The following is a 59,912-nucleotide window of genomic DNA, read 5'->3' as shown; positions in this document are numbered from 1 at the left end:
CAAAATCTGCAGCAAAACATCTTGTGCATGACAACATAGATAATTGAACATGTGTTGGCATGTCTTTTGTAAAATGTTTCCACAAGAGAGTAAAGGGAGAAGAGTCATGTCCTTTTGTTTCATCTGCACTTTACAGAAGCAGCACAGGTAGGGGGGTAGTGACACAGACAAATAGTCCTTGCATGGCTAAATGAGTGATATACCTTTAAACAGGCATGTATAGTCTGGCTCGTGCTCACCTCACAAAAGGAATAATGGCCAGTGAGACCTTATGTGCAACAATGACGATAACAATAGTTCATAATAAATAATATACCAATGACAATTCAGTGAGTCCCTTCATGATGTCATTTTCTTGGCTTTTACACTGATGAGAGTGCGGGTGAAGGATGGCCTGAACAGTCCTGCAGTGAGATGAGCTGCTGTGGCTGCTTCTCTGACCTGCCCTAATGCTGCAGAGAGGGCAGTGTTGTCAAAACTGTCCTGCATCTTACACTGCACGTGATCAACAAGGACTGGTTATAAAGAATCAAAACACTACAGCATATAAGTTCAATTCATTCTTTATTTTTTTCTTGTATTAATCATTCATACTCCAGCATTTGTTTGCAGTATCTACACTTTGCTTTTCATATCACAGGTTTTTGATGCTCTCTTCCCCACAGGAACACCTGTAATAATCTCATTCCCGCTCTCCCCTCATTGGTATGAGTACAATTAAAGGCCCTTACCCACACACGTTTGGGAGATATTGCCTTCAGTGGGGATGGGAAAAAGTGATGGGAGAGAAATCCACATTTTAAGAAGGAAAAAAATGAAATGGTGAGTTACTGGTCATAGCTCTTTACTACATCACATACATGGCTCAAGACACTGCACACCATGGATCAAAGCCTTTAAATCAAGTGACATATTCTTCTACAAAATGATTTTTATGATGACCAAGATGAAGATCTGCTATAGAGACTGTAACACTTTTTAACCCCACAATAGCTAGAACGAGGTGAAATCAGAACTGATTCATTTAATTCAGCAAGTCCAGGGAAATGAAAGTAGTTACGACATTTAATTCAGTCTTTTGTTCACCATTTAGAAATCAAACCTATTCTTTTAGTTGCACAAAGACAAATTAAAATCTGAATAAATGACTTGGTGATTATACAAAATCAGTGTTTCCCCAAGTCACTGCAGTCTTTTGGGTCAACGGTGTGACAAAACTCCGACACCACAAGAGGAAGTTATTTTTACTAACACTTTACAGTTTAAAATAATAATTTTATCATGTCTTCTGCACTTGAACCATTCATCTTATTAAATAGGTGTGGACATAAGACCAAGGTCAAAAATTGAGAGTTTGAATTGGTAGAAAGGCTCGGTGTAGACCAGGGTTAGATCAGTAACAGACCAGTACTGGGATAGATGATATGCAAAAAGTGAAATTGTTCTTTACCTCACAGAAGAGCAAGTGCACAAAAGTTTGACTTGCAAGTAAAAGTCATTACCGGTATGTACCACACTCATAAAAGTCTACCATCAAATTCCTTTTCCAAAGAAAGGATGAACTCATCTTAAAATCATCTTAACTTCTGTACACAATTTGAATTAAAAAAGACATTGTATTTAACAATACTGTCTTTGTAAACCAATGGTACCAAATGAAATGAGCATAATAACTAAAAAATAAAACATAAATGTACAAAGTGAAAAAAAGGCAAATTTATCTATAATAGTGTCAATAAAATGCTAAAAATATAACTACGTTTCATGTTAAAAAGCATTGAAGAGGTTATGGTAAAAGAAATACCATCATCACCACCAGAGTTAATAAATGAAGGTATTCCCATGGGCTAAACAAATAATATCCTAAACTAGGAGCATGTTGGTAGTATACACAGTACACAGATTCTCTTTCCCACAAACATGCACAAGTCCGCACAGTTGCATTGACTTTCATTCATTGTGGACAGCTTACCCCAAACCTTAACCAGGACCTCAGAAATGACACTTTGCCATATTAGGACTGGCCTTTCGTCCAAATTAGGACTACTGGTCCCAACAAGGTCAGTGTTTATACCAGAAAGAGTCCCAAAGAGGTAACAAAAAACACACACATACACATACATACACCTTGTAACATTAGCCCCTCTTAGGGAGAGAACCTGCTGTATTCTCCTCAAGAAGACCCTTTGTTTTGGTACCTTTGCTTGTTTCCACTGAATCAAACAATGTCGGCACAATCCAGCCCCTGTGTGTGATTTTTAGATAGCATGCTGGTGTTCCAGAGTCAGAGGCATAACGTTTAATAAAACAGCATCAGCATCTGTCCCGCCTTGCTGGTTCTTCCTTTTAAAAGACATTGATTCAGCTCTGTGACTACGTTATCACTTAAAGATAGAACAACGGTACAAGCTGTGTAAAAGGGGCTATTGTGACATGAGGGCATTTACAGACCTAACTCAGAGTGGACAGCGTGTTATCAGTTGGTGGATGTGGAGCTGAGAAGAAGAGTTATCATCTAAGTTGCTGCTATACGAATGATGTCATCCTATTGATTAGTCATAGATTAAAGGCCCCATATTATAAAAGGTTGATGTTTTTGCACACACTTAATTTATCTGCCTCAGACTGAAAAAAAGGGGAATAATCTATAATTAAGGTGTGGCATGTTTCCTGTAGTTAGTCTGAATCTGAAGGTGCCACTTGTCGTTAGCCGCTCACATCACAGAATTTGCTCAGCGATTAGGCGTTTCCTGCTAAACATACCCCGGGTGTCTATGTTTACGTACAAGCTTAAAACTTTTCTTCCCATATATTTTATGGCACAAATTTTCAATCTTTAGCACTAATGGTTCACCTGGAAGAAGGATTTTATGCCAATTAAAAGCTTAAAATGAGTTCATTAAAAATCTCTGAGAGTTTTAAATGCAGGTAAATATGGGACCTTTAAAAATGTGTTTATCACAACTTTTTCAATAAATTGAGTTGTGCAATTATTACTTTAATGAACTGAATGAGTTTAATGAGTGATGTGTTATGTTTTGTGCAGACCAGGTCATGACATCTCGTCCTCTCCACCTCCTGATCACTCTGCTCAATCCAAGGGTTGTAACTGCACCCCAACACTCTTCCTTCATTTTCCTGGTTTTACTAGTTCAATCAACTGTAAGAATTAAACACTGAGGCCTTGAAGCTAATTCTCAGTGTTTAATTTTATGCTGTAACTAGAATGCTTGCCTCAATCGGGTCTTTCATCACACTAGTGTCAAACTGTTGACAAGATACATCAGGTTCTACATCCAACGAAATCACATGAGCCATCAAAAAAGGGACAAAAATACAATAAAGATAGATATGTAAAATACTGGTTCTTGTGTACCTAGGGCAAACTTGTACCACAGTGGCTCAACAGAAACAGGCCCACATGACAAGGCCATAATTTGGTCTTTTGGCATTTCACAAACAACCAAAAAGATATAGAGCCGCTAACAGAAACCCATCAAGTCAAAAGTAAGAGGTAACATATGGAATGACATTAAATGAGGATTATAATAATGATATAAAAGTAACATAGGTGGATAACTCAAAGTAACAATTTGATTTGTTCCACTAGCTTACAGGCAGAGGTGTAGTTAATCAGAAAAACCACACGAGGGAGCAACAGCACTAAATCTCAACCACAAACAGGCAAGAGGCAGACCATTTGCTGCTCTCTCATCACTCTTGGTTTCTGTGTTTTCATTATTAGCGTCAGTACCTGAATTGTACCATACAAGTTAATTTTACTCTACTCCTATCCTATGCTACATCCGTTCACCATCTTGCACCATTCCTGCTACATTATTCCAGCTCTCCACCCTCCAGTTAACCCCAACCATTGCTCCAACTTCTTGCTTCTTGCTTCCAACTCCCCCATTATTTTTAACGGAACTGCTCTAACATTTTACCATGCTTCCATTTAACTCTTTCTCTCAGTAAAGTAAACTCATTTTGCCCCATGTATTAGTACTGATTCATTCTCACATATTTAGTACCTAGCTGTTGAGTAGCTGAAACCACGAGTGCCCTCACTCTCCTACCGATTATTTATGTTTCTGCTTTTCCTCTCTGTGAAGATGCTTCCAACTCCAACTTCTGTTGATGTGCTTGCTTGAAAACTGTGAATTTTGGACAGACTTTGATAGGCATTGACAGGTGAACCCAACAGTGACTCAATCAACACCTTGAAAAGTGGTTACTTTTGCAAATATAATCAATGTCTTCTATAACCTGACATTTCCCCCTGCACCCATTTTAAGTGCTGGCAGAGAGAGAGAGAGCCTTTCTCAGTCCATGACCTCCTCTTCTCCTCCTCCTCCTCCTCCTGTTATTGTCATGGTGAGACCCACCTCTCTTACTCTACTCCTAGTTCACCCAACCACCCTTAACGGCTTCCCTCACTGATATCTCCTCTTCTCTGCTGGCCATTTATCCTTTCACTTTTCCATCAGTCCATCATCTTCTGTGATGCCCTGAGCTCGGAGCTCTTCCAGGACGTTGTCAAGGTGTCCGGGGTCGGGGAAGCCGTGGCCCGTCAGGTTGGAGCCAAACTCTGTCTTATGGTGGACCTTCAATGGGGAAGAGTTGTCTTTAGTTTCACTGACGGTAAATTTAACATGCATGTATCACATGCAACACTCAAGTCATTCTTAAGTTACAGTCTAATCTTAGTGAGTATGTACCTCGTTCCAGATGACAGTGTCAGACTCTCCTGTAGTGCTTGACGTACCAACCGAGAAGATCAATCTGCGGTCCCATGCTACCAGGAGCAGTCTCAGTACCTGGCAACAAGGATGAAAAGGTTCATACTGCATGGCTGTCTGTTAAAAAAAACCTACTGACACCAACTAACATCAGGCTTTTGTCTGCAATGGAAAAGTAGCTCTGGCACCGATTGGCATCGATATAAACACAATACTTAGGGGAACCTGCTAATTTTCCCCACTTTTTAGTCTGCTGTGACTTTCAGAAACAGACATGGTGCTTTTGAAAACAGAAACACTGCTCTGGAGTGAAACAGTACAGCCCTGAAATAGGTTACATAAGCACACTATTGGCAAATGAAGTGTCGCACATGAAGCCTCCGACACTTTTACAGATCCTGGGGTTGGGTCCATTTTACCAGTTTGCCCATTGGTTTGCAATTTGGGCTTAACAGTGATTTAAAATACAGCGTATGCCTGATCATTTAGATGACAAAAGGGTATAATAATAGATGGTGGACTAAATTTACCTTGCGTCCTTTCTCGCTGTCTGGGAGGTAGCAGTGTCGAGGAAAGCCTCTGGCTGTGAAGGGCTTCCCTGGGTTTGGATGCTCTGGTCCCTGAGAGGAGAGCGGTGGGGGTCAGTATGGATTTGTGATGATTGACCCAACTAACAATGAGATATAGAATAAAACAAATACTACTGTCAGACCAGTTCTTTTCATGTACCTGAATGCCTGGTGGGATGTTGTAGATAATGCGTATTGTTTTGCAGTCAGAGTGCCCTGGCAGAGAATGAGGGATGACGTGGTACTCCATCTTCCCTGCCGGCTGGTTGCCCGTCTTTACGCCGTAGATGGTTTTACACGTGGGACACTGAAGACTGAATAAAAGAGATTGATTATAGTTGTTATTTGAATAGAACGTGTGAAGCAATTGAAAAAGGGGGTGTTAATATATCTCTAACCTACCTGCCATCCTTGTTGCCATTATTATACATGGCCACCAGACACTGGAAATGGTACTGGTGTCCACACTGTGCTAGTCGCCCAACTGAATCTGCCCTGGAAACAGGCCCCACTCCTGGACCTTTGTATCCAGATGGACCCCCCAGTGGCTCCATACAAATGGTACAATCCTAGCAAAAGGGAGGAATTGTAAATAAAAGGAAACACCCCCACATTAAAGTCTGTCTCAGCGCTGCATCTCATTTATATATAGACACATACACAAACACAATCATACCTCCTCTGGTGGACTTTTTACTTTCTGCAGGTATTTCTTTACCACCTCCTCTGGAGTTTTACCTGCAGACAAAGAGGAGAGAGAACAAAGAGGAATGATGAATGAATGAAACGTAAGTCTGGGCTGTTAACCAGTGTGACACCATATTCTCATATTGATAGAACTGCTCCCTTGCTGAGCATTAGGGGAAGGTAATAAACTGAGAAAACAACTGTTGAAGTCTCTCTGTCATCACATTCAGGATGACAGCCAGTCAAGGACAGAGACAGAGAAATGTAATGCTCACCCTTGCGAGCTTGTTTCTTGGTGGTCTTCCTGCAGCAGTGTCCTAAGCCCGGCACTGGTTTGATGTCACTCTTACTGACAGGTGGAGGATGCAGCACAAGTTTGGGAGGCCTAGTGAGGCACACAGGCAGAGCAGCAGCACTCATCAAAATTCCTGTGATCCCTGCAACACAAAAGGGGAAAAAAATGATTTAGAGGAGTAACATGCAATGATTTTTAGGGTTTAAATCAGAAATCCGGTCTGGTTTCTTGTAAAACTCTGTCCTTCCAGGCCCCCGGTAGGTGAGTGTGTCCTTACCGGCCAGTGCAGGGTGAACGGGACTGGATCCACTAAGGTTCTTCACTGGGACGGTGGGCACACTGCAACAGAAACAGACAGAAAACTGTTTAGTTAAGTGTGTTTCAACACTTCCTCCCTGACCTCATACGACTGTCTGATCAGACATAAAAAGGTTTGGGGGAATGTTTGCGACTACGTGGTTACTCACTTTGAAAAACTGATGACTGTCATTCTTAAAGCGAGAGGTCACGATTAAGAAAACAAAGATTCAAACAAACAAAAGACAACAGTCAAACGATATCAGCAGGAGAGATTACGATCCTTTGTGCGTCTGTGCCCGTTTTCTGAAGAAAACTTCAAAGGTTTGTTGAAAAAAAAAAAAAAAAAAGCAGCTCAGTTATCCTTTTGTTCTCTCTTCTGTTATGTATCTGTCCTTCTACCTTTCCTTTTCTTCTCTGGCTCCTCGTCTGACACTGTACTGCTTTTCTTGTCGGCTAGAGCGCAGATGAATGACTACGCTGCGCTCGTCCGTGTGTGTACGTTTATGGGAGCTAATCCACGGAGTTTCCATCTGCTCACTGAGCTCAAAGAGATGTACGTCACACAGATGCTTTCTCGGGGATTACCTGCTTCATCACAAAGCCCATCATCATCACCGTCATAATCTTTAACTGACATATACACACACGTCATGCATACAGACTCAGATCATTGGCTTTTAATAAAACTGGATTGGGATTCCTCGACATAGTCATCTGCATATCTGTTTAGATAGTTGAGCTTTATTCTAAGGAGATATAATAACTACTCCAGCTCTTACTCCATTGTATAGGAAATAGCTGCTGAAGAAAAGGTATGAACACATTTGCTCATGATAACCAACTCTTGAGTCCAAGAGTATGTATCAGTGTTTGCAGCTATCCATTTAGTACAGAAAGCAATCGCTCCCACTAACAGACTGGCATCGTCAGTACTGCAGATTTTACATGAGGGCAGGGAGCGGTGATGATCTGTTGTTTCCTGTTGTTGGGTTAGCTTTAACAGGCTTTCTGTCAGTGCGCTAAGCTGCTTTCACTTAACCTCACTCAGTGACACATGACAAAACACTAGTGAATGACTCACCGAGCTGTGTGTGTGCGTAAGTCTGCGTTAAGTGTGGATGATGGAGAGTAAATGAGGAAAAGTGTGTGTGAAATAAGGCGCTACTTCAGTGCCCCGGAGAGGGAAAAAAACAGAGCCAAGTGTGAGTAATAAAACAGTAAACATACAGAGTGAAGGGCAAACAAACAAACACACTCTCTAATGATATGTCACCAGATAATACTGATCCACTGTAATGTTTCCAAAACACACTTTAACTGAAGTTCTATCGCATCGCAGCGTGACGGTAGATTGGCCTTCCCATGAAACGGCACTTTACTTTGGCACTACACTGAACTACTGTATTCCTGGGTCGTGGGCCTGCTGGTGCGTTAGAACAGAACCAACACAAATATTCAACATGAAGTGAACTTTTAAAATGATCCTGGATTGTTTTTGTTGGGCGCTTTTAAAAAGGTCGACCGTCACTCTCGGTCAGCCCTCCTGATTCTATTCCCTTTGATAGAACGACAATACATACACACAAAGAGACCAAAACCATAGACCGCAGCAGATGGTGATCTGCTGCAGAGGAGGACAAAGTCCACAGCTCCATTACTTGGATCCAAGATTTTTAGAGAGGAAAAAAGAGAGGGGGCGGGTGCTAGGGTAAAATTCAACAAAGGGATACATAGATACAGAAAGTATAACTCTGCCGTGTCTAATGGGACATAACAATCTCACAACCAATCACCGGAAAACAACAACACAACAACTGCACAGTGATAGTGGGTGGCTAAATGTGGTTGTTGTTGTCACACCTTAATCATATCAAATTTCCATCTACGTTTATCAGATTAGTCCTCAAACCTTGCTCTGTAGTAGAGCAGCTCTGCTGTCGTATGCAGTCAAAGTAGTTTAAGATCTTAAACATGTCATAGAGATTTATTTATGACAACCACTGACGGATGGACACATCCCCCCGTTATAAATAGGCTGCCTGTGATGATAGATGAGAAACGCTTATATTAGAACTGTTGCCGGAGCGAGTCAATGAGTGACGGTGATCCCACACACACACACACACACACACTAATCACCTGTTGCAAATAACTGGGGTGTATTAATAATTAATAGGCTGCTGTGTTAGCAGGGAAGTCTTTAGGTATGAGGGAGGGAAGCGTTGAGCCACGTCTGATCACGTATAAGCTTGATGCATTTGACTTTCCAGCTGCTCCACTGATGCTGGTGACACAAATAAACACACAGCTTGCCGTCATCTCACACAGCCTGGCTAATACGGCTGACCCACTAAATGGATCAGCTGTCTGTCACACAATTATTTCAATCTCAAATGCCCACTGATTAATCCTATTTTCATCATTATTGTAATATGAACGTATGTGCACTGAACCCACTGCAAAAGGCCATGAAAAACAAACTCGTAGTGGCGACAGCTAGTTGTAACTCTGTCATCACAACCACTGAGGCTAAAAAGGTAATTGGCCGGTTCTATAACATTTCAACACATAAAACCACCTTTCCATCGCCAATGTTTCACCCAAGCGTGGCATGCTAATGTTAAGCTAAAAGTGAATTGCCATGAACAAGCTAAAAGGAAAGTTTTCCATGTGTAGACTCCAGCTCCATTAGCCACAAACTTTTGTAAACTTACAGCTACAGACAGCAGCAGCAGAGGGAGGAGGATAGAGGAAATGACTGACCTTAGTCTGTCTTTTTCATTCAGCTTCACGCAATGTTTTCAGGCCAGGAATATCATTCAGTATATTGACATTTTACATTATTTCTCAGAGAGATATTACTGAGAGATGTATGGTTGCTTGTAGTGCTGCGGACATTATTGGGGCTGCTAAAGAAACTAAATGTTGTATATTCTGTTCTCCATTTACTTATGAAGAGTCTTTATGAGTGTCAATAAAGAATCAGATGTTCTTCTGCCTTGATGAGATGAGACAAACATAACATTAAATAGCCGAGCGCCCGATGAGAAAACCCCCACAGAGTGTCACTGCTGCAGCCTCAGCGTCACACAAAGACTGTGGGAAAGCCTGCAGTCACACTCAGCATGTCAACATTTGACTTGTCAGATGGAGCCTGGAAGCAGGTGTCAGCTTGGTGGGGACTGTGAGATTAGTAGCAAGGTGATAGTAGGAGACACAGGATGCGAATGAGCACACTTTAACGTTTGTTTACTTCCAAGTCATATAACATTGCAATATTAAACAGTGTTATCGCACATGGCATATTTTCTGCATATCTTGCAGGTCTTATACTGTCCCATACCAGTGTGCACCCACATACTGTACTGTATTATATAGCTTATGCTATGGTGTTAGCATCAGTGTGCATAGATGTAGTATGTGCAAAGTCAGAGGAGTTGTTTTGGATATGTAGGATTTTTCAGCTTAGTGTTAGGATTTATTTCTCCAACCAAAATGTGTCAATACCATAACTGACGATACCTACAATATTTTTTTCTTCAGATGGTTATGATGATTATTATAATCAACACTTAAGTTTTGTTGAATTAAAAAATGTTTTGTAATAAACAGGTTCTCCAGGGATAATATACTGAATTCTTAAGGTACTGAAAATGTAGGCCTACTACTTTAGTATCAGTATCAAAATTCAAAGTATTGCATTGGTGCCTAAAACAACAGAAACTAAAAATTGTTTAAAAGTTTACTTAAACTAATTATTCACAAGTTTCCTCAGGTACATAAGCATGTCAGTGTACATTTATTTGTAAAAACACAACTCCTAAGGGAGATGCAACAGGGGAGGAGCAGGAAACCAGGGACCAAGAAGAAGAAAAAGCCCGAGAGCTTTAAAAAAAGGAAGATCCCGGCCCTGCCTGGGGGGAACGGCCTGAATGGGACTCCAGTCTTTTGACCCCGTGTGACCTCAAACCCACCCTCCTACCCTCCGCCTGCTTCCCACCAGATCACACACTCCCCCAGCTTTGTCTCACACACTCCCTCCACCCCTCGTCCCTCTGCTCCTCCTATTCCCCCGGGGGCAAAGATGGACATCAGCTGGACTGATTTAGACACCAGACAATTACACACTCCCACACATTCTCACACACATATTGTCACAAACACATAAAGCCTCCCACACATGCACACGCACGCACACAGAGTTTTTCAAAGACAACTTCAAGCAGATTTCCTCTGCTTTTGTGAAAAAATTATTTCAGGAGACAAAGTGGTGAACAGGTTGTGGATTGTGTGTGACGCTTACTAAAAATTATTGCAAAATTTAAAATGCAAGCCCCAAGACTGGTGTGCATCGGTTTGAAGAAATAAGGACGGCTTACATTAAGCTGATGTAACATTTCATAATCATACTAGACCTGGGTGAAACTTGAGCAGACTTTTAAAAACATATTTGGAGGATGGAAGAAACAATGGTCCTGGTTGTGGTTTCTTGAAGCAGGCAGGCAAACACACACACAGACCAGCAGCAGTCAGCCTCCTCAGACACCAGATGACACAGGCGACTGTTTGGTCTGGCTGTCTGCTGGGTTTCTGTCACTTCCCCCTGAGGTTCACTCAATGTTTTTTTTCCTCCATCCTTCACTTTCTGTTATTGTTATGTTATTTGCGCTAAGAGTTTAAGAGAATGAACAACAACACAAGCCCACTAAGACAATGAAAATGATCATGTTTGTGGTGACTTCATTGATGAGACTAAAATACTACTCAAGTAACAATTGCATGATCGCATTCATTTGAACTGACCGCAATTATTTTGCATCAGCATTTCCATTCATCTGTATAAAAACAGCTGGATGAAACTAACAGAAATGTCGCATTTCCATTTCCATCACTATTTCCTTGTCATTGACATTTGACAAAACAGAAATGCAGTTTTTATTTATATGTTCCAAATTTTAATGCCCATAATTGGCACTCCTTCTTCATAAGGTGTATGTTGATTATTAAAGTATATTTGGGGCTTACACTATTATAGTGGCACCAGAGAAAGACAATGAAGTCGTTAATCGCAATTATTTGTATGGCAAATTAATTGTCAACTAAAATGTCATGATTGTGACAGCCCTACTCACGACTCTTATCTGTGATCTTTGTCCAGTCACATTCTCACTCTAATAATCAAAAATCAAATATTCAACAACATCCAAGGCTCCATTCTGCAACGTTTCCCATTATGTGAAGAAGCAGCAGAGAAGGTTTAGCCCCGTGTTGCCGTGCACCACCACACACAATTACAATGAAGCTGCAGTCTGCAACCTGTTGGTGAGCTGAACAGGTGGCAACACATTCTCACTGCACATTTCTGCTCCTCTTTCCTAATAAAGTCAGACGGTGCAGCCCACCTCCCCTTTAACCTCCACTCACTCATTTCCTTTTCCATAATCCCCCCCCCCCCACCCCACCGTGGAGAGAGCGAAGTCACATTCTTCTACGCAGCTCCCATTAAGATGGTCAATATTTACTTTTTTTTTTACGTGTGAGAGAGAAGGACAATGTGTGCTTGTGTGTTTGTTGCCCTGATTGCTTGCACCACTGTGTGATCTATCCACGACAGTTTGCTGACTCGTTTCTTTGTCTTGTACGCCCCCCCCCCCCCCCCCCCCCCCCCCGCCCCCCCCCTCGCCTCATTCCCATCAGCCCTCATCTCAGGCAGTGTCTGAGTCTGAGGCTCTCTACACACACACACACACACACACACACACACACACACCAGTGGAGGGAGGTGTGTGTGTGTGTGTGTGTGTGTGTGTGTGTGTGTGTGTGTGTGTGTGTGTGTGTGTGTGTGTGTGTGTGTGTGTGTGTGTGTGTGTGTGTGTCTGGGGGTAGCAACAATACTGACTGGACCAGCACCATTGTCTACTCTCCCCCACCTAAAAAAAAATATTCACATCATTAATATGCTGTTAGATCAGCAGGGTGATCTATATGATGGGGTTCTTCAGCACATGGCATAATACATATTCATAACCTACAGCAGTAATGCATGTTTATTAACTGGGATGGATTAAATAGCTTTACTCAAACATTAACCTTAGGCAATCCAGCTGTACATACACTGGGCTTTCACCTGGTCTTGCTCTGTTTCTGCTGCTGAGTGACCCGTCCAGAGGCACATTCCTCTGTCTGCATCACTCAACAAGTGATTCTCCTCTTCTTCCGTTTAAACTCTTTTTAACCACATGCTATTGCAGTCCAGCCATCTTAACATTGTGACGAAAGGAGTTTTTAAAAAAAATCCTGTGTTTGACATCTGGCAGCATCATCCACATAGGGAGAAACCTCACTGATGTTATTCTGTCTAATCTTAAAAACAGGACAAGATTTGAAAATAACTGAACATCACACAATAGAGAATTGATCTCATGGGGAAACAAATGTAGACATGGTACGCTGCTCAAGTTAACCTGAAGCCTAAGAACAAGGTCTAGGACCACATTGCTCTTCCGACTGTCAGAAGTTGAATCAAGGTTAAGGTCCAAAAATGGCTGCAGTCGGAGCCTGTCCTTCATACGGCCCAAACTTGGGTAATTCAACAAAGTTACTGTGGAGACGAAACAATGGAGCTCTGAGGGGCCCAGACTGCTGAGCCATGACAGAGGAGAAGAAAGGAGAGGAGCCAGGGAAGGATGTGGAGGGGGGCAGGGAACGACCGACATGGGGCGCAGGCCGGGTGGGGGTGGGTCGGACTACCAAGAAATCTACACCATCTCCATCTGACCTTGTTTTCGGCTCGAAGGTGATTATCTGTAAGAATCCCGTGTTTTGGCCTGCGGTGGTAAACTAAAACTGAAAGTGCATCACTTCCTGTTGCAGCAAGAGGCTTTTTTCACAGGGAAATGAAACAAACAGTGACTGTTTAAACCACCACATGGGAGAGAGCTTTCATGAAATGTCTTTATTCACTGTTGCATGAGATCATGGAAAGTCGGAAAATGTCACAATGAAACCTGGGTTTGTTCTTTCCAGTTATTGCAGTATACTTAGAAGAATCTATCCGAAGAAGTCGACTGGTTGCTGGAAGGTAGGTGATTAAAATCTGCCTCTGTGGGTAAATGACTCCCAGCAGTGCAGTAAGTCAGCACTTCCTGGGTTAAACTAAGGAGTTAACAAGAGTTTCAGGCCACGTTAGCGACTCTGGAGAGCTGCACTAAAACACAGGTGTCAGCAGACAGCATGCTAACACAGTAAAGGAAGTTTACCATGTTCATCATCTGAGATTAATAAATTACTTCCTGAGAAATCCACCACAGGGTCCCATCTTGTTTTGTTTGGGGGGCGGGGGGGGGGGGTGAAATAGTTCTGTAGTAATCAGAGTGGACGCTTCACTGAGCTGCTCTCTTCTCTTTGCACTGTGCATACCACTGACTGTATGCATAAAATAGTTTTAGAGAGAGGGAGGTGTTGCTGGGCTATGGCCTTCACACTTGCACCAATGGAATGTACATAAACACACACACACACACACACACACACACACACACACACACTTTACAGGAATCTGGCTAAACAGTTACAAGGTCAATTAACCATTTTTAAAGTTCAGTTTGGCCTCGCTTCAGTTTTTATTTTTAGATTTTTTGCGTTCTCGTTAAGCCACACACTTACTATCGCTTCAGTTTTATGGCCATCAGAAGAACCCACTGTCTGGCAGTTCACAACACACATAAATGGAGGATAGGCGTTACTGAATCTCACTGGCCTCAGTGTTTACGGTCAGTTAATCTGTCATCTTTAAATTAACAACATCACCTTCACCCCTTTTAAGAGCATTTTGCTGAGCGTACCCACTGTTGATTTACATGATACACCTGATCGGCTACAGAAAATTCCAACAAGGATGGACGTAAATCTGAAGAGTTGCATCTCTGAACCCGCATCACTCACAGTCAGTGCAGAGCAACAAGAACAACTAATTTCTTAACTACCGATCACCTGTCAAAGTAAATATGATGGCTGTATGTATGCATGTTGGTATTAATGCTGCATGAACATGCTTATACACGTACATGGGCAGCAACAAACACCATTTTGATGTTGTGCATTTGTCAAGAGTATTTTTCTCTGCAGGTCTGTACAGAATCAATATGACTACAACAGCACAGGCGTGAAAATACCCGAATAACAGTAATACCAATCAGTCAATACAGTGTGCTATGATTTGCATCTTGTTCTGAACAGTCAATAACAAAATATATTTGATTGACTGACTGATTTGTGTATGTGTCATTCACTTACCCTGATGCTATGAGTGCTCTGGACTGGGCCATTGCAATCCTCTGTAACGCTGGTCTGCTCAGCCCAGCTAAGCTGGATCTCTGTGGCAACGGGGCATGGCACACTGTTGCCGCTGACGACGGCATGCGTTGCGGCTTCATCACCGCCGGCGTAGGAGATGGCACTGGTGAAGGGGGTGTGGTCACATTGCTGGCAGGGGTAATCAATGTGCCAATGGGCACCGAGTCACTGGCCGAAGACGAGGAGTGCTTGGGTGGAACGGACGGAGGGTGATGATTCTGATTGGATGACGGAGGCTGGGGGGGTGGGAGGGATGGCGGGGGCGGCCTGGTGGAAGACGAGGAGATACCCAGAGAGGACGTGCAAGTGGTGAGGGCGGCCAGGGACTGAGCGAAGAGCTGGGCGTTCACTCTTGAGGAGGCAGTGTTTTTGGAGATAGCGAGGCCATGCGGCAGCGTCAGACAGTAGTTGGAGTTGGAGTTCTGCAGCTGTCCTCGTCCCAGAGTGGCTGATTTAGACGGACTTAGAGGTTTGGAGACTGAGTTCCTAGGCCGCTGCATGGTTTGTGAGCGTCTACCTAGAGTCTGTATCCCTGCAGCTCCTGCCCCTGCTCTTCCTGTATTGGTCTTCACACTAAGGACCAGCATGCACTGCTGGCAGGAACAAGGCTGGCCCAACCCAGAAGCTACTAAACCTCCATTAGGATAGCCTGAACTTCCAATCCCAATGGTGGCCCCGGACACTCCAACACCCAGCAGGGCTCCTGTTAGCCCTCCACTTGCTCCTACACCTTTAGGAACAGGGAGAGGGCCGGACACTAAAGGGTAGGCCAGGTCAGAACGCCTCTGGATCCTCCGACACCTCTGGCTCTGTCTGTTCACCTGCAGGAGCACACAGAGAAACATGCTTAAAAATGTTTTCAAGGTGCAGCCTGAACCTATGTATCACTTATTTATCATGATCGATTCTGTCAAACAAACCTGTGTCATGTTCTGGAAATCAATGAAGTAGCAGAAGCCGAGCGGTGTCAGGTCATGGCATTGCTGCTGGCGGCTGTGGGCACTCTCGATGGCTATGGTCACCTCCATGTCGTAAGGTGTCCATGTACCCGCATCGTTCTCCCACTCCCACTGCCAGCCCTGAGCTGGAGCTGAGGCTGGGTCATAGAAACTCCTCCGCACCGGACGGATGGTTCCTGAGAAAGAAATGAGAGGAAAAATAAAAACGTGCCTTTGTTCATTTCTCACTACTACTTCTTCACCACAGTTCTACAATGGTAAACTATAAGTACCTTTGCTGGATAGAAGGTACTTTGTGAAGCAGTTGGGAGGTGAGCCAGTAATTAACATATTAATGCCCAAAAAAACATGTGCAGAGCCAAAAGAAAAAGGATTAAAATCTCTCTCTCTCTAAAAGAAAAAGAGGAACGGAGTGGTCTTAGATTAGTGCTGGAAAAAGGAAAAATCTTCTAATTCAATACAATCTAAATCTGAATAATTCAATATTGGCTTCACCATAGGCACCAGTAAGTCTAAAAAGGGAAATATATGGTTGCATTTCAGATATAAAAACTATAGAGATCAAGAAGCTGGTGCAACATGTGCAAGAAAAAAACATTTTCACCTGTTGGTCCATTCTTAATGTGAACATGAATAGTTTTAATCAGGCGCCAGGTTGGTGGTTCATCACTTATATCCAACTAAAATTGGTGTGGCCTTTGAAATGAGCATCGACTCGAGACCCTGTGACAGTGTTGTAATGCTAATAGTCCTGGACTAGATTTTGGAAACCAGCAGCGATACTAAGCCCTGCCAGTATTGTAGCATACATTGTGTGTTTCTTTTAAATGACTGAAAGCCTAAGAACCTATTTGAAAAGTTGGTTCTGTAGTGTGATTTGTGTTGTGTAAGCTACAAATCATTTCATTATGTTACCGTACACTACTTCCAGATCAAAGTCTCCCCTTAGGAAGGCCGACACACAATGCCTTGTCTTCTCTGCCTGCAGTCCTATTGTGATGCATTGTGCTGTGATGGAAACCAATAACTTGACATGGATCACAATACCTAAAAAGATGTTGTGCAACACATCTAGCCTATATCGACAGACTTTGTTTCCAAACTTTCCATACAGTCCTGATTTATCATGCAGCGAAAATATGAGTTAGCTGAGCTTTCAAACACCTAGACCGCCTGCAGGAACAACAGAGACAGGGAAGGACTCTGAAAAAGGCCCTTGAAAATATGCTCATGCAAGAACTGCAACAACAACCGAGCCCCCTCTAACTAGATGCATGATTTTCATTAAAATACTTGGGTGACTGGGTAAACATATCCATTTAAATAGAGTCACGGAGGGAAGGGGGTTGTCAGTCATGTGATCCTGAGCCCTGCAGAGTGGCGAGTGAAATAGTTTAAGAGTACTCGATCTACTTCGCTCTTTACTTCACATTCGTATAGTCTTACGTTTCTGTTTTCACTTTTGTTCCAGTGCATCACTGCCATAGTACTGCTGGAAAATAAAACAAAACCCAAACTCAACTGAATAAATATTCAATAACACAAGTAACTAACCAGCACACAACAATGTCTCTCTGTATTCTAGTGGGACAGAGGGCTGGGGGGAGGGTCCCTAAACAAGCCAACCAGAAACTACCTCTGTCTCCAGGGGTAACGGGCTATTCAGGCAATGCCAGGACAAGGAGAGGGAGGTGTGTGTGTGTGTGTGTGTGTGTGTGTGTGTGTGTGTGTGTGTGTGTGTGTGTGTGTGTGTGTGTGTGTGTGTGTGTGTGTGTGTGTGTGTGTGTGTGTGTGTGTGTGTGTGTGTGTGTGTGTGTGTGTGTGTGTGTGTGTGTGTGTGTGTGTGCGTGCGCGCGTGTGTGCGTGCGCGCGCGCGTTTAGGGGTGGGGCATGGGCACACTAAAAGACGGGGCTCAGTGGTTATGGAGTTGTATTTGTTTGGTGGAGATAGAGAGAAAAGGGAATAATCAAACTGAGACATCACCACTTCATTGTTTCTGTAGTTGTACAATCATTCATATACTGCAGTAACATCTAAAAAGTAATCCCTGATGACGGCAGAGCACTTTGAAGGGCACTGCACAGATTACATCTCAAGACAGACAGATATGCAGAAATGATATAGTGAGGAAACGATTTTTAGTGCTTGTTGAAAGTATAAGTCCCTTCCTCTACTCTAAATCTGATGAATGAATCCAGCACAGCATGGAGCCCTCGACCCCCCTGTTTACTATGTGAATTGTAATTTTGCCCTCAAATTCCATTGTGTGAGAAAGGACTATGGCAGCTCCACACACGTGGCTGAGCTATGCAATCAATTTTTTTTTTTTGTCAACACACACCCCAACATAGAGAAAATGCTCTTGCGTGACAATAGAGAGAGCTATACGCAAAGGCTCACAAAAAGGTCTGTAAATGGCGATAAAGCAAGGGATACTTTAAGAAGAAATCCATGCCATCACAACCCTATTATACATATTACCTTATTTTATATTTGGCCAATATATATATATATATATATATATTTTTTTTACAAAACCTATTATTGAATTAACATTTTCCACAAGGTTTCCCCAAATTCCTGTCTTCTAGTTACACCTGCCATTCTGGTGGACTAAAAACATAAAATTGCATTCATGAAGTAATGAACAGCAAAAGATTATTGTAGCAAAGAAAAGTCCAGCCATGTTAATAAACATAATGAGTTTCATACAATAAGGTCTTTTAAAACAGAGTGGAGGGTTTGTGGTATCAGTGGATACAGGATGCAAAGATACCATGCGATGAAATATCAAGATTGTTACTTGGTAGAGAAGAAGTTATAAATAGGAGTTTATTCAGGGCTGGGTCACTCAGAAACAAGTGCTGCATGTCTGGCTATGGTCACTCTGGGTTAATGCTCTGATCAGACTGTAACTGTATGGTTGTGTAAGTGCAAGTGATAAAAAAAAAAAAGAAAAGACCAATGGTCAATGCTGTATCCATATAAAATAACAGTTCTTAGATAAAAAAAAAAAGAAGTTCCTAAATAAAAAGATAAAAATGAAACAATTGTCTTCATTTAAAGACGCACAGACGGCAGAAGTAAACATGGGGAGTGCAGGTAGCAGTCGGGGAAATTAAAGTGTGTGAAGTGCATGAGAAAGTGAGAGAGGACAAAGAGGCCTGAGGCAGGTGGAGAAAAAGACAGGCCATCTGGTCTTTATTGTTCTCTCTGCCACGGGACCCCCCACCCCCCACCCTCACCCAAAAAAAGCGCAAGAAAGACACACATACACACACACACACAGTCATACCTGACTCTCAAAGCTCCCTCAAATGCAAAACAAAACTTAGTGTCCTCGTGTTTGTGACTTTGTATCCGCCCCATCAGAGGAGTCACAACATTTTTTCCACACTGTCATATTTCTCTTCATCTCCATCCCGTTGAACTTCAAGTGAACCTCAGTCAAGGCATGTGAGCTAAAATTGCTGTTATTTTTGTAACAATTACTTACAGCACTTCTCCACAGTCGGCGTCCTCAAAAAACCCGGATTGCTCTCTAGTACATTTCCACTTACTCATTCCTCACCTTCATCCTCTGTGAATTGTTACTCATCACTTTTATCTTAACTATCCGACACTGTATGTGAGGGGCAAGTATGAATATTCAATAAGGGAAAGTGCAACAGGATGACGTAAAGAAGTGCACCAAATAAGTGATATAAGTGATACCTAGGCATGTACAGTATGGAGTGTTAAGGTGAAGAGGTGATGAATCTTCAAGAGATTCTTGAAGATAGAGAGGGACATCGAAATATTGAGAACCACAAACAGCGATCGCCTTGTGTGCAGTTTTGTTGGAGGAGCGGCGTGGCTGAGGAGGCTGAGTACAAGTAGGTAGGGTGATGGCCGAGAAGTCACTCTGAAGGCAAGCAAGTGGTTTGAAGTTGATTCAGACAGTCAGGGGCAGCCAGCGGAGATTAGAAAGCAGTGGAGTGATGTGCCCTTTGAGGCTGATGGAAGACCAGACATGCAGCTGCATTCTGGAGCAACCAGGAAGGTACTGCAGGTATTGTTGAAGTGAAGTTGGATGCCAATCAGCTTAGTGAGCTGCCGACTGGTTGCACATCCTCACAGATACTGTATAGGGGCTCAACATGTGAGGAGACGATTGCTATCTATCTATCTATCTATCTATCTATCTATCTATCTATCTATCTATACAAAAGGAATGGACTGAAAACACACAGCTGCACTGAGCATGGACTTTGCTTATTGGTCTCACACAGGTAGACTGGCTGGTCTTTCCCCCTGTAGGTCTAAACACACATGAGCTGGTACAACAGCAATAGTTTAGATTGATGTAGCATGATCTTACAGTTTTTCTCAGTCACTTTGGTGCTTTTCTCACATCATTATTAACATTTGCACAACAGTTCGTGCATTTCTCAAAACAATTAGTTCAAACTGCAAAACCTAGTGGATAACCTGCAAAAGTGGTAAAATGACAGTAATGTACAGTACATACACTGCCCCAACCCATATTACTGTAGTGTACACTACTGTAAAAGTGATTCCTACTTGTAAAATGCTGTAGTACAGTACCATGCTGTAAATATGGCAAATCTTTACTGTAAGTAGGTTGCTGTAATACACAAACATAAGCGTAATGCCTGACACAATGACAGTAATGCAGTGCTTAGTGCTTAAGTACTGTCCAAACCTGTTCTCCCTACCCTCCCTAAATGTTTGAATAATTGAATTTACAGTGGTTTTGCCAACATTCAAAATTAGTTTGACAGATTTTGACAACTAGTTCAACAATTTAGTATGTAATGACTCAAGCAATGAAATGAGGACTATAAGTTTTATAGGGAACGACTATTCAGCATTCATAAGTGTAGATCATTTTGACTGACATGACATAAGCAAATGATAATGTCATAAAACAGCAGAGAAATGTATGAAACTAAAGCAACTGATATATGCCCAAAAGCATTTGTAATTTGTTCAGAGGAATGAGAAATTGCTACCATGATGTGCACAAATGACTTAATGTTGTGGAGGTTGAACTAATAGTTATGAGAATGTTCATTCTGATCTGAGAAAAGCACCAAAGCGACGGAGAAAAACTGTAATTTAGCATAGCTGTTTGCATTTCAAGGCTGGCTGCATCCAGGGAAGTATACCATCTGAATTAGTAGCACAAAAAGGTTTGTTTTTTGGCGGACAGGAGCTTGTTCATACTCCCCTTCTGCCCAAAACTTTCCATCCAGCTCAGCTGTCAGGACCAAGTTTTGTCAAAAAAGATGCATTAAAAAAGATTGGTCTAAAAAGAATTACACTGTGGTTTAGTATTCGGGGTATAATTGATTACATAAAATGCCTAACTGTCTTTTTTGGTTAAAGAAATGGCAAATATGATATTTAGTACGTCATGGTTGGAAATCTAATATCAAACTGCCACCCCTGAGAGGCTCATCTTTCTGTTGCTGTCAGTCACATCAGCAGTGAAATGAGGAATTTACAGAGGTAGAAAAATACTGAAATAGAGAATAGAAAGACAGTAACAACTGTGAGGAATTGTTTTCTCAATGGTAAACAGAGGGTGTTAGTGAGGAGGAAGAGAGAATCCAAAGATAAAGTAGAAGATCAAATTATACAGAAGGTCGAGCTGACCTGGAGGGGCCGAGATAAAACCTCCTTCACACACTTCATCTTTTGATTTGTTTATCTTGGTCTCCGTCCTGCTGTCTGATGCCATCACTTCCTTCGCCGTCACTTCTCCCTTTGCCCTTCATTATCACTCGCATGAGTATATTTACACATTTTTGTCTCTTTGCTTGCTGCACCCATTTCTTATCATGCATCTACACCCGAACATGACTGTGGAAACCTCAAAACCTGATTTTCCAGCCAAATGTCAAGACCAACTCTAGACAAAAGAAGGTGCATAAATACTTGGGTTTCTGCAGCAGTGAGTCTTACTGGTGTGTTACACAGTGACACGCGGCCTTCAGGAACACTAGTGACTGCATAAGCTGCCTACTGGCCTGAATTTTCTTTTTCTGGTGGCAACATCTGGAGGGAACTGTACAGATTCTGTCGAATGTTCAGTGTAATACCAGTGTCGAGTTTGACATTACTGGATGAGAGACTTTCCACGACATTGCATTCCTGTTAAAAAGCATTTCAAACGTATGATACTATTTAGTTTTTACAAGCTTTCCTGGAAATTGATACAAAAAGCTATAAAATCAGAGACTGTTAAATGACAGTGGCTGTCAGTACATTGTCCTTTAGGAATAATCCCACTTATTTCTAAGAAATTAACCAATTACGGAGCAGGGGTTTCAATAATCTTTGAAAATTTGAGTGTCAAATAAAAAGTTACAGCCCCAATGGGAACATCACCAGCATAGTTACTTAGCAACATACAGTATAAGAAGTGACAAAATGACATGACGCATAGGTGGGATAAAGGCAGTTGATGCAAGTCAACTTCAAGACACAGACATCAGCATTAGGCTACAATAAAAAGAAAACTAAATCAATGGCCAAAATTAAGAACATGTAGAACGCCTACAAACCATCTGCAGTAACACAGATTAGGAGTTCTCTTAACTTTTAAGTCTGAAATTGTTTAACTTTAGAAAGTGCTCTCTGAAGTCACACTACTAGTGTTACTACAGTGCACTGGGTTAGTAAAAAGAGAAAATTAAAGCAGAAGTAAGCGATCCGGTCGTTTTGGCTAACTTCTTGTCAGCCGATGGAGTTAGCAGTCCCCGCCCTCGTCCCTACGTCACCACATTCACGCACATCCCTTGGCTGCACACACAGAGAAGGACCGCCCCTTTATGCCGTTCTCTCTCCTCATTGGATAAAGGTTGTAGGATACAAGGAAAGTTTTCTCCTCGGCTTACAGCAGAGCAGAGTGACTGACAGACCCGTGTTTCGGACCAAACACTCTATATAAGTGATTGCTGTCGGAAGATATAACTATTTAAGACTTATATTAACACAAATATTCCGCTTACTTCTGCTTTAAACTTAAATACTTTGCCTCCCTGTGAGGCCATCTAAGCCCGATCACGTGAGTCATCAGCCACAGGAATATATAGGTGTGTGTGTGTGTGTGTGTCTTCTGATCAGTTCCTTAGAGTTAGGGGTCTGGGTCATGGTCAGAAAAGCTGTGACAGGTGTGGTTTTAGTATGAGGTTACAGCTAATGGTAAGGTCATAGATACGTGTCTCGTTTTAGTTTTGACATGTTTACAATCAAGAAATCCTGGCTATGAATCTCAGAGGGAATCCATGTTCGTCATGACTGCAGTGGGACCCATGATGATGCTCCAGTGAAATAAATATTAATGTATTTCTTCACATACAGTACTTGTGCTGTGCGTATTGTGGACATTGAGTGATGTCACCCCAGAGGCCTCAAAGTAACAGTAACCCGACACGCAGAGTTTCACAACAACAACTCAGAGCTTTGACTCCTCCGTCTCTTTCATCCCGCCGTCTCTGGGTTCCCTTCCCACTTTTTGATTTATGACGTGTCCGCCTAAAAATCAGGCAAAACACACAAGACCCAGTGTGCTAACACTGAGATGCTCTGCTTTTATTGTGCAATTACTGCAAACAGTCAAATCTTTATTATACTTCAATTTTCTCACATATGCGTCACTAGTCCTACAGGCTTGAAGCTAGAAAAATAACAACTCTTTCTTTTGATGTGGATATTTGTAAAATTTCATTTTTCTTTCTATTGGGAATCAGTATGATGTCAACAAACATGATGAATCTGACAAAAACTGTAACAGGTTATAACTTAGTAAACAACTTCTCCAGATGTCAGTGTTTCGCATATTTAAAAATGGTAGCAATACTACAACGTAAAAGAATTGACCCTTCGCCAACTCCTCCCACAAACGGCTATTGTCCAATCCTACGTTAGCAACCGTAACTATAGGCCTGGCAAGCTTTCCGCAGTGAGTCATTACGTTTGCTTTTGTGGACACATTTTGAGACTAGGACGAAAAACATTTGTTTGTAGAGAAGGATGTTGTTGTTGCTGCTGCTACTATGGCGGCGGCGGCAGCAGCAATATAGAGATGTTCAGATACGAGCTGACTTTTTTTTCGACTTGAGCAAGTGTAAATATGGGGATAACCATATGTTCACCTCCGAAATGACAGCTGTACTTTTAGGGCTTTTACCTGGGCTTTTAGGCGAGGGATCCTCCAGGCAGGGACTGCTTTCACTGACTGATACAGCGGTGGGAGAAAACAAAACAGCAGCGAAAGCTGTATGTGGTTCACAATCGCCCAACAACTTGCAGTTTGACAACGTTTCATGACCAGTGAGATGACGTAAGTCTTCGTGGGTTGATAGGCGGTAAAATTACCGGTCCTTACTGCTGCTCTGTACATTGTCCAGTCGTGTCATTGAACAGATGTTTTATCCTCCTGCGCGAGTCACACGTCACTGAAAACTCTGAATGATCTTTGTGACTTCTTCTCTCTATTATCTCAGAACAGTTTATCCAGAAATTTGCTGATATTTCCTTTGAAATCGATACCAAATACTGCCAGGAGCATGGCTGGGAGTGAAAGCTTGCCCGCCGTAGCAACAGTAACCAAGGGGGCGGGGCTTACGCGAAGGGTCAATTGATTATATGGGAGCTCTGCAGAAGGCAAGGGTGTTTACTGGCTGTGGCGCCAATTGGCAATGATGTAAACACAACACACAAATTAACCCTCCAATTTTCATCCCTCTTCCTGCTGTCTAAAGGACTGCAGCACGGACGCTGTAGAAACACCTGTTACCTGCCCAGCTCAGATTCAAACACTGAAACTTGGTGAACAGCTTCACCATAATTTAGTGCTTCAGCAACTAAAGGATGAGTAAAAGAATAGGGAGTTACTGCATAATGTATACAACATTATGCAGTAACTCCCTATTCTTTTAGATCCAGATCAGTCAAGTTACAGGAAATATGGTCACAAGTAAGAGAAAATATGATCACAATCTCCCCTTCCTGGGTGACAGGGTATGTATATTTGTATATGACAAATAAACTAAACTTAACTATGGCCAGATGTGTTTTTGCAGAGCATTATGTCACAGTTGACATATAGCCTACTGTATGTGTGGAGGACATTCGTTGACGGCCTATGCACCCAAGAGGAGCAATGGGCTTAAGTCAAGTAAGTCAAGTGACATATGTGTACTATCAGTATTAGATTTTGTCATAATTCATAATTCTTCAGTTAGTGAAAATGTGTTTTGTGTCAACCCAGTTTATTACACATGTATGGACCAGATCTAGTGAGGGTTCCTGTTATAACATTCACAAGAATGTCACGTCTTGACCTCCGACCACCAACATCTAATCGGTGAAATTGAAAATATTCCTTTCAAATTTCACAAGAATGTGATGGACGGGTGGACGACCCAAAACAACAGTGAGGGAGAAATATTTTTGCCAAATTCTGTGGTGACTTATATGTCAGGAAGCATTCCTGCACTCATCACATTTCCATGCACCTCAGTAACCAGGCTGATGTCTCCTCCTCCTCCCCTGTAAGCCGATTACTTCAACATCATGTGAACAAGATACAGCTTTCAAAAAGGAGTGGACCCAGTGCAGCTACATTTCACCAATTAAACAAAAACGATTTTCAAATGGATAACAGTGCATATATACAATGCTGGAAAAAGTATTTGCATATAGAATAGTATTTGTATTTTTTGCACATTTGTCACACTTAAATGTTTAAGATCATCAATATTAGACAAAGATAACCCAAAATGCAGTTTTTAAATTATGATTCATTTTCACTATCCACGCCCTCACTGCCAGACCTCAGAAATCATTTTAATAGAACCAGTCTGACAAAGTTTAGCAGGCTAAAAGATCTCAGAAAGCCTGCTCCTAAAATGGCTTTGTAACGCTTTCCAGACAGATGATGTCAATGATCTTGTTTTTCATCTGTTCTTGAATATCTTTTTCCATCGCAGAATGATGTGTTGCATTCTGGGATCTTTTAGCCTACTTCACTTTGTCAGACTCAACAGGTCTGGCAGTGATCAGGGCTGGGTGTGGATCGTGAATGTGAACTCAGTTTCCCCCAAAATTTGGTTTATCAAAGTTAGTGCATGGTTGAACAAGGGAGGAAAAATTACTTTTTCACATAGGGCCAGGCAGGTTTGGATAGTTCTTTTCCCTTAATAAACTTAATTTACTTGGGTTATCTTTGTCTAATATTAACTTTTTTTCAATGATCTGAGACATTTAAGTATGACAAATATGCAAAAACATAAGAAATCATTAAGGGGGCAAATACATTTTCACAGCTCTGCACAAGACTAAATAAGAGTTGGGTACTTAAACTTTACATAACGGATGCTGACAATGTGTAATGTCAAAGCAGCTACTAACTGGTAAACCCATAGTAAATTTGGACACATCCAGTGCAAAAGAATGTGTAGAGGATGGATACGATTACAATATGATTGGTTAGTAGCAAATGCAAAATGCAAACCCAATTAGCAGTTGTGCTTCTTTTGTTGCCAAAACAATTCAAGTTGAAAGTGAAAATGAGTATTAGCACCAGCTGCTAGGATTCAGGTTTGGAAAGCATATGTGCTCTTTAAGTAGAGGCTGCCCATTCACTGCAGTAGCAGCCAAAAACCTTGAGGAAGTGTCGCCCTGAACCTGAAGGAAGCATTTAAAACACTATCATGTAAGTTTGGATTTTACACCACCCAAGACAGTGCATGTAAACTTCTAAGCCTTCTGTCATAACCTGCTTTGTCTCACCAACCTGGGTTGTTGCGCATGGTAACGTAGCCAGGGTTAGTGTTTGGTTCGCCTTTTTTTTGTCTTCACAATCAAACCCCCTCTCCTTCGTCTCTGGGGAGTCCCTCATCTAAACCCTACCCCCCCTTTTACCGTGACCCTAACACCCCAGGGTGTTGTGGGGGTCTGGGAATGTGTCTCCTTCAGCAGGAGCAGCTGAAACGAGGGGAGGTACACGCTGCGGGAGCACGGCGAAAAGATGCCCTCGCCCTCTGAAAAAGGTCCCTCAATTTTGGCTTCAAAGTACAAACAAAAAATACTTCCATCTTATCAGCACGTCAACAGTCAGTGAAAATTTTTTTAACAATTTTTTATAAAGATACATAGGTTTTAGTAATAATTTCCCCGCTGAGCAGTTGTAGAGTAAAAGTGAATCTCTATGCTGTAAAATATAATAAAGAAGATAGTCTACTGGTCAGATTCTCATCTCCGTTTTCATCCACATTAAAATCCAGTTGGTTGCTCTCACATGACACAAACATGTGGAGGCCAAGGACAGAACTTCTGGTGTGTGTCGAAAGCGGGATTGAAGGATGTGCTACAATTACTGGGGTCTCACACTGCACCAGCCTGACAGTTCATTTCCAGGGGGCTGGGAAAAAAAAAAGGCTCTGACCAATTGTTGCACAAGCACATTCTGGGGATACCTCAACCATCACTATGAATCCCTCTGGCATTGTACAGCCAAAATGAGAGCTGTATCTGTATATTTGGCACAAATTCAAACACATTTTCAGTTGGTGACCAGATTGAACCGGAGGAGGAAATGTCACCGAGTACCCTGCTGCTGCCCAGCCAAATGATTAGCTTCACACCAAACACAGTCTTGTAAGTCTCGGTCTCATGATATACAGCTTTGTCGTATCCTGTTTCTTCTATGCCACACAGATACATGACACACAAAGGGCCAGTAGTAGCCTTGACAATGCTTGATAAAATAGGAACCTTGTCAAGTTGTCTTTCTTTGTTATGAAAATGGAAGATTGTATTTGTATGAATGAATGAATATTTTATTTTTGTGTCATGCCACCATTGTGGCCCATCCCATATGGGATTACAAGACACATTTACTAAAAAAAAAATTAAAAACTAGACCATCCTTCCTGTTGGCACTACCCACCACACAAATGTACATGCAACCCATACATAAACAACTTAGACTACTAACAACATTCAGCTCTTCTTCTCATTGCCCAGGCCTTTTCGAGATACGATTCAAAGAAATGCAAATATATAGAACTGAAAAAGACGCTTTAGCTTGTCGACGTCGTCCAACCACACAAATTCATTTTTTGGGTCTACCTTACTAAACAGTCTTTGTCTGTAACTATATAACTAACTTGATCTTGTCGTATCAGGCCTGTAACATCTGTGACTCTCTGGCTGCCAATTAAAGTTTAAATGACAAAAAAAAGAAGTAGAACCGTTTCATGTGGAGGTTTTTATGTTGTTTCTTGAGAACTTAAAGGGCTCTAGTAGAAACTATACAATGAGCATCGGAGTAAATCCTGGTGTTTTGCTGATCTCAAACTGGATGTCATGTGGAAAGGGTTCTCAGTATCCAACTTCATCTCTGACTGCTCCCTGTTTTTTGGCCGTCATCCCTTCTTCTTCCACTTTAGTGAACTTGTAACAACTGTTGCCCCCAAACCTAACAGCGCCCCCCCTCTGTCTCAGAGGTCTGCTCCCCAAAACCCTCAGACATTCACCTCGTGTATGTGTGTGTGTGTGTGTGTGTGTGTGTGTCTCATGGCCACAATGGAGTAACTCACATCTGTTCCACAAAATCCAACAATGGTGGAGGGGCAAAAGACAAGAGCGCGAGAGGGAGAGGGGTGAAACACAGACTATCAAACTCCCCCCTCCTCCTTTACAATACACTATAAAACCATAAGACCACTGGGACTTTTGCTTTTTGATCAAATGAAACACTTGCATAACAGACAGGGGAAACTTAACAACAGTGAGAAAGAAATGCACAGAAAGGGTGAGAGACCCCAGGCAGAGAGAGAGGCAGAGGACAGCTAACGTGAACTCTCTGCTCATTAGGCCTTGAATATTTTTTTTCCACAGAATCAAGGGCACTCTGTTTCACTTCTCATGTGAAGAGTGTGCAGCTGCTAAGCGCCTGTGTGTGCAAGTGTGTGTGTGTGTGTGTGTGTGTGTAGCTTGTGGGATAAGGGCTAAAGAATGCTGCTAACGCGGTGGTGCAGTCGTCATTTACAGCTGCCCCAGATCATCATGTCGTTGGACCTAAACCACAAAACAAACTGATACTCCCTCTCTCCCTGTGTGACTGAATTCCCATAAGGTAGCATTGATGTGATTTCCAGGCAGAGGTTTCTGACCTATTATACACAACACATGAAATATGTTTCATAAGAAAGATTTGTGAGCATATTGACCCTGCCAAAGCATCATTTTCTTTCCAATTGAAAGCTATCCCATTATTCTGTGTTTATCTCTGTCTATCATGGGGAATTTACACTTAAATGTTACTTAAAGCCTGTATGCATGGATTTGAACTGAGCATAAAAAGTTGTCCTATCACTAAAAGTTAAAAACGAACTGGATCACTGACGCACAGACGAGAAACAACTAAGCTATGAATGTTTTATGGTGATGATACAGCTTTGTTTACACCAGTGGAGGACTGCCATTGTGCCTAATATGTGCAATTTATCAGTTCTGCATGTCATTGTGGCTCAATTAGAGTTCATGATGACAGTTATGGATTTGATCGTTAACAGTGCCTACTGTATACTGGTGGCTCTTCACTGACTAATGTTTCAATCGCTTTTATCATCCGTGACTCTTCTTTGAGTTGCATTCACACGGGTCACTGGATCAGCATTGACACTGAAACTGGGTTTTACTGTCTCATTCTTCCCGACCACTGTTTTTGCCAAAACTCACCACAGCTGTCTTCAGAAACAGCCCTCCTAATGACCATCATGTAGATTGGTGGACTAATCAAAACATGGTGCATTGCAGTCTACATTTGTCCCACTGAAAATACTAAATGTAGGACCTGCAACTACTGGCAAGTGGTCAGGCCAACTGAAACATAATAAAAGTCTTATTTCTTATGGGAGACATGAAGGTTGTTGTAAAGCCACGGGCAACATAACATGTAAACACAAAATACACAAATTGTCCAATGGTGGACAACACCTGATGGTGTTATAGCACAATTCATAACCAGCTGAGGCACTCTCCTGTAGTTCAAGGGAACTTAAAAGCCCCCCACACCCCCCAATCATCCTGGATAATAAGTCCAACCACGGCATCTTTCCACAGCACATCCTCTCTCCCTTCTCCTCTCCTTGTCTCACCTGTGTCCTGTCTGAACTGGTGCATGGACTGGAGGTCTATGATGTACGGCGAGAGCCGGCTGTCCACCTGGCCGAGGACCACGCTCCCTCCGCGGGGGTCGCTGCTCCGGATGGCAGCCTCTATCTGGTGGGAGACGGTGGGGCTGTAGGGCCGCCACCGGCCGTGTTCGTTCAGCCATTCCCACACCACCACGGCAGAGGCCAGGAGCATGTTGTTACTGCTGGCCCTGGAGAGGAAATTAAAGATGAAAAATAGCAGCAAAAGCACTCACTGTTGTTTGCTAGAAGTAGAGCTAAGCTGCAGAAAGATGAGGGATTTGCCCCCCCCTCCAAAAAAAAAAAAATCCAGCCTGCTGTCTGCTGGAGGCAGAGGCCGAGCAGAGAGCAAACAAGGTGCCATTTACACACATTAGTATGTCAATCTCCACTTTAATCCAGTGCTCTCTGAGCGTGAGCTTTTATCGTCGTGATAAATAGACACTAGATTTTTTTTTTTAAGGCGACATTACACAGAAGCTATAACAAAACCAGGTTGTCTTACATGGAGCCGCGGCTGAGCTAACGCCGGGAGACAGCGACACATTCTTCACCGAAGATCCGAACTCCTCGCATGGTTTAGGGGAGAAGGAAATCACGGGTCTTCGCTCGATAGTCTTTTGTTCACTGCATTAAAAAACGAAGCCGAAACACCCGCTACCTCCACAGAGAAAATCAAAAATCAAGCGACCTTAGAAAAAAAAAAAAAAAAAAAAAAAACGACCCACGGATAAAGCTTCAATCTCCGGCGACTCGTTGTGTGTCTCCAGCCGCTGACGGCCTCTCGTGTTTCTGGGACTGTGGAGGAGGAAATCTCTCCGGTGTGGAGGAGAAAATACCTTCAAACACGAGCTCGGCGGTGCTTTTTAGTCTTTGTGGGAGCGGGAGGGAGCTGCTCGCGTCTGTCCGCCAGCAAAAAAAAAATCACAACAGAATCGGTCCACCACAACAGGGTGTAGTTAACAGCTAGTAGTGTGTGCTATTTATCCCCCCCTACCCCTCTCTCCACAGTTTGGGGCCTAGTGTACCGAAATGTTGAGAAAGTATAGTGAGTTGTTCCAACAGCGCAACCTCGGTGGTAAGAGCTGACGACCAACCCTGGAAAGACCAGAACAGGTTCAACTGGTCTGATCCCGGGAAAATTGAACACGCAGATGTTTATTTACATGACAAATAAGCTACCCAGTGCACGTTTACACCCAGAATAAAGCTTTTAGGTCTTCTTCTTGTTGTTAATAACATTTGTTGACACTTAGGAAGTTTTTACTATTGTTGTTATTGGTTTGCCTAGGTGCAGCAGTCTGGAGTAGTTTGCACAGATAAGAGATCTACTATTCAAGCACTGCACAAAGGGACAGGATCTGACCACGCACCTGTTATTGTGAACTTCTGGGTCCAGTTTCCTGGTCCAAGACTCTTGTGGCAAAATCCTGGACAGTCACAGACCTCTGTATGGATTAAATCTAGCTATCCTTTCGGCTTCACCATCTTGTCTCCTCTGCCTTCACTCCCGGTGGTCGCACATGGCGAAATCCCTTCACTCTGTTTAAAATAAATGAATTTAAAAAAAAGTAAAATCCAAACAGAGGTGAGGTTTCCTCTTAAGGGTAAGAAGATGGCTCATCCATGATGAGTTGGAATAAACTCCACCACGTTGATAATAACGTTATCCTCCTTTTGCATGATCCATCTCGACCATGTAGGTAGTGGGACAACTTGGTTAGTGACCGACTGCGGGGGACTGGGAGGGAGGACAGCGGCTCCCCCCGTCTCTCTCCCCTCACCACGCCCAGAAAACCCCCACACAGTGACCGAGGGCCAACAACCAAAACAAAGAGTCGCCCCCAAAACACCCCCCTTGTTTATCAAGCACAGGGCAACACCATCTTGATTTGGCCTATTTCTATTTATTTATTTTTATTAGATTGTGTCTTTTTAATTTAACTGCAATAAAACAATTACACCTTTTAAACCAAAATGAAATGCAATTAATGCCATTAGCCTACTTAGGTTGTACCGAGGGTATAGATCTTCTAAATCAACTCACAGTCAGAGTTTGTGTTGGGACTGCACCGGTTCTGTAGACACTGTGGTTGCATCCTGCCACCTGGTGGATAATGATGGGGACTCACCTCAATTCAATTGGACTGGTTTAATCGAGACATCATGGAGGTTCAGTGCATATCAAGTTGTTGTTTTTTAGGGAAGCAGGGCTGTATGGGGGGCATAACTTAGGCTAGTTAGAGTCATCCATGGTTAGAGTATTGTGTCTGCTTGTTAGGAGAGGTTTCTATAGAGTCTGTTACCGTCTCTAACCGGGTTTAAAATGCGTCTCTACGTCGGTGTTGGTCGGTGGCTGGTCTTAAAGCGTCTACCACGCGGCAGAATCAGACTCTTTTTTTTTTGACCGTTTTAAAATGTGGTAAGTAGCCTACGAAAGAAAACGTCATTTCGTTAGCAAAGCGAAGGGTGTATTTAGCGGCACGGGCACATCTTATTGCGCATCCATGGCTCCATAGCTCAGGGGTTAGAGCACTGGTCTTGTAAACCAGGGGTCGCGAGTTCAAATCTCGCTGGGGCCTATACAATTTTTTCTTTTTGTGTAATCGTTCACATTTGAATCTACAATTTCTCAGTCATATTTTGATTAAAGTAATTGAAATCCTGTTTCGATTTAATGATATGTTGTTAACTTCACTAACCGCAGCCATCCAATGAAATTAAACGTATAAGGATATAGGACAAGTTACAGTGTGGTGGTGCAACTCACTCCAGTGGCAATTTAGAGTAGCCTACCTACAGTATCTTGCCCATTACATGGACACATTGACGTTGAAGAGCCAGGGATCGAACCACTGATCACCCTTTTGATTAGTGAGCCACAGCTTACGTCTCGGCACTGAATTTATTCAGGGGATGCTGGGATGCTGGTGGGAAGCCACATGGTGGCGCTGCAGGACTGCATTTTAATTCCCCTCTGTGTCAAGGTGACACAAAAAAAGAAAAAGTGATTTTTGGGTGCGAACAGGTTACTTGCCAAATGATTATTTTCCAGTCGCTCAAGAGAGATGTCTTCGTTCCTGCCCTTAAAGCTCCTTTGATTTGATTATTAATATATTATCTACACATAAACATACATTTGTCACACGAGCCATCATTTCCATGTAGAGGATATAATAGCTATGTCATTTTAAAACAAAGTGTTATTATTCATTTTAACAATATACCACACCCTCAAAACTCAGCACTGTATATTGCAAACCCATTCTGATCTGTTAATGTAAATGTCTGGCCCAACAAGCATGGGAAGCCAGGCTGCTGTAGCCATCATTTAAAAATAAAAACAAAACAAACAACAACAAAAACACTGACTTGATACTAGGTAGAAGTTACCCCCTTAGGTAGACCAATGTCACATCTCAGAGGAGCCAGGTCTAGCTTTCCGTACTAGATTCTCTGCACTATTGCACACAGCTCTTCAGTCGTCAACTCCAAACACAACAAGTGCACATAGGCCACATGAACAGTCTGCTTCTAAACACCTCCAAGGCCAAGGAGCTTAGCACTGACTTTTGGAGGTCTATGCCCACCCCTCAGTCATTCGACACAGCTACAAGGGAAGTATAGTCTACTGAGGCGGTACAAACTTAAAAATACTATGAAGGTGCACCTGGACAGTAAATTGGATTGGTCCCTAAACATGATCGCCATCTACCAGAAGGGGCAGAATGATGTTAACAGTGAACTGCTGACCATCAATCACTTGTTAGCAGTGTATGTTTTATGCTGCAGTCTGCTGGACCGGCTGCACGATCTAAACACAAGGAGACTGCACAAACTGGTTAAAAAGCTTGGATGGTTGTTGAGAGACACATTCAATTTAACATTCAGGACATCTTAGACAACACTAACCAACCTCTCCACAACACTCTGACTGGTTGGGGAAGCAGTTACAGCAGCAGACTGTGTCCCTGGCAGGTTTGAAGTCCGGGGATGGGAAACATCCCATTGCCCCATAAAACGCAGATTTGGGGTCACAGGGTCAAGATCTGCTGTGTCTGGTGACACATATCTAAAGTTTGTGTTTGAATTGAGCATTGCCTCTGTGCTCCCAGTGTCACTGTTTTAATGGATCTCCTCTCCATTTCCAACATTCCTGCAAAATATAGGGAGCATTACATTTTAACTAGATCTTCCTTCTTCCACATTGATTTTCTAGCGCTGGATTCAAAACAGTCAAGGCTTCACACTCCTTCAAAGTTTGTCCCACCACGGTCTGTTAGGAGTTCAAAGGACTGACCTGGCATGCTGTGAAATGTTGCAGGGCCATTAGCAAGCTGTCAGTGCCCCTGCTTGTTCACTACAGTGAGTTGTGAGGCATTTGAATACAGGAGGTCTTTGCCCTGTAATGGACACAGAAGGAAACGGTGTGACATCTTTACTATGTTGTCAAAAACGTACTTACTGTAGTACTACTCATCTATATTTTCTCCTTCTCCATGCCACAGAAGTCTTTACTCTGTGTATTCTGGTAGAGGTCTTATTTGATAGATCGCTGATTTATTTCTCTAATTGTTGTGACTTTGTGTTGTAGGAAACTGGGTTGCAGGGTGAATGGACTATTCAAGACCAGCAACGTTGTGCTGATGTGCTGGTGATGGGGAATGCAGCAGAAGTCATTCTCAGCTGAGGTGACAAGAACTTGAGTAGCGTCTTTAATGTTCCTGGAGAAAGGTTGGTCCTTGAGGGAAGATATTTTAAGTGACAGAAGAGCTTTTGGAGCTTATCTACTGAATAATTTTGGAAATTATCTACCAAATAACTCTTCAAGTGATAGCTCATTTTGCATGAAAAATGTTTTCTGTGGGTTTGGCGGCAGATCGTGGTTTGCTGAGAGCCATCATCTAAAATGGCATAGCTTGACCTTTATCTTCATATCTTTTTTCTACGTTACATCCTGTGGTCAGATTATTTTATCTCTTAGCATTTGATGACTGAATGACCACATGAACTCCAGTATTGGTATGCTCTGGGGCTGATCCCTAGTTTTCCAAAAGGGGGGAGCTGGGAGTTGGTGCTACTTCCATGTAGCTTTCGAGGGGCCGACCTTGTCACTGGTCTTCAGGTTTGTCTGGAGTTGGGGGGGTCAGATGTCGGACTTGTCCCTGGAGCCATGTGGCAAAATCCATCAGGGAGGTGGTGAGGTCCTGGTTGGGTTGAACAGATGTAATGCATGAAGTTGTATGAAGCTACTGAATCAGCCTGCGAGAGCAGCCTTAATACAGAGAGCAACAGGCCAGCTGAGTCGCTTGGGCCCCACATCCTTCAGCATCCCTACTAGGGATAGGCAGATTTATTACAGTGGGTTATTTCTTTTAAGGCTGAATAGTGCAGTTGCCCATATTTCTAGCCTAGAGCAGCTATGCTTTTTATATGAGACTATCTAACAGGATATGTTGCTCAAAGATTTCCTTATCTGCCTTTCCTTCATTGCTTCCCTTCTTTATCCTCTTATTCCATTTACTTGGAATTCATCCTCTAATACTAATGCTTATCAACAGTAATAATGATACTACTACTACTACTACTACAACTAATAATATTAATTAAAAAAAAGATAAGTCTTTACAACTGCAGAAATTAGTCAAACCCATGCCTTTTATGTATTGATGACGTTTATCACTTTCCTATATTTATTTTCTTTTTCTTTGTACTTTCATCCCCCCTTCCTTGATTTATTATTTTCCTACCTTCTTTTACTTGTCACTTGAAATGATTGTGTACTTCCTTCCTTTGCCTACTTCTTTTGATCTGTTATTTTTCCTGGTTATTTGAATTCTTTCATTTCCTTTCTTTTCCTCTGCCCTACTTTTACTGCCCTCACTACCTACTTTTTCCTTTCTCTTTTTTTCTTGCTCATTCCCTATTTCAATCTTTTCATGTTCAGAGACACTGCTTTTTGCTCTAATTGCACTAGTCCAGATATAGCTAAGCCACATGAATGACATTTTCAGTAGCAGCTTGAACACAAAAATCTCAACATTGGCTCGCATCCTGTACCAAGTGAACTCTAATTAGCCTGGGATGTGTTTCGGGTGTCCCCCATGTTAATCCCCATCCACACACTCACTCTCCCACTGTGTGTGCCTCTATCAGTCAGCCCATTAGTTCTCATCATGTCACACACAGCCTTAATGGTGTTGGACACACACACATGCACACACACACACACACACACACACACACATACAAATGCACTCACAGCCAGACATAAAACCCAGGGCTACATTATTGTCCATGTGTGTGCCTGTGTGTAGCTGCGTGTGACAGTGTTATGACCATGCATGTGTATGTGTGTGTGCGTGTGTGTGTGAGTTCACCTTTTACCAGGTTTTTATGCCTGTTCCCAGACCTGGTGATCAAAAACATGCAGCAGTAGACTGGTTGGCCTGGTGGTCTGCTCAGACCCGGGTGGTCTCAGGATTTACAGCAAGCTCGGAGTGTGTGTGTGTGTGTGTGTTTGTGTGTGTGTTCTGGAGGATGTTAGTTATTGCTGTTGCTGGATAATTTGTATCTCTTTACAACAATCTCATTTCCAGGTAAACTGTGTTAAATGGGTGTCACAGACCTAACAGTGTTATATGAAGAAGCAGGACAATAAGTGAATCAACAGGATGGGTGCTCAGTGACACAAAGTTCAGCATCATTTGCTTGTGGCATGTTGATTGCAGCTATATAGAGTAATATTCATTTAACTTTACATAATCTGTACCAACAGCAACTAGACAGAAACCCTCTGTTCTCAAATCCAGGATTAATGCTTTAGGTGGCTGAAGTTTGTGCTGTTTTGCCACCATCAGGCTCTGGAAAAAGTCCTTGTTTTTATTCTCTCAATTTGTGCATTAAAATTAGTTATAGACCATTACAAAGTTGAAAAATAATTTTCTGAGTTAATAGCCTGAAACCCAAGAGTCTCATTGTGCTATGAGTAGAACTTTCCATGGGTAAAACTACTGTTTGTAATGTCAATTCTAATTTTAATTTTGTTTGACTTTTATGCAATTAAGATGGTTTCATAAGATTAAAAAGAGAGAGAGAAAAAACATCAAACTAAAGGAAGTGAAAGGCATTTTCCATTGTGCTTAGGAACTTGATTTAGTCCTTAAATTGAGGGAGGACACATTGCAATTTAATGTACAGAAACAGATTATGGCAGCTGCTGCGAATTCTACGCACACAAGTGGGGTTACAATTGTATTACTGTAATTTGAAGACGTCCGTTATTAATAGTGTGGGAAAAAATAATGCTTTCTTTATTTAGGAAAAATATTGTAAATTAACACAGCACTAAAAACAGCTATTTTTGTCTGCACACTAAGAACAGAGATTAAAAGTTTTTATCTTTCTAAAAAACAAGTTTGATATGGTTGAACTAGAACAGTTAAGATGTGTTTTCTGCTCGGTCAAACTCCTGGGTTTGATTTTGATTGGGGCTAAGGTAAGGAGAAGGCCACCCAGGATTAAGAGGTGTGAGACCTGCCAACATTGCAACTAATGACCAATAAAATGGCTGTGTGACTGACCCGCTCGCACCGCAATAAATCAGAGAATAAACAAGAGACGCAGGAGGAGAGAAGAGAGAAAGAGAAGTAGATAGGATTCATGGTATTATTTTCAAAAGATTAGATTATTTTGATGCTTCTTTATTCTTAGATTAAAAATTGTTTACTCTTTCTTTTTTTTTTGCTTTACATTGTATTTTTTCTTCAGTTATCTATTCTTTATGTTAAAAAAAAATGTGTCTTTGCATTTGTGTGCCAGTGTTCCTCAGGCTGTGGGGTCTTAAATCTGTCCACGTAGTCACAGTGTGCTTTAAGGTTGAGTTGAAGTTGGGTTTAGCAAAGGTTAGGGTCAGGCACGTCGTATTATAGCCTAGGTCGAGTAAAACTCCAGGAAATTAACATAAGTCATTGTATTTATATAAAGTCCAAGAGTTGAAACCTAAGCGTCTAATATTAGTGCTAAGATATCAAGATGGTGACTGAGAAAACTCCCAGACAAACATCAAATTTAACGACGATAACTTACAATAGTGCATGTCGCTTCTTTTTAAACATCTTTCACTGCCCATTGTTTTCAGAACAACTGTGCTCTCCCATTACTGTAATGCTGTTTTTCACAGGGCCCGAGAAACTTCCAGTTTTTGTCGACACCGTCAGAAAGAAGATTATTCAGTTCATCTAGATGTTATTGAGGCCATACAGTTTGGTGGTGTTGTACAGGAAAGCATTACATTTGTTGACCTCACCTTCACATAAACGTAAGGGTTAGCATCATGTCAATATGATATAATGTACCTGTACAGCAACATGTTTGATGGCCAGTATACAAGCTACATTACTACAACCACAAAAAAAGGAGGCAAAAAGAGCACAGATTAAAAAGACAGAGGAATAACATAATATAAACATTGACTAGTCAAAGCTGTAAAGATCAAAAGAAAAATGTATAATTAGAAGAATACATGGGGGGAAAAAACAAGGTAAAAGGCAAGGCATTGGTTTTAGTTAAATTTACAGGCACAGTGTAACAGTATCGAGTTACTTGATAAATATCTTAATGTTTAACAGTCCTAGAAATTAAAAAACAACAACATATGAGTTACAATGGATTAAATCCTGTCTTTTAATCCTTGTGTGTTGTAAAAAATTGTCACTTGTTAAAAATCCATAATATCAAGTGTCAAGTGATATCATACATTCAGGTTGACATAAATACTCCTGCTGCTGTGAACAGCATAAGTGTTATTGTAGGTGTAAATCATGGTTATAATGGTAAAGAATAGTACAATACAATACAATATTTGAGGTCTATGTTTGCCTCACCGAAGTATCTTCCAAAACTGACATTGAAACTTTATGAGATTTGAGGCCTGAAAAGTTCAGTGCAGAGGATGCTTTTCATCTTTGCTAAATATCTGAGACGAAATAACAATTCAAAATTTTAAATGATGCAACTAGATAATCAGCAGTGCAATTTTGTTTTACCACAGAGCAGAAAACCTAAAGTGTGAATTTAATCTGTAGTGATTCTGCTTCACATTGATGCTGGGTTTATTTGGATTACCAACAACAGTGACGCATAAATGCAATTTAGTTCACTGACTTGGAAGTCTCGGATATCAGACATTCCTACTAGCACATAAACACACCATCACTTAGTCAACACATCCCAACTGGACCTGATTCAATAAGCTAATTTATTTCACACCTTATCAAACAAGGTGAAAAACTGGATTTACAGCCAAAACTCAACAAATTAAAATCTGAATTAGACCACAATGAAACAGCAAACAAGAAAACAGCAAAGGAAAACCACATGCAAGTAAAACTTTTGTTAGTCAAGAGAGTATAATTAGGAACAAAAGGAGAAATGGAAAAATATGATATTTTCAGCTAAAATTAAATTAAATTACATTTGAATGAATACATCAGGATGAATGAAACAGTAAAACGACAGAGAATTAGCTGAGATTTGAAACATCCCGTTGTAGAATCAAGACAGTGAAATTTGTCTCGTTTAAAAGTCAGTCCCTGTTCTAATGTAACGTTGGATGCTTTCATGTAAAAGTTTTCAGCTATAATGGCCAAATGTTACAGGGAATGTAGGAGGATTTCCAGATCAAGTTAAAAGTCAGAAGGAGCCACTGAAGATGGACGTCAGCACATGAAGAGTCTTTTAGGACTTTTTCCGTGGTTTAATTGTACCTGTGCCCAGTTCAGTTGGACTTGTCCTCCTGTTAAAGAGACTTCTTCCTCTCTGCTGTCACTCTGTGGGAACCGTTAGATTTCTCTCTGTAATGAAATAAGGTCTTGACCTCACTCTGTTAAGTTCCCCGAGAACACTCGAGAAGACTCGGCACTATTCGAATAAGATTGAATTTAATTTCATTGAATTTTTATTTCCACTTGATTAGCTTGTGATTTTAGCAATTTACCTGAATTAAACAACATTGTGCTCTTTTCAGATGACCATGAAATGACAGTTAAGAGTCAATATACTTAACTAAGGATTGGAAATCTTTATCAGTGCTTCATTCATTGTACAATCATTGACCGATTGAACATTGTTCAGATTTTATTTAAGTATTTTTTCAAATGTTTTTTTTCTTCCTTTTTTTTAACAATATAGAGGCAGAGCCATAATACAGTTTGCTCAAATACTCACAACCATACAAAATGTAAAATTTGTAAAAGGTTTTTCACAGTTAATCACTGTATCTCGGCATCTATGATGTGACTACAAAACTAAATTACTAAATAGCCTACCTAAATCTGTTAAAGGTTAATCCAAATAAAAACACATAAAAATGAAAGCATTACAGACACAAGGCTGTTTTATATGATTCAATTGAATATGATTCTGTGGTTCTAAAATAGTTGTAATATTCATTAAATGTCTTGCCTCTATATCTCTTTCAATTTAGAGATCCACATTAAGAACTTTCCGGCAGTAAAGTGAGAGCAGTAGCAGGGTTACCTGTTGTGTGTATTGTTTGGAGAGACACACACCGGCCATCACACAACTATCTGCCCCTGCTGTGCAGCTGATACAGAGCATAAACACTGGAGAAAAATGTGTTACGTTGCAAAGATTTCAATCGGGTTGTTTTAGTTCAATTCTTCTCAGTCGCAGCCAGGTTCATAGAAAGTGCTCATGTCACACATATACGGTCCTACAACTGTACTATATTGCATGATCAGACAACGGGTCACAATTTAAAGAATGAAAATATGTTGTAAATCTCTGCTTCACTGTTAACAGGAGCTCAATAATGTTAAAAGAGGACACCAGTGACATTAGCAATGCTCATAAATGAAAAAAACAGTCAAAACCGCTGGAGCATATTCAGATATTTGTGCATCACAGTTATAGAATATAGAATTATCAACATTATTTCTTGTCAGCATGCCTTTTTCCGTAGAAAAAGGCATGCTGACAAGAAATAATGTTGATGAAAATGTTAAAATACAAAGAAAAACATCCAGGATCCAGGTCTTACTGTAATGAAAAAACAGATTTCAGGAAAAGCATTTCAACTTCAATGTTACCATTGCCTCTGTGTGAGTGTGTCTGAAGTACGCTCAGCAGCTTCCTTTTGTCTATTCATATATTTGTATATTTTCATTGAGTAAACACTGATGTAACTGAGTTTGGTGAGACCTTTAAGAGAAGAACTGTGGGCTGATGATAACATATAAAAGGGCTCAGTTGTGCCCAGTTGAGATCTGGCAATTTGCTACTTTATGATAAAGAAAACAGTCCCTTATTGACAGTTTTACTGAGAGCGACAAAAACAGATATTAAACACATTCGAGTTGGCTGTTTACATTATTTATAAGTATAATGTCCTTACAGATTATCTTCCTCTCAGTTTTATAACGGAAGATGCGTGTTTGTTTTTTTTTTGTTTTTTTTACTGGTCTCTTGTTAATTATACCCAGGGCTGAATTAGTTTGATATGATAAAGAGTTAAACCAAAGTAATAATAAGGAAATTAAAATTAAAATAGCCAACAAATGTCAGAATAAGGAAATAAATCAGACCTCAGACGACTTGTCAGTGTTGTCTTCAGGCCCGACAGAGATTTGTAACTCACAAACTCACAATCAAAGGTCTTTGCCTCAGACTGCAGGCGCACTTTACTTCCACTGAGCTGATTTATGTGACAGGTTAGCTTGTATTGTTTGCTCTCTGCTGGTTGTGCACGGACTGATGATACATCGTACTACTGTGGTTTCACATGATCTACGTATATATACAGAAACTAGACTTATGAATAGAGACAAACACTAGATACAGCATTCGTACCTTTGTTGATTAGTTATGAAATAAGGCTGCAAGTTACAAATTGTGATTTTCAATATCTATTGCTCAAATGTTACAAAAAAGTCAAATGGGTTCAAAGTAGGCTACATTTTTTCTACAAGCCAAAGATGGCGTCTTTAAATAACTTGTTTTGTCCAACCAGCCATGTAAAGACATTCAAAGGACCATGACATAAAACCTGTGGAAAGCACTGGATCCTGGAATCAGTGAATGTTTGTTAGTTTTTTCTGAATACATAAATACATGAAACAACTAACAAAGTGGTCCACTGTAAATTGCTGTGGATTAACTTACCCTTCATTTATTCATTAATAGATCCTGGCAATATAAAAAAAAAACAACAACAAACAAAAAAACATGCTGTTTGTTTGCATGTGAATGGAACTAACCAAAGAAATGTCAGAGTGGCCTGTGGGAGCTTAGCTCAGTGTTTGAGGTCTCGTCAAGATTTATGCTAAACTTGCAATGAAGAACAGAATTTAGAGCAATAAAGGAAGGAATCACAGAGAAAAAAGAGCAAAGGACTCTATTACTTTGTTTTCATTGTGCGGGCACTGAGCTGGAAAAGCGGCGTGACCTATGTTGTGTCCCAAACCATGGGCTGAAGACATGCTGTGCTGTTGATTGCTCTCCACAGGCTTAATTGAAAGAAGGCTCCATATGGTAAAAAGCCATAAATTCTCCAGATCATTTTTTTTCTCTATTTCCTGCTTCTTTCTTTTTCTCTTTTCTCTTTTTTCCCCCCAACATCTATAAAAAGAGAACAATGGGCTTGCTGTCTTTGGTTTGGCTGATAATGAATCCAATACTTCCCCCTCATGGCAAGGGCTGATTAGAAGAAGAAAAAACATTTTGTCATAGTCTTTTGATGGAAAACCCTATCTCTCCCTCTCTCTCTCTTTGTGTGTGTGTGTGTGTGTGTGTGTGTGTGTGTGTGTGTGTGTGTGTGTGTGTGTGTATGTGTTTAAAGTATTGTGTCATACTGTAGCAGCATAGTGGTTATGGGGTGAATAGAGTGACCTGGTGGGTTGTTTCAAAGGCTGCCAAAGGGTCCACCCTCTTCTCTGCTTTCCTCTTTCCTCCACCTCTCTTTTCTTCTCCCTCTCAACCACTTTTTTTCCCATTCTGCCCCTAAATGTAATACTTTTTCAAGTTACTAACCCCATCACACACATTTCTAATTGTTGTATGTGCTCATAATTCACAGCATTCCCCACCGTGTTCACTGCTGCGGCTCGTGATGCACTGCTGTAGCAACCAGAAATCAGTGGCTTCTTCAGGTCCAGAGGAAGTTTCCTCCTCTACACTGACTATACAGTAGTTTATAGTCACTAATGTAGTAAGAAACACATCATCTGTAGGCACAAATACACCCCCTCATGCACTGATGTTAGTGAGTCACAGTTGTTGTCGTCGTTTCAGCATCAGTAGCTGCGAAGCATCATCCTTATCTTTGTTATTTCAAAAGGCAAAGTGGACCCACGAAGAAAAAAAAATGGGGCCCCCTGGTGGAAGGGAAACATTACCGCACATAATGGTCGGGAAGTGGGAAGGGGAAAGAGGAGGAGGAGAAGGAGAAGGAGGAAGGGAGAAAAGGGAGGGGTCTGCATGAAGTAATGGCTGCCAGATGTTTTGGTATTATCGCAGGGAAAAATTGTATTCCAGCCGTAGTCATCTATCATGTTCGCCAGTCGACTGCACTTAGAGGCCTCCAGACAGACAGAAAGGAGACATGAAGGGAGATAAGTGTGTGTGGGGGTGTCTGTGACGTGCACGTGTGTGTGCGTGTAAGTGTGTATGCGTGTGTTGGGGGGGGTTATAAACCCAGATACTACTGACTACTTTATATAATGTCTCACTGTGCTTTAAATGAAAATGTTGCAGGGATTGGGTTTACACTTCCTACGTGCATAATTAGGTTGTGAGGTTAAATTAGATGTTTGGCACATTGCAAATACATTGATGCTTATAATGTGCACAATATCTTGGAAAAGGGAAAATATCCTGCAGGAGAACATTTGTAGTGACTAGTGCATCATCAAACTTTTTATGTTTTATTTTTATTATTTTGGCACATACAGCTTGCGGTTAAGTTTAGGAACAGCTGGTCTGATATCAAAATATGAAATACTAAAAGGTTTGGCGGGTTTGAATTATATCTGTGGTTCTCCATTAGAGGCCCAGTGTGCTCTGGTGTCAAGGTCCAAGAGGTCTTTAAAGTGCCCCCCACCCCCCCACCCCCCAACCCATCCAACCAATGACTGCATGGTCATTTAGATTCATTTTAATTCTCTGCAATTTCTGGAGATTTTGAATAACTATCTTTTTCAAAACACAAAAACTCAGACCAGCACCAAGCAGCTATCTACAGTACATGGCCCGACCTGTCACTCAATATTTGGCACTATACAATCAGCTATTCAAATCTTATCACTGTCATTGATTGGACCAAACAGGATGTAAGGATTTGCGATGCTGCCTTAAATTGGTGGTCAATTTAACTGTTGAACATTCCTCTGTACGTGTGTGGTATCCTGTCACTATCACGTGTTTCACCAGCAACCTGAGGAGCTTGAACACTGCTGCTGGGTCCCTTCAAAGGTATTTCTGAGCTCAGCCACCACATGAACAAGAAAGAAGCCAATGCATGAGGGTACAATGCTGAAATGAAGGTGGTGATCAAGGCAAGAACAGATGAGGAAGGTGAGAGCAGCCATTTTAAAGGAAAGAACGTAGATGAAGCAACAAGGCAAGTGATCATAATGGGTACCATACTGCATCATATGTCTGGTGGTGGCAATATTTGATTTCCTCTTCTTCTTCTTTTTCCTTTTGGCTGCAAGGCTTGGTGGATAATCCACTGAGAGCACTTTGTCAGCAAAGGGTTTAAGATCGCTGTGGAACTAAAGAGCTGCAGGTTAGAGAGCAAATATCACTGATGGGCACACCAACACCTAGAACAAGTGTCATCCCAAAATATGTCGATTCATTGAGTGATTGAGTATTATCATTATAAGAGAACAGTGCTTACAATTCAGTACTTTTTTATAAGGGATATTTACCAAGGGTTTGGAAGCATATCTACAGTGGGCTCAGCATCTTATTATCAAATGTCATCAACTAGGTTGCCTGGAAGAGTTTGACAACACCCAGGGCCGTTGCTAGGAATTCTGGGCCCCCTGAAAGAATACTAAAGTGGGCCCCTGACTTTTCCACTTTTTTTCTTAGACTACGTATGTATTATCATTTTTTATTTAGCCTACTTTGTTTTGATGTTAATGCAGCATTACTATGAGTATTAGTCAGGGTCTTATGCAGAATAATTCAGTCATACAAAGATTAGACTACTGGGGTTTTTTGTGGGCCCTACTGGGCGCTAGGCCCCTAGAATTTTCATCACCTTTCTCCCCTATACAACGGCCCTGACAACACCCCAACAACTTCAGGTTTCATTATTCATAATTTCCACAGGCAGAATGTCAAAATAGGCTAGCAAAAATGAAAAAACAAAACAAAACAAAAAAAACAGCATCATAAATGAGGCTTGGTCACATCCTTTCAGTTGAAGTTTCATTTTCCTTTTGCGGCTCCACTGAGGCATGTTATCTCCAGTCAGCATCTGTTTGTTTTAACATTCCTTGTGCTTGAGATGTTGAGAGTTGACTCACAATATTTCTCACATTATGTGTACATTTAGTTTGTTTATTTATTTGTTAATTCCTTGTCAGATACAAATCTCAAGATTGATCTTTGCATTTGCACCTTTTCCCAGTCAGCGCGCTGTAAACATCTGCGCTAAATGTCACGCATCTGCAGCAGTTACTTCTTGCAAGTGGTTCAGAGTGGTTCGGTGGTTGTTAAAAACATGCGCATGTATTTCAAGGTAAAAAATAAAATAACAGGTGAAAGCTACCTTGAGCCTCATTAACTGTGATATGAATTGTTACAGTCTGTATGCACGTGCTACAGTTTCATGGACATCCATGACGCAGATGACACTAGTTATGTCACAGTGAAGCGTCTACCAGAGGCTGAAAAACAAGACTCAGCTGATCTGAGATCTCAGTTTGTGTCTGCTAAAGAGATGTTATCTCTGGCTATGAGACGTGAGGTTATGGAGGTCAAGTGAAGAGTGTGTGGACGGTGATGTTAATGTCCAAAAAAAAATAAAACATCAGAGAGAGAGACGTTGTGAGGGATGGAGATCAAGAAAGAGCAAGGGGAGATATATTCCTTTATAGTAATTACATGGAGCAGCTTCAGGACCACAGCTCCCAGTGAGTCCAGTACAAACACAAGTCAAATTTGACAGTACAAGAAGACAACCAGAAGCTCGTCTGAGTTTACTTTCTATTTGTGGTGGTGGTGTTTTTTTGTTTCATCTAAAATTCTGATAAAGTATGTGATACATAATTTCATTCCAGAGAGATCAGGTCAAATGTTGAGCCAGTAATATGATCATTTTTCACACTATAGCTACATTGTGGCTGTAGTTGTGGACTGTATTATGAAATATATGACAATATTTCTTCCCATTTTATCGCAATATAATTCCCATATAATCATTGTCATAACAGCACGTAATGTTTTGTTACAACATTACAAAATTATATGATTATAATCGTGTGCCAGTGTTTCTATTTTATGAATTGTTATACAAGTCTGCATGATTCATTTAACCTTTGTTTATGACATGGGCTGTACAGGTTTTGATGGCCCGAGTCAAGAGTCCCAGGCTTATTTTATTCCCACTCCACTTTTTTTGGTGCGTGTGTACGTGCGTGCCTGTGTGTGTTTGTGTCCCGGTCACTGTGAGGTCATCTCTGTCTGACGCCAGCTCTCTCACTAATTATCTGCTCTCTTGTCTTCACCCGAGGCCAGACTCAGGCCATTACATCTCACGTTAGTCTTTGTCAGAACGAGAAAAATCCTCTCAAGCGCTTTTTCCCCCGTCTCCTATCAGCATACCGACTGGGACGCCAGATAAGGCCTGATCAATGGACAGCTGACTGACAGCTCCATCAGATACCCTGGCCATGTAAAGACCGAGAAGCACGTCAATAACTGTTTTATGGGGTTGGTTAAATGTGCATTAGGCAATATTATAGCTGGGAAGTTACTGGATTTTGTATTTGGATGGTTTCAGTATTGGATTCTTTATTTGTCTCGAAATGCAGAATTTTAATTTTTTCAAGACACTCATATTGGTTTCATTAACTGTGCCAAATACACAACTTGTTTGTTGTTTATGTTGTGCAGCTACAGTATACCACTTTATATCAGTAGCAAAATGGTGTTATTAAAATAATTTTGATCATTCCCTATACTATAGTATAGCTTCAGTAACAATATATTATACTGGATATAACTATGTGTTTTGCAGCCAGTCGAAACAACCATCATAACACCAATCAGTGACAGCAGCAGAGAAATGTAGCGGAGCAAATAAAGAAGCTGGGTTCAATCATCAAGATCAACCAGATGACAGTTTACATTTTTGAGGAGGTGCACATGAGCCACAGTGGGATGCCTGCTATGCCACAGCAAAGGCACCACAGACATTTGCCACAGAAACATGATTATGCCTTTACAAGAGTGACAGGGATCTCAACCTATTGTTTGTGAAATAAAAGGCTTTCATGGCAACCATCATTTAGATAGAGGGAAGTGAGTGAGGAGAGCTCAACATGTGTCATACCGTATGTTAGATATTTTGACGCAAACCAATAAAACTAAAAATCCCTTTATGAATTTCTCCATGCAATCGTCACCTGTCTACTTCAAAGACCCTGTCACACTGCTCTCCTGACGGGTATTTCCAAGAGAGAATATTTTCTGTTGGTGTCAAAAATCACAGAAGTGCATCGCTACAGGCAGAAAAAAAGCAGCAACAAATCCATGTGCTGTTCATTCAAGTCATTAAAATTTAAGAATTGCACAAATACAACAAACAGTGCTCACAGAATGACATCATCCACCATTGAATTTATAATAAATCATCTTGGATCTGTGTATTACAACTATCAGAGTTGTAAAATCATCAGTTATTTCCACTTTCTATCAGCTTATTACATTAGAGAAGAAATATTTTTTTGCCACTGAGTCAAACTCGTGAATTTAATTTGCAAATACGTTTCTGAAAAGTTTTTCTTTTAAATAATTGTGGAGAAATCACAGGGAGAAAATAAAAACTTTTTTTTTTTTTTGCTTTTGTTTGTTTTTTTACAACTTGAAATATATTGCGACTTAAAATAATTATGATTCTATTATGCAGTCTATCTGAAAATCACTCTAAGTGAGCGATACACAATCTACAGAAAGTAAGAAAGCAGCCCAGTTTGCATCAGCTACCAGTAACCAGGTGGTGCTTTATTAAATTCAATGTTTACATCCCACATTAAGTATTATTTAGACTCCCACTATATTTTCCACACCACAACATGGACACTTCATCATCACTGCGACATCACTACATTTACAATTCAAAGTTGCAAGAAAAAAGACAGACACAGTAAGGGAGGGGAGAGAGAGAGAGAGAAGCAGAGAGAGAGAGAGAGAGAGTGGACTTCCCATACACCTTGTTGTTTAATGAAAAAGAAGATATCCTACTCAGTAAATGTCTGTTGTCAGACAGCAGAGTTGCCGTTTTGGTCCTTGGCCACATTGCACATAATATATTTATATTCCATTAAATAAATCAGAGAGCATGTTAACACCCTGTGTGTGTGTGTAAGTATGTGTGGGGGTTGTGGGGTTGGGTTGTTTTGAGTAGAGCGAGGCAGTAAGAGAGCATGAGAGAGAGAGCGCAAGAGAGAGAGACAGAGTGAGAGCGAGAGCACAAGAAAGAGAGAGAGAAATGGTTTTGAATGTGCCCAACACGTCTGTTTTCCCTCAACAGGCAGAGGGACTACGTCGTACTCCGTCCACACTGTAGCAGTGGTGTGCACTACTTTGCTCAGAGGCAGCGTACGTACACGTGTGGTAGAACATAACCTGAGCGCTCATGAACCACTCTGAGATCAGCAGACATCCCATCTTCTGAATGGCACCTAGTTCAGTGGACTGTCAGCTCTTTGGGGAGAATCAGGAGAGAGGGGGAGGCAGAGAGAATAACTTCAGCCAAGCTGATTAGGTTGGTTTCATGATGAATGTAACAGTGGATCCTATTGATTCACGAGGTCAAATGTTATAGATAATATATTATTTTAACCCCACTGACCCCACCCAGCTGGTCTCTCAATAGTTCTAGTCCCCAGACAGTTACTGTATGTTAAATTAACCGCCTTTAAACGCCTTTTTTGTGAAATATTAGGGGTTTGATTGGGATTTTCTTGAAACTGTAAATATAATTTTTTGATTTTTTTTTCAATCAAAAACAAAAGATCATGGAATTTGTGGTTAGTGAGGGTTTTTTTTTCTCAAGGTAAAATTGAAGGAGGAAATCAGGGTTCAAGGTCAAACCCTTACACAGCACAAAGCCACAGAAAGCGTCTCTGCTGATGAAAGGGGGGGGAGTCATAAGTCTTCTCCAAAAAAAAAAAAAAAGTGAGCACAGCTATAAAAGTTTATACAGCGTCCACTGTTCTCTGGGAAGGTGACAGCCTCAAGGTCCAGAGATACAATGATGGCAGCCATTACAGTTCATCAGAGCAGGTCAGCACTGTCCCATCTCTCTTTTTTTTTCCTTTTTCTTTTTTTTGCAGGACAAGTTGGAGGAGAAAGGGAGTGCTGTTGACTTGCAGGGAGGGAGGGAGGCGCTACTGTTTGAGTTCCAGTGCCCAGACATGTTGAGGCCACCCTGTCCGTCCTTTACTCTTCCTGTCGCCTGCTGATGAGGAGGACAACGATGTGAATGACGTTGACGATGACGAAGACGTCTTTGGGACCTCCACCTGCAGACACATGTACACACTTATTTTTATTCATCACGTGAATGAACCAAGTGTAAACCATAATAACTTTCTAATTGTATTCATGTTATATTTTTTTTAATAAGATAAGAAATAGAGCTATAGAGGCGTCTGACAGTGAACTCTGTCACATTGCATATTGTCTTTATATTTTTTCAATACATAAAAAATTCCCACTTTTGCAACATTTCAAATACAGATAATGCTGAAATCGTTCTACTCCAAATTATTCAGTTACTGTGCATGAATGCACCACTTGGTTTTCATGTCCCACTCTGTAGCACAAGTCCATAGTTTTTGTATGTGTGATGTACTGATGAAAACCTATACGGATATGTATTGTTGTACGACAACGAAAATGAAAAATAATTACATGGTGTGGCAGAACAAAACAACCGGAGGAGTTGGAGAAGAAAGAAAAGAAAGTTGCTCTATGCTAGTCATATCCATAAGACAGAGTACATCCAGTAGTGTTGGATGTTTCAATGCAACGTGACACATCAGACATGAGTGAAACACCCACGGGTGGTGAACAGGCCGCTGTCCAGTTTGGTAGATCTAGTGTCACACAGGGGCATCACGTTTCCTTCCTTTATAATTTGACACGTACCGTGCTGTTTACACACATCAGTCATATTTCTATACACACACACACAAGACTTAATATCACAATAATCAACAAAATCAAGGAATAACCAAAGTTTACAATCTCCACGCTCACCTGGCTAACTTTTTTCCCCCTCACAAGTGTTCAGGTATATTCTGTGAATATTTTCCATAACAGGTCAAATACTTCAATTGTGCAAATAACAGAATTAAATTAAGAGAAATAGCTTTAATATTTGCTAGTAATGCTACCACAACCTCACATGTATTATTAGTATTATTGTTATTAATAAAAAATAATAATAACAATAGTAGCATTGGTATTATTATCATGTCAGTGTATTTAATCTATTTTAGCCCTGCATATATATATATATGTTCAAAATGTCCACTCTTTCAATTAACAACAACTGATCCACAAACATAGTAGCCTATTTAAAAAAATATATATAATTTATTTAACAAAATAATGATAATATTTACAATTCATGCAGATTTCCTTCCTTCCACAAATATAATTGTGCACAGACTGTGGGCTATGTGTATCTTATGGATAAAGGATGAATGATTATTTGGATTACTGACGAAATCCCTCTATCCAGCGAGTTTAATGTTTTCCCCATTTATTATTATTATTATTATTATTATTATTATTATTATTATTATTATTATTATTATTATTATTATTATTAGCCTATTATTATCTTCTGGTTAAAAGGCGCTCTGGGCGGGGATAACTTCAGCCGCAGAACCACAGGCCATCCTGGAAAAATATGACTATGGATATAAATATTTTTTCCGCTCAGGTTATAAATTGATATAAATGGATTCATGTTGCGGCGAGTTGTTGTCTTGACGATGAGCAGTCTTAATGCCTGGAGACGCATTTAGTGAAAATGATTAGGATCAGTGGCTTTGTGGCGTCAGTCTGAGTGTTGTCTAATGACACAGTGAAACCAACCTGCTCTGTTTCTACTGTTGAACGTGGGCCCGTGTCATCCACGTTTCAGCTCATTTGTTCACGTCCAAAGAGGATCTCCAGGATTTATACCTGTCCCGGCTCATTATTTCCCCCCGGATTTCAAACATCATAAAAAAAAAAAAAAAAAAAAACCATGACGACGTAGGCTATAGGCCTACTGTCGCCTTACATTGCTTTCAGCTGTATGGCGGTAAACCACTCTTCAGCTCGGTAAAGACAGGACAATCCACCAGAAACCAACCATCCATATAGCAGCAGAGGCAAAGCAACAACTACAACGCTTTCATTTGACCTTGGCCTTTTCTATTTTGCAGAGGGAGGTTCAATGTATCACGCGGTAAAGTAGGCCTAGAGAAGCGACCGGACAGACCATCCGCATAAAGCTGAGGATTAAACCCAAGCTCATTCAAAACGTCGTAAATGATCCTAACTGTGTTACTCTGGGTGCTTCGACTTCATATTATTGATAGGCTACGTTTAAATTTGTTTTTTGTTTTTTTTAATATGTCGTTTTCTTTGGGTCTGGGCTGGGCTAATATCCAGAGTAATGCAATTTTAGTTTTATTCGTCAATATGTTGTAAATTCAGCTTTTAAGTGGTTCCTTTACTAGCAATAGTCTGCATAATTAACAATTACAGAAAAACAAAGAGAACAGATAGGAGTTTAATAAAGGAGAGGCTCGGCGCTTCTAAACGTTGGTGCTCTTCCAGAAATGTGCGTGTAGTGGGCTGCTAATAAAAGATCAGACAGTTTGAATGAAAAGTGCCAGATCTTTGAAGTCAGAGTGACTCTGTCTTTCTCTGTGTGTGTGTGTGTGTGTGTGTGTGTGTGTGTGTGTGTGTGTGTGTGTGTGTGTGTGTGTGTGTGTGTGTGTGTGTGTGTGTGTGTGTGTGTGTGTGTGTGTGTGTGTGTGTGTGTGTGTGTGTGTGTGTGTGTGTGTGTAAAAACGTTGACGTATTGGGTCCAGTATAAAAAGCTAAAAATCAAACTGACAGATAAACTATTTCTGGCCAGGAGCGTTTATAAAACAATACGGTCCAAATGCGAGCGCTGCATCAAGTATGCGGAATGAATGCAAAAATAATCCCTGAACTGCACAGGCACCGAAAGCCTCATGATCTTATATATACAAATTAACAAAAAGATAATACGAAAAAAGACGAATTTGGATAAAACTGGAATGTGTAAATAACAATTTATTTTTCTTCATTTAGACGAGCACGCGCTTTATCGTCAGCATCCACTACTTTATGTTATTACTCCGTACGGATACGTCACCGTTACGAATTACAAACTGATTATGAAGTCATTATAACAGATCTCGTTGTGTCACATAATGATTTACCTCGCATCTGAAATGTTAATCCAACCGAATGAGTCACAACCACTTCTTAACCACACACTTCTGCAGCCTGCAGGCTACAATGATTTTTCTGAGATTTTCGAAAACAATGATTTGGCCTAAATAACATGTTGCCTCCTCACAATGTGCTCAGTCTAATAGTTACTGCTCCCTTCAACTAAAGCAAATAGGCCTACTAAATATTCTAACAGTCAAACATTAAATGTATAGGAATCTAAAGGGGGGTTTGTTCAGTGTATTATTATTAGTGCACACTTAAATTCTTTTTTAAATGTTCCTCACTCATCTGTCAAGAGAGTGGTTGAGACACGATTACAGTCTGCAGGTACATGTCACACTGTGTTTACTACAAAACATATTCACTGTTCTAGGTATAAGTTGTAAATATACATCACTTAAGAGACACTCAATCTGAAGACTGTCAGTGTCTTTCCAGCCAGGCTGTGAGCACATCTGGAGTGACATATAGAAATGGCAACAAAAGATATTTATATCTTATAATATTTTTTTGAAAATTCAAATAGTGCAATTTAATACTGGTAGTTATTTCAGCCTATAATCCACAGGTGGGACACCAAGTTTAAATCGTAATGATTTAAATAATAATAATAATAATAATTATCTTGATAAATTTGTATTCATAATCTGCTGCTGCACTGTGATTACATTTATTGAGTTAATATTAAATACAAAAAAATCTGCACAAATAATAAAAATGTGCACAGACAGGGTATAGCCTAAAATAAGTCAACTGATCTGTCCCTATAGATCATTGCACTATAGTGCAACAAACCAAACAAACAATATGAAACAAGCCTGGATTGAGAAAGAGCTGTGATCAGTAACAAAACATCTTTTTTTTCAAAAATAAAAATAAAACAAAAAAATATCTGCATCTTAATTCACTCTAGTGCACAGCGGGTGACATAAAGTCAGAGTTCCTGAAATGACTGGGATTCAAACCTCATGAAAGGACCGTTCTTTTAGGTGCACTTTAAATTCACTTATGGGTTAACCGCTTAATCATTAATGCGAGAGCAGACTGAGGAGCATGACTGAAAGTGCTTACCTTAGCAACATTGAGGACCAAACTCACTCACAGTTAGTTCTCTGCTCAGTGTTTCATATGTTGTTTGTTTTTTTCACAACAGGTAATGTTCATCTATTTCTTCTTCAGACACGGTGTCTGAGTCGCAGCAGGCGTGTATGAGAGTCCAGGAGGTTTTGAAGAAAGCCTTAACATGAGTTATCAATAGGACTACATCCGAGTGATTGCAGTTTGAAATGTGAGGAAAAAATGCTTTCTGGCTCCCATTATGCACAACACTTCCTATGGGCAGCGTGTTAAGACTGCAGACAGGAAATAATTATTCTGTTCTTTTCTTCTAACCTGCTCTGTATGTTTGTTTCCACATATAATATTCCTCGTTCCACTCGAGCTAAATGTTCGCTTTAAATGAGATAAGATGTGGTGGTGAAGATGTAGTCATCCATCATGAGATAAATGTGTGTCAAAACAAGAGGCAGCATGCAGAATGAGTGGCGTGACGCTTACACTGGTGTTAGGGTACCGTAGTAAATGAAAAGATCGTAAATTATGACCTCTATCCAGTGATCATAAAGCGGATAATAACTCAAATATAAATAAAATAGCAAGCAGCGTGTGGCTTCTGTGTTGTGTTGAAAGGACACACATGCAGATTTATGCCAGTGTGTGTGAATCATCTGAGAAGTTAAAAAGGTCTAAATCTCTTGAATGTGCCAAACATTAAATCCTTGGCAACTGCAGGGCCTTGTAAAGCAGTATATCCATACACTCAGGGGCAGCATAAGGCAAAGCTGGGGTCAAAACGATGTGGATAGTGTAGCAGGCTGGAAGGAGCAAGGCATTGTGAATAATGGTGGTGAGCCTGGCCCTCCTGGCCTGAGGATCATTGGGACCATATAGACCCACCATTAGACTGTTTATATGCTTGAACTGTATGGGGAAGAAATTAGTGTTTCGGTCCCTTCTGTGATCCATGAGTAGTCAAGTAGCTATCCATTACAGCTATGAGTAAACACTTTACATTTTACTGTTTACTCTCGTTAGCAGACACTTGTGTGCTTGATGGGATTTTTAAATTTCTTCTCCCCCAAAAAATAAATGGGGCTATAAGATTTCCTCCCATTAAATGTGAATATATGTGTAATTCCTTCACAAGAAAAAAAAGAAGGATGTGTTGTTTACCTTTTTTTCTCCTATGTGTACCCTGGTTGTTTTTAGCCGAGTTTATATTAGTTCTCTAATAGCCTCCCTCACACACTTAAACCTTGTATGAAATGAGATATAAGTTAATTTCAGAGGTCATAATGATGTTTGGTGGGTCTGCAACGTGATAGTGTGTGGTGGCAGGAGTCCCAGTGCAGGTAGGGTGCTTACATTTTACTGGATTATAAAATAAGAATGAGGAAATAATTTTAAATCCTTTAAAAACAACTGTTTCCTGATTGTTGTATTTCTCATTAATCGTGTCACCAAGTGTAAAATGCCCTGTGCTGAAGGCCAGTAGATTAGGTGCAGTAAATATTCCTGGCTTGTGGTTGAATCTCGGTCAAATCATAGTGGCCTGCATACTCGTGCCTGCTACTGCTGCTCTAAACTCTATTTTTTGTTGCATTTTTTTTGTCATGGTGCAGAAATTATTAATAGATCATATAAGTAGAAGACGGAAAAGAAACGTAACGGGTGACCTCGCAATCATCAAAACCCCATGATGGCCAATTTCCTTAAAACAGCCGTGGATCCTACATAAAATTTCGTTGACGACAGCCTACACGAAAGAGCATTATATTTTCCTGATTTCATGGTTTTTAACAATTTGCAATACACTTTATATCCTACACAGAAAAGCCACAGTGGAATTTGAATTTAAATTTGGTTAAAGTTATAATTGGTTATTGTTAGGCTATGGGAAGCATATTTGTAGCCTAATGTTTTTTTTTTCAAGCTACGTTGGTGCATATATTAATTGTTAATTTCAGATATGCATTCAGATTTGACACCATCATTTATATTGATTTTTGGACTCAGAATGGTAATGTCTGATTTAGCTAGTGTCGTTGAGACAGTGAGGGAAATAAATAAGGCCTATTTCTGAGTCCATATGTTTTTCTATTAGTCTGCTCTTGTGGGCTATTTCCTCTTGTGTTGCCTTTACGCATATGTTGACCCAGAGTGTTCTTTACAGGACGGTCAGGTACTTTATGCTATAGCAGTGTTGGTTTATTAAGTAGGTATAATCCAGCTATAGAGCCGTGGAGAAAATATTGTGGGTAATGTCAGCGATTACTTTTTTTATGCATGGACTCTATAGGTCCAGACTGGGTCGAGCCTGACTCCAGCCTCGGCTGTTTTGGGCTTATAAGGTTAAAGAGTAAACTATGCTCGTGGCTGATTATGATAAAGTTGTTTATTCTACCCGGGCGATATTATTAAAGCTCCTTCCGGACAAATAGCCTCTCTCTTAGGTTGTGAAGAAAAAAAACGTGCTCTTACCGCCTCTCTCTTCCTCCGCTCCTCCCGAGCCTCAGTCTTTTTCAGCTCGGCCTTGAAAGCCTGTGTGTCTCCGTGCTGTCCGTCCTTGTCCAGGATGTCCATCAGGTAGGAGATGTAGCTGGTTGCCAGCCGCAGTGTCTTGATCTTGGACAGCTTAGTGTCGGCCGGGACGTTGGGGATACACTCCCTCAGTTCCGCAAAGGCCGAGTTAATGCTCTGGGTCCGCCGCCTCTCCTTACGGTTGGCCGTGGGTCTCCGCTTCACCGGCCGGGAGTGTGTGTGGTGGTGGTGCATGCCGACCGTCGCTCCGTTCACCGAGATGGCGCCGGCCCCCGGGACCAGGCCGCCGGGGCCGTAGTGGTGGTGGTGGTGGTGATGGTGGGGGTCCAGGCCGCCCGTGGATCCGCCGCCGCCGCTGTTGCCATGGTACTCTGGGCTGTAGCCGGGCGCGAGGCTGTACTCGGTGGGAGACATATCCGCGTGGCTTATCAGCCAGCTCGTGAAGTAAGGAGGAGCGCCGGTCTCCTCGTGACACCGAGCGGCCGTCGCTGCGTGCAGGGAGTAGTGATGGCTGTCGTGGTGATGCATGACCGTGTGGTGAGGAAAGCCCGAGACCAGACTCATGGTGACACACCAAACGCGCACTCCCGCACACACACGCAAACGCACACACACTCTTTCTCTTGCATGCACGCACACTCACGCACACACAGACACACACACACACACACACACACACACACACACACACACACGGAGGGGTTCTTCTCGGATGCTGCAGCTGTAGGCTTTGCCCTCACCGTTTAACGGTTACCGGTTATCCAGAGCTCTTGTTTGCATCCCGACTAAATCTCCCCAGAGGTTTCCGACAGAAACAGCTGGAACAGCCTCGGTCACGGCTGTTGCACCAGTGTAGGCTAGACCCGGGCTAGTCCTGTCAGTGGTGCTGGTGGCCCCTGTATAGGCCGTTCAAGTCTGTCCAAACAACTCCTCCTCCTTCTCCTCTAGGACATTGTTCCTCTCCCTACCTCTTGTTAGAAAGTCACAGCAGCGCTTATCACTCTCTCTTCTTCTCCTCCTCTCTTCCCTCTGTCCCTGCGTGGTCCTCCCTGTCCTTCCTCCTGTGGTTTACTTCATTTTCTCTCTGTCTGTGAGTCACTGAGCAGCTGTCAGCCTTGAAGCCGTTTGGCAAGGCAGGACCAGTCTGGGCAGTCACTGGGTCACTACTGGCAAGAAGATACTGAGCTATTGTAAAGCCAACTTGTCTGTATGTGAGTGTGTGAGAGAGGGAGGGAGAGAGAGAGAAGGAGAGAGAGGGTGTCTGATTTACTACGTCATCTTTACTACCGGGGAGGAGAAAGTGACCTCACAGCCTCCATCCACCAATGGCGGCTCTCTGCTCCCTTCTCTGGCCCCGGCTGCTGGCTCTGTTTGCTTGTCAATGGGCCTGCTAAATAGACCTGCTGGCGCACGCGTGCGCACACACACACGCCGCACGCGGGCCAAGCTCACGCCTGTACAGCACCTATTACAAGGTCAAGAATAAAGTGAGATGATCCTACTGTTTATTGCGTTTAAGATTATGATGCAATTGTCAGTCTCGATTTTTCCTCTCTCTTTTAATTGGCCTATTTATGCATTTTTTTAATTCATTTAATACAATCTCCAATGTTATTTGCTACATTATGATAAGTTCCAATGCTTTCCAGTCTTAATTGCGAACGTGCTAATATTATTATAGACTGTAGACTGGGCCTGTTTGGTGTCTTTACGTGTGTATCTGAAGAGCGCAGAATATTTGGTGGGCTGATTTCATCAATATACTGGTGCGCTATTTTGCAACTTCAAATGTTCTCATTCATTGAGTAGCAGATCTGTTAAAGCTGTTTTTGTTTTTTCTCTCTCTCTTAACATAATTTTAAATGTCTCTCTAGATGCAGCAAAGATTTGTTGGAGACCTTGGGGGACAACGGTGGTGGACTGACCATAGGGAGAGCCGGGACATTTCCCGTTTGGGGCCCCGTGCATGCATGGGCTTAATGTCCAAAAACAAAAACAGAGGAGAAAGAAAGAGTGTATGAGAGAGAAACAGAGTCTAGATGGGGCTCGATCGTGATGATCGGCTCAGGAGCAGGCTGCGCGGCCCTCCGTGGGTCCCTGTGGCCACCACCATCATCACCCCCCTGTCCCATCTGTCTCCCCTGCTCGGGTCGCTGTTCGGGTTCTGTTGGGTCTCGCAGCTCCGCCCACACGTTTATAGTTTGTGCTTTCATATTTTTAGCATCGTGTAAACACGGAGGCAGCCTGCAGTGGACAGGTCGCCGACTCGTTTTAACATTAATAGCATATCGTAAAGGTGAATGCATGTAGCCCATGGGCGCAGGGCTATATGGATACAGGCCTGGTTGTGGATGTGGCAGCAGTTGAGTGCAGAGAGCAGAGGAGGACCACAGCTCCCAGTGAGGCCAGTCCAGTTCTACAGCACAAACGACAGGCAGAAGACAACAGGGAGATTGTCTGACGTTTTTCACTGAAGGAAGAAAAGGGACTAAAATTAAAGAAAAGAAAAAAAAAGCCCTCCGTCTCGTGGTGTATGTTATTTTCCTCACTCTAAACTACCATCTTGCAAACGAATTGGAAGTAGAAAAAAAAACACAACCCAGTAAATGTTCAGTTTTGATAAATAACTGTTCACGTGTAGGTTATGGTCACTTAAAGACTGTACTATAGAGGTTTTGTTGTCATGGTTGTGGACAGTAATATGCAACATGATAGGCTGCAGTGTTTTCTGTACAAACCCTGCGTTTGAACTGAGCTTATAGCTGTCCCTCTTCAATAATCTACCGCTGCTCCCACTTCCTATAATACACCATAAAACCTCTTAGTTTATTAGCAGGTTATTAATGTGACGTTTCAGTTCAAATCCGTAAACACCAAAATATCTTAAATGTAATAAACGCATAATAATGATAACAACACCAACAACAATAATATCGAACATAATAAATAAAATAAAAAATAATTTCCATAGGGTTAGGGTTAATAATAACATCGCCCTCCTGAGTGCTTCTCTGCGTTAGTGTCTATGTTTACAGCAGTAGTGAAATATCATGTATTCATGTTCATTTTGTTTTGTTTGTGTGTTGACTCAGCTCTGTGGTCATTTTTAGAGCATATTGTCACCACGCTGTTGTGGAAAAATGAAAAGCGTGAAATTATTAAAAGTGTTCTCGTCACTCACTACAGTGATGAAAACACAAGTATAAGAATAATATTTCTGTTTAATATATTTTTCAGTCTAGTGCATTCCTAGTGTCTCCACAGGTGAGTGTTATTGGACCAATTCGAGTCCAAAACTCCGGGGCTGATTTTGAAGTATTTCTGCTCTGCATCTGTTGCTGTAAAATACTGATCCAAGTGTTTTAAGTGGAAATGATGTCAAAGAGTCACAATGTGAAGGTCAGAGAGGCAGACACAGGCCAGCCCAGACACCGCGGTCATT

At 41.3% G+C, this 59,912-nt stretch overlaps 2 protein-coding genes across 3 annotated transcripts; both read right to left on the bottom strand.

The window, feature by feature from the left end:
- Positions 1 to 686: 686 nt before the first annotated feature.
- On the bottom strand, positions 687 to 31,829 carry LOC310990284 (E3 ubiquitin-protein ligase DTX4-like). Of its 2 annotated transcripts, none has more exons than XM_083977602.1 (12): positions 31,495 to 31,829; positions 30,086 to 30,312; positions 15,866 to 16,080; positions 14,886 to 15,766; positions 6,568 to 6,629; positions 6,271 to 6,432; positions 5,985 to 6,046; positions 5,711 to 5,877; positions 5,469 to 5,622; positions 5,270 to 5,359; positions 4,719 to 4,817; positions 687 to 4,604 (listed from the first exon to the last, which is right to left on the bottom strand). In XM_083977602.1, exons 2-12 carry the CDS (start codon positions 30,294 to 30,296, stop codon positions 4,473 to 4,475), a joined length of 2,235 nt encoding a protein of 744 aa, XP_083833728.1. In that variant the 5' UTR covers positions 30,297 to 30,312; positions 31,495 to 31,829; the 3' UTR covers positions 687 to 4,472. The 2 variants fall into 2 exon arrangements, with proteins under 2 accessions (XP_083833728.1, XP_083833727.1); XM_083977601.1 differs by lacking the exon at positions 31,495 to 31,829 and adding an exon at positions 30,627 to 31,088.
- Positions 31,830 to 49,767: 17,938 nt separating this feature from the next.
- hand2 (heart and neural crest derivatives expressed 2) lies at positions 49,768 to 57,042 on the bottom strand (the record flags this gene model as incomplete). The annotated part of the gene is made up of 2 exons (XM_083984507.1): positions 56,411 to 57,042; positions 49,768 to 49,902 (listed from the first exon to the last, which is right to left on the bottom strand). The coding sequence occupies exons 1-2, from the start codon at positions 57,032 to 57,034 to the stop codon at positions 49,768 to 49,770; spliced, it is 759 nt and encodes a 252-aa protein (XP_083840633.1). The 5' UTR covers positions 57,035 to 57,042.
- Between the last annotated feature and the right edge of the window lie 2,870 nt (positions 57,043 to 59,912).

This window comes from Trachurus trachurus (genome assembly GCF_905171665.1).
Source record: "Trachurus trachurus genome assembly, chromosome: 1".
Taxonomy (NCBI): Eukaryota; Metazoa; Chordata; class Actinopteri; order Carangiformes; family Carangidae; genus Trachurus; species Trachurus trachurus.
Note: the sequence above shows the minus strand (reverse complement) of the source record. Positions and strands in the feature narration are given on the sequence as shown.

Bases quoted from the DNA above. Each gene is read 5' to 3' on its own strand.
- LOC310990284 (XM_083977601.1), bottom strand. The intron at 5,360-5,468 runs GTACATGAAAAG...CTCTCCTCTCAG, and splicing joins ACATCCCACCAGGCATTCAG to GGACCAGAGCATCCAAACCC. The intron at 4,605-4,718 runs GTACATACTCAC...TCCCCATTGAAG, and splicing joins ACACTGTCATCTGGAACGAG to GTCCACCATAAGACAGAGTT.